This window comes from Eublepharis macularius, chromosome 12, assembly GCF_028583425.1.
Source record: "Eublepharis macularius isolate TG4126 chromosome 12, MPM_Emac_v1.0, whole genome shotgun sequence".
Classification (NCBI taxonomy): domain Eukaryota; kingdom Metazoa; phylum Chordata; class Lepidosauria; order Squamata; family Eublepharidae; genus Eublepharis; species Eublepharis macularius.
Window position 1 is genome coordinate 69,658,088 of NC_072801.1, and position 71,630 is coordinate 69,729,717.

Consider the following 71,630-nt stretch of genomic DNA (forward strand, 5'->3'; position numbering starts at 1 on the left):
ATTTAAGAAGAGCAACAAGCAATTACTGATTTCAAGAACTCTGAAAGTTGTCCAGTGTTGTGGCAGGTGAGAAACTCATTTGTTCCTTTAGAAATACTAACAAACAAACTGGTGTCCAATTACAGTGCAATCCTTAGAAGAGTTTCTCCCGTCTAAGCCCATAAATTCAATGGGCTTAAACTGGAGTAACTCTTGTTAGGATTCCACTGTTAGTCTGGCATGTTGAGAGTGTCATAGAAAAAAAGTCTGCAGTTATTTGCCCACCCCACCCCGTAAAGGTGGTTTTAAATAAATTTCTGAATGCTAACAAAATAGAAGATGACGATTTATCAGTAACCTTGAAATTGATTTTCACCAGTACTTGTGAATGGCATGTAATTTCAACAAACCCTCCTCTTTTGATAAACCAATGTATATTATCTGCAGGAAACTATGCTATTCTAACAGGGACCAAAAATACCAAGCAGTTCATCTATGATTATTACAATCACATTCACTAACAATTTAAAGCAGTCTCTATGAAACTTGGATTGGTGAAAATGTTTAAGAGAAGCAGTAATGATGGGAATTTTATTCTGATAGAACTTCTGACAGCTGACTTCGTCAGGTTTACAGGGTGACAGAAGGAGTGCAGACAGAGTTCAGGCATTCCCCCAGCTCTGTTTCCAAGGGAATTGATTGATGGTGCCTGACTGTCTGGCTTCACGAACCACGGGCGAACACAATGAACCAGGCTTCCAACGAACACTGGTTCATTGGCCATGGACCCTCACGAACCGCCAGTTCATGAACAGATGGTTCGTGGGTTTTTTTGGTTCGTAATGCAGTTCGTGCCCATGTCTACTCATAACCCTGTTGGGGGGGGGAGAATCTTTGTATGTTGGGTGTGAATGATTGTATGCACATACATACATAGAAAAACTCCTTGTATATCCTCTACTGCTCTGCAACTTTACATAAACCAACTTAATTTCATGAAATCATGAAGTAATTGATAATCTCTACAGCTCTGTATAATGATAATACCTGTGGAATCTTGTAAAGTAGCAAGATGTTTGCAATACGTACAGACGTATCAGAATCAAGTCCCCCAATGACTCCTATGACATTTTTCTGGATGCCGCATTTATAGTTGGGAACAAACTCCTGGTATGAGAAAAGCAGGCCTAGAGTGGTCCAATAGGTCATCATCGCATCAGAGTAACTGTCATGGATGTGGAAGCCAAGAGTGACGTTGGGCAAGATTTTGGGATTCTCATTAATCTCATCGATGGCAAATGCCAAAGCCAGGAGGTGCTGGTAGAATTTGGTCACCATGCTGCAGGTAAGGTCAATCATTGAAATTTACAGAAGTATTCTTAAGTACATTCAATTATTTTTTCACAGTATTGGTCCATTCTGGCTTAAGAAGATTGAATGGCCTGAATCTAAGGTCACAATTCAAGAAAGACAATGAAGACAATCTTAGTGCAAATGATGGGGAAATGTCACAGCTTACTTTTACTGGACTGTGCCCAATAAAGAACTCCATTTTCAATCTATAAACTGCAGAGATATGTGCAACTAATAGATTAATCCCCAAATCACAGCATGTCTAACCAAGCCTTCAAATATTTCTCTAGATCTGGATGCTCTAAGTAAAGGCACACTGATATTTATGTTTAGTTTTAATTTTTCAACAAGGTTTCAGTCACCAAGAAGCATGTGCCCTATTAAGAAATAATGCCACTGGTCTGTGAAACTGAATCAATTCTACTTTCAATATGCTCCAGAAAGTGCATCTGAACCACTTCCAAAAACCATCAGTATCTATCTGATCATACTATGAAACCAGAGCTGGTGTTTGGGCTGAGAAAGGCCAAGACAAACAGAAATGTTATGCCTCGAGGATCAAGAGAGAAACATCAGAGCTAGTTCTGCACTGTCCTTCAGCAAATTGTTTCAACATGTCAATAGTTTAAAGTTATCATTCCATTTCAGATATTTCCTTTCTGGAAGTCAAATTAACTGTACTTTGACATCAGATCAATTGAGTCAACGTATCTCATTTTTAAAGCAGAGAACAATCCTGAGCCTTTTCAGATTCCAAACAGACATGATGTTGGGAAATCAATATATATTTCTTCACAACGTATCTAAAAGAAAATTGCAGCTGCTCAGTTGCCCAGTATGTCACGTAGGAGGTACAACAAATACAAGTAGCAAGGAAAGAACAACAAGAAACATGAAAATGCCACTATATTTTGGCTTCTGGGATTAAAATTTGTATTCAAGCAGGAGTTTAACAGATTCATGGACGATAAGTCCTTCAATGACTAGCAATCATGATGAGTAAAGGGGACCTCCATATTCAGGCACAATAAACCTCTGAAACCCAGTGCTACAAGGCAAAATAAATCAAAGCATCAGGCCCTCTATTCTCTGTTTTTGGCCCTCAAAGGAAACCCGTTCGCTGCTGAGTGAAAAAGCATACTGGATTAGATGGATTAGATGGATTACTTGTCTCATTTGATACAACGGGGCTTATGTTCTCATGTTACGTTCTTCCGGGGCTAATAAAATTCTAGAGTGGGAAGTGGCAGGTTTGTCATTGAATCTAGGCAGATCATGAGGGAGGGCAGGAAGAGTTACATCAGTGCTTAGTTTTTGTGGCCCCTTCTTACATGTGCAGGGTAATGCTGATCACGACCTTGGAGTGTGTTATGTGCTGTCAAGTCACCTCCGACCTGTGGCGATCCTATGGATGAGAGACCTTGGTAAGGTAGCAATTTTCCCCAGGCCAATTTGGCTAGGGATGCTGATGGTGTTTTGCCATCTTCTAGGCATGGAGCAGGGGGTCACTGGGTGTTTGTGTGTGGGGAGCAGGTAGTTGTGAATTTCCTGCATTGTGCAGGCGGTTGGACTAGACGACCCTGGAGGTACCTTCCAATCCTATAATTCTATGACACTATGATTCTATAATCTATGATTCTATGATTCTATGAATCCATAGAAGAGTTAAAATGCCTCTTTTCCTGCACTACTTTACAGGTATATAGTACAGTGCTTACATATATATCTAAGACATGATGTCTATGGAAACATAAGTAGTATAGATGGAGTAGGTGAATGGAACAGAGATATACAAGAGAATACCAGAAAGCAAAATTTAAAACAGAAAAGGGTGTGAAATGCAACTAAAAAGAGCCTAATATAATAACAACAGGATTCATAATGTGAAAGGCACATCCAGAACATTGTAGAACAACATAATTTCCTACCCAGATATCCATGTAAAAACAATTAATATCCACCATATTTGGTGCTATTTGTTGGAACACACAATCAAACACATTTTATTTTTTCAGGAGCATTTTTCCATTACAGGCTACGGACACTGCTCCAAATATTGAAGTATACAGAACTCAACTATGATTTGCTTTAAGAATCTGTACATTTTAATTGAAAAAGAAAACTATTCACATGACTCTTAGGAAAGACTCAGCACAAAAAAACAAAGATCTGGTGAAATGCATTGAATAGGTTTGTTCATGTGGCTTTTCCAGGTTTCATATGACCAACCAGAGAGAGAGAGAGAGAGAGAGAGAGAGAGAGAGAGAGAGAGAGAGAGATTTAGTCATATACAGATGAAAAAGTCAACTATTTAGAGAATGACTAAAGAAATCAAACTCTTATGAATTCACTCCATAATGAGAGAGGGAAGCAATGGACAATTAATTCCTTACAGTGAAGGTTGAATCCAGTTCGAAGAAGGTTGTTCCTCAAAGGATATTTTGGGCACCATGTAATGGATATGGGATGTGATCCCACCAATGAGGATTTCACCAGGCTGGTGCCATTCATGAGGAATCTGTGCAGGGTTATTTGCATGGCACTGTAAAGTATCTGCTTTGCACACCATATGGGAGAAGAATAAGAGGAAGAAGAGCAGCAGGGACATCAGAGACTCTGAAGATAGAAAATCTTCCTCCTAAACACAAGACTCTCCCATGTGCCTGGACTTTAAATAAGCAGGCTTTGTAGACAGTTGTATCTTCTGATGGACCCTTTGAAAGGATATTTATAGATTCAACAGAGGTTAAAACATATCTTCTATGCCAGTTGACAGAGATTGTTTTGCAAACTGCTCTATACAATTTGACAGAGCCCTAGTTATCTCACCCCGTCCGCCCTGAAAATGGATCACTGGGGCATATATAATAATTTCAGACAGTACTGTTGATTATGTTCCTAGTACCCTCTTTGAAGCCACCGGAGTATTGGTCAGCTGAAGTAATTATAACAGTGTATATTTAACACGTAATTATTGGGGAAATAATCACTTGCACAAAGTGATTACGCAAAGTAACTCCAAGCAAATTTGTTTGTCAGGCCTCCTGTTGGCAGACAAGGAGACAACTGCAGTATGGACTCTGAACTTATTTACAATACTGTTAACATGTCCACATCCAAATGGTGGCAGATCGAGGAAAAAAAATATCAGGGTCCCTGGGGGCGGGGGGGGGGGAGATGACCACTTCCATGCACTGGGACACCTGATTGGCTTTACCTCCCTGTAGAAGCAAATCAAGCAACTGAGCAAAAGCTCTCAAAATATACTTGTTCAAAACTTGATATACAAACTTGTGTCAGACAAGGGGCTGTCCTTTTGTCCCTCTTTCAGTAATTTACTAATTCCCTGTCATCTCATCTTGAATGTGCAGGGCCATAGGAACATAAAATTAAGAAAGAGGCTGTTAAAATGCTGAGTGGAAGTGACAGTTAGCTGGAGATTGCAGCATCCAATCTGAGGTGAAAGGGTCATATTACTTAGGAGGTCAGTGGGTTGGAAGTCTGGCTTAGAGCGAACAGACTGATTATTTGATAAACGTTAGTGAGAAATTGTGGTCTCTATCTGGAGTAAGTCTCTCATCTGAAGGAAGAAGATTTGATATATCTGGACTTCTGTGACTGTGGGGGTCCGGCTAATTTGAAGAAGTCCTGAATCTGGGTCTGCAAACTATGGTTGATGGAAACAGTTGCTAATAGTCACAGTTAAAAGTTTGACTACTAGCAAAATTCCCAGGTGAGGGGCACCTGGGAACCCAATGCTAAGTAATGGTAATAAATTAGAATATGCACAGCAATTTCTTTTAGTTTGGACTTCTAGTCACTTTCTGTCTTGAAATATATTTTGTCTGGATTCTTTTCTATCCAGTAATGACAATTGTTCAAATCAAACAATTAAATTTGTCAGTCCTATGGTTGCATATTACATCAGAAAAATCACACTGTAACTGTTTATTTTACCTTCACACTCCCCCCCAAAAAATATTTAGATATAAAATTCCTTTACTGAAGTAGTTAAGAGGACAGTGTGCCTAAAACAAAATGGTATGATTTTGGAGCCAAATTTTAGAAGGGACACCTTTTTTAACCATGATTGCTTTTATTTTTAATTAAGAAAAGAAACACACATATTTTGCAATAGGCTTTTTGATGCTCTTTCCCCAAATTTCATATATGATGAACTTTGTCAGGCTGAAGGGAAACCCCCCCTCTTCTTTCAGCATGCAAGGTATGTTTTAAAAATATGTTGTTTTGTAGTGAAGAAATTAAGGGGAAAATATCATTCCATTACTGAAGAATGACTTTTCATTAGTCATTAGCTTACAGTTAACATTCTACGTACAACACATATTTGAGTCATTGACTTGAGAATGTTAGGACAATAATTTAGATCTTTCAGCATGGTAATTGAAGTATTCTCTCAGCTGATGTATTCAATCAGCTTCTCAGAAGAAATATAAAAGATTGCTGAACACAGTATTGGATACTTAAGGCCTTTTCTTTATGAGTTGTTCTCTTTTGTTCAGCTCAGGCCTCAATATTATAATATAGCATTTAGGGGAAAATATGCAACACAGTAACCCACCACTGGAGGCCAAGATGGAGAAAATCTCTACAGCTACCATGTCTTTTCCACTTGTGCTTTGATAAGTTGGAATGAAGGACAACCAAACACTGCAAAAGACCAACATGCTGAAGGTGATGTATTTGGCTTCATTGAAACTGTCAGGTAGCTTCCTGGCTAGAAAAGCCACAATGAAACTGACGGTGGCAAGAATGCCCATGTAGCCTAAGACACAGTAAAAGAAGTCTAATGACCCTTCATTACACTGTAAGATGATTTCTGTACTCAGTGAGCGCATGTCCAAATCTGGAAAAGGAGGGAAAGTACCCAGCCAAATGGCACAAATGAAGGCTTGAACAAGGGAGCAGGAAAAGACAATGGAATACGCCAATCTTTTCCTAACCCATTTTTGGAAAACATTTCCTGGCTTGGAGGCCATGAAAGCCACCACCACTGTAATGGTTTTGGCCAACACAGAAGAAATAGCCACTGAGAAGATAATTCCAAAAGCTGTTTGTCGAAGGAGGCAGGTCACTTGGTTAGGCTGTCCGATGAAGAGCAAAGCACAGAGGAAGCACAGGAGGAGAGACACGAGGAGAACATAGGTGAGGCTCCGGTTGTTGGCTTTGACGATGGGAGTGTCTCGGTGCCAAATGAAGGTTAAGAGCACTAGAGTTGTCACCAGGGACAAGAAAAGAATCAGAGAAGCTAAAATTGTACCCAAAGTTTCAGCAAAATGTAGGAAGGTTGTAATCTTGGGGATGCATTGATCTCGATTCTTGTTCGGATAATGATCTTCCGAGCACCTGATACAATTATCCATGTCTGAAACATGAAAAAATTTGGAATTACAATAATAATCACTACTTGAATAATCTACCAAGCACACTATTGGCAAATTCAAGTGCCAGGAGATATGCATTCCCCTCTAAACAAATAATGTTTTTTTAAATCAAATGGAAGACTTCTCCATCTGCTAGGGTCCTTGCAGCAGTAGAAGTATAAAAAAAGGCTGGTCTATTGCACTAAATTAAATATAGCATAAATAAAAATATTATTTTGATTGCTAAGAGAAATTTGCTTAATTTCTCCATGAAATATAAAAAAGGCTGGTCTATTGCACTAAATTAAATATAGCATAAATAAAAATATTATTTTGATTGCTAAAAGAAATTTGCTTAATTTCTCCATGAAATCCAGCAATCCATTACATTCCATCTTTTTAGGAATTAGGAGTCTCTTTCATACCTATTTTATTTTAATCAAAAGGGGAAACCAAAGAGAGAATAGGAAGGAATGGGGTTCTCCAAAATTTCAGAATCTACTGAGTCAGGAAGTATTCCTATTCTTTTGATAACATGTATAATATTAGATTACAAAGAACAATTAAAGAGAGAACCTTTTTTTGAAAGAGAGTAAGAGAACAAAAATGATTTTAAACGTGTATTTTTTAAAGTATATTTTTAAGAACAAATTCCACTCCCCATAATAATACGCTTGTAAGTTTTGTCTCTTTAAGCAGACATGGAAACAAGCCAGTGAATGTCACAATGTCTATCATGTTGTCAGAGCCAGGTTTGTTCCACTTTCTCACGCCAATCATTTCTTCCCCTTGACTTCTCTACTAAGTAATGTTTTGCTGTTATCCTCCAGACAATGCTATCTATATTTGAATGTATCTGTTAAGGAAAGAGTGTATGGGGAGGTCTTTGCAGAAATTTGCCAAGGATGAGGTAGCCCCTCTAAGTAACTTTCTGGCCTCCACTCGCTCACTCCTCTACCTGCTTCCACCACCATGGAACAGTCAATGACCTCCTCTTCTGCTTGCCGGTGCTCTGGTCTTGGGGACCAAGCAGGTTCATCTGAGATCACCCTGCTCCCACCCGCCTACTGGTGAGGCATTGCGAGGTGTAAAATCAAGCTTGAAGCTTGACGGACCACATAAGATAAAGCAAACTGGAACCCCCTTATTGACTTTCTGCATGAAACAGGAAAAGATGAACTGATGATTTGTAGATTTGATTTCTAAGAAGATACATTTGGGAAAATTAAATAAAAGGGAGGTAATATAGAAAAGGTAACTTTTTGAGGTATTAGGAGTACAAGTATAATGTTTGTACGGATATTACAGTATTATGTACTGCTCTTCTAGACAGATTAATGCCCGACCCAGAGCAGTGAACAAGCTAGTGTTATTCCAAATGAGGATTATCATTATCCCCACAATACAGCTGGGAAGAGGAGTGGCTTAACCAAGGCCATTTACTGAGTTTATGGCAGTAGTGGGATTCAAACCAGTAGAGTGCTGATTCACAGCTGAACCACTTAACCAGTGTCCACAGTAATGGAATCATTGCTGTGCTACAGCAGCAGTAATGGAATCAAACAGAAAGGGGAGAACAATGTTGCCCGACAGCTCAATTTGATCTTTGACCAGAAAAGTACCAGTGGTACCATGCTCAGTGGTGCCCTAGGCAGAGTGGAGATTCAAACATGGATCTCACAGATCCTTTTCTGACACTGTAACCACTACACCAAGCTGACATTACTTCCATTGATTTACGAAAAAAATGTTTTAAAGAGTATACATCTTACCCTCATCATTTGCAATCATTTCGTTGGGACATGGAGCACAATCATAGCAGCAAAATTTTGCACCTTCCTTTTTTTTCTTACTGAAACCAGGATGACAGCTGGCATTGCACAAGGAAAAGGGAGGCATCTATCAAACAAAGGAGAGATATAACATTGTGGCAATGGTTGAGGATTTTGCTTTCTTTCTGCAAATAAACAAATCGAATTAAGACATGGAAGATGTTTCTCAGTGGTGGCTCCTTACCGATGGAATGCCCATGAGGCTTTCCTTTGCCAGCTAGTTTTCCCAGCCTTCAGGGTGGAGTCTGGAGATCTTCTGAAATGACAACACATCTCCAGACTACAGAGATCAGCTCCTATCTAGCAAATGGCTGCCTTGGAAGGTGGACTTTATGGCATTAAACTCTGCGGAGGTCCTTTCCCTCCCCAAACCAACTGTTTGGAGGTTCTACTCCTCAAAATTCCCCAGAAATTTCTCAAACTAGAGCTGACAATCCTACTGCAAATATTACTTTCTCCTAGGTACCAGGCCCATTTTTTTCTTTTCTTTTTTAACCAGGCTTTTAAGTATGGTTATCATGACTTCTTCTGAACAAGACATGAGCTTTCCACAGAACAGAGTACCACCTTAAAAGCAGTAATTATGCTACATGACATTATGCAATACCCTGGCCAATGAATTTCATGGGTTAAACAGATGATATAAGATACCTGTTTTTTTACTCTGTAATCAACTGCCCACCTAGAGGCTGTTAGTGACCATGTATGTAGTTCCCCACCTGAGTCAGTTCCATGTGCCACTCTATTCTGTCCTCATTGATGCTAAACTCCTTCCCTGGAGGAGCCCGAGGATCCAGCCTGCCCACTTTCACTCTGATGTAGGAGTTATTGGGGAAAGTGACCAAGTTCGTCACATCAAACCCAGCTGCCAGTTCTCCATGTTCAGTAAACATGATTTGATCTCCAGCATTGTTGTTGAAGGAAATCCTTTGAATAAATGAGTGGAGCTATGGGGAAGCAGGAAGGAAACACAAAGAAATTATAAAGCAATATTTTTAGAGATTTTTCAAGCAACATCTCTAGCAGGGTTTCTCTTGGAGACAGCCTGCTCCTGACTAGATATGGAGCTTTTCGTGCTCTGCAAGATATGGTCACGGACAGCAATATGAACAAAAAAAGCCACAAACATCGTGATCAGCTGTTCGCGAGCAAGCTGTTCATGCGGCACCATTTTAAACAAACAAGTTATCATTGCAAGCCTCGTTCATGTGTTCGTCTGCTGTTCAGGATGCCAGACATTCAGGCGCCTTCCATCAATTCCCTTGGCAATGGAGGCAGGCACTGCCTGAACACTGTCTGCACTCCTTCTGTCGCCCTGGAAACCCTAATCTAAGACCAACTTAGCTTGATGGGCAGGTCTTCCTTCCAAGTGTAGAGTTCCAAATTGGTTACATGGCTGCAAAGACCAGGGGGGAGGAAGGTGGGAGGGGTGTTTTGTAGCCATGAGAACTCCAATCTCATCCCTGCAAACCCTGTTAGGCAATTCTGACTGCCAACCACAGACCTCCTGCTTTGCTCAATGGGACCTCTGCTTATAAAAGGGAGCGTGCTCCAAGCTCTCACTTTAAGTTTTAGCAGGCAATGGCTGGGAGAGAACTGTTGATAGCGTTTTGAGAGAGAGACAGGGAGAGTGCATTGGAGTCTGTGAATATGGGCTCTCTAAGTCCAAACAGGGCTGTTCTGGCCCCGATGAACAACGAACACCGAACATGTTCATTAACGGGGACATGTTCGTTTCTGTTTGTTTGTTCGTGTTCATCGACGGCAATGAACAACAAACAGCCAGTTCATTTTTTCCCGTTCTTGCCTATGTTTACTCCTGACTGCTGATATTTTATAATGAGCATTTAACAGATTCTCAACTTAGTCTTCCTATATAGAAAGAGAACATGAGAATATAAGAAGAACATGAGAACATGAGAATTCTGCTGCATCACTCCAGAGGTCCATCAAATCCAGCTTCGTTCCTCACATAATGGCCAGTTGGTTCCCCTGAAGATCTCACGAACAAGACACAGGAGGCTATGGCTTTGTGTGATGCTGCCTCCTCCTCCTCCTAGTATTCAGAGATTTACAGTGCAATCCTAAGAAGAGTTCCTCAAGTCTAAATCCATTGATTCACCTGAATGTTTTAGGTGGGAAACAATATTGCTCTGCTGTAGAACAGAAGGAATTGAGTCCAGTGAGACCTTAGAGACCAACAAGATTTTCAGCATGAAAGCTTTAAAAAGTCACCCTGAAAATATTGTCACTTTTCATGAGAACATAAGGGTAATAGAAGTCATAGAAGGTATTTCATGAGACCATAAGGGTAACAGAAGACATAGGAAACCATAAGGCATAGAAGGTATTTTTAGACAAAATTACAAACAGGGGTTTGGATGTAAGAATTCCATTTCACTAAAGGTGGTGTGCTTGTTTGAAGCAAGCAGCCTTACACCACAACAGGAACCCTTCTTCAGGCAAAAGAACTGGACCTTTTGAACCAAGTCATTATGTTTTATATTTCTTGCAAATATGAGAAATGATATGAGGACAAAGCTAATGCCGTGTTCTATAGACATTAGATGGTCAACAGGCAACTGATAAGAACTCAACACTCAACAATATGGCACTCGACTGATAATGACATGAAACATTACCTGCCAGGGTATGGCATTTGGAAGATGAGACAGTCCACCACCATTGTTCAAATGTCTGTAACTGAACCTCAAGGCATGGAGGGCATGCAAAGCATGTGCCATGGAATAGACAGCATTGTAGATGCTATAGCTGTGGCCAGTCATGCCCATCTCAAAAAAAACCTCAGGGATGCTCTCGAGATCCTCCTCCCCTGTACATGTTTCATTGTCATCTGTTGGTGCACTAGAATTTGGAATGGAACAACCAAACGTTTCTTCCCAGAAAGCTGAAAGAAAACCATCCCTTTTAGCCACAAAAGGGTTTATATTCTTAATAAATTCATGGAAGCCAGGGATTATATTGGAGTGGATTGTGAAGGATAGAGCACCATGGAACATCTGTATATCCAAGCTTTTTTGAAAAATAGTTAATGTGAAATCCATCTGGGCTGTTGTAATCCAGACTTTTCCCACAGAAATATTTCCCCGATATTGAGGAATCAGTACAGGAAACACTACTGTTGTAAGCCATATTAAATTTTGCAGCCATCTAATAGTAAGAGTGTCCCCATATATAATAATTGCATTGGCATTGCTCTTGATGAAATATGGAATATTATATTTTATTTGGCTAATATATTCTTTAATGTTAAAAGATCTTGCAATTTTGCCAACTCTTTGTGTGAAAGCTGAACAGATGCCATTCTGGGAAAGCAACGGCTCCAAAGCTTGCAAAAACTGGTCTCCAGTTTCCTCTTCCATAGCAATCAACCCAACCCATTTCCACTTGAAATGAAGAAGTAACTGGACCACTCCAATGTACTGAAGGGCTTCATTGGGGACCATGCGGTAAAAGGAAACAAAATGAGTCGCATCATGCATTTCAGGTTGAAATGAGCCATATGAAAACTAAGAGAAGAGAAACAGTTGGACATTTCAAAGCTGATATAGGAAGAATATCTCATTCTTCCAGCTGATTTACTTACTTACTTAAGAAGGAAGTTAATTTCCTTGCCTTTATCATGTCTTTTCATCCTGAATGCTTATGAAAACACATTATATATAATTGTAAAATGAAAGTAAATTTTCCAAAATATTAACATAATTTCCATTCAAGCACAGATTGTAACATTGTATGAATATGTGTGTTTGTGTGTTTGTTTGTTTGTTTGTTTGTGTGTGCGTGCATGTGCATGTGTGCTTGTTTATCAGAGGCAGGCATCTAAATATAGTTTTTGAAGAGGAAATCTGTGTCACACTTACTGAAACTTCTCAAACATCTCTGATTAATGTTCTCAATGCCCTCAATCTCTGTCTCTTCATATTGGAATATCACTAATGTGTGTTATTGGGTACACATACATATGCACACATAGAGGGTGGGGTAAATAGTGATGATCTGGGTAAGATTTACATCTGATGAACATGTTTGGCAACTTCATTTCCTTTCTCATTTTAAAATCAATTTACAGTTAGATCCAACCCTAAGCATAAAAATCCTTCATTTGAATTCAGAATAAAATTGGGAACAGTGGGGGGTTTAACATTTTGTAGCTGTTCTGTAGAAATCGAACAGAATATAAGAAATATTTTACACCTGGGAGGTAAAGGTATGTGAACCTTTTCCTGCTAAATCTCTCTTAATTAGGTTTTATAGATTCAGGAAATCTGCTCAAAGATATATAGAAATGGGTTTATCTGAGACTTTCCCCCTCCACTTCTGTTTCCTTCTGTCATCTGTCTTAGCTCTCTCTCCCTAGTCCCACGTATAGAATGGATTAACAGATGGTGACAAGGTAGCTCTGTGGAAATGGGCCCCAATACACTTTGTTCTCTTACAGTGGAGGTGGAATTGACTCAGATGGCCACATCCCAAGCTCCTAGATCCTAAAGAATTGTTTTATTCAAGAACCCTGAATCACAAATAGTATTTATTCCTTTTATCAGCTTTGATTGGAATATCCATGCTAGAAGGTCTAGGTACCTAGCTTGTAAACAGATAGCTGATTTTTCTATAAGTGTACCCATTTGTGGCTATTCAACAAGGGCTGCCTGCTTATTTCCTCTGATACCTCTGCAAAGGAAGAGCCTACAGCCTTAAACAAGAAAAAAAAAGCTGGCACTTCAGTGATCCCAGCAATAGAACATTATTTAAGAAGAGCAACAAGCAATTACCGATTTCAAGAACTCTGAAAGTTGCCCGGTGTTGTGGCAGGTGAGAAACTCATTTATTCCTTTAGAAATACTAACATACAAACTGGTGTCCACTTACAGTGCAATCCTTAGAAGAGTTTCTCCCATCTAAGCCCATAGATTCAATGGGCTTAAACTGGAGTAACTCTTGTTAGGATTCCACTGTTAGTCTGGCATGTTGAAAGTGTCATAGAAAAAAAAAGTCTGCAGTTATTTGCCCACCCCACCCCATAAAGGTGGTTTTAAATAAATTTCTGAATGCTAACAAAATAGAAGATGATGATTTATCAGTAACCTTGAAGTTGATTTTCACCAGTACTTGTGAATGACATGTAATTTCAACAAACCCTCCTCTTTTGATAAACCGATTTATATTATCTGCAGGAAACTATGTCATTCTAACAGGGACCAAAAATACCAAGCAGTTCATCTATGATTATTACAATCACATTCACTAACAATTTAAAGCAGTCTCTATGAAACTTGGATTGGTGAAAATGTTTAAGAGAAGCAGTAATAATGGGAATTTTATTCTGATAGAACTTCTGACAGCTGACTGTCTTCGTAGTGGACAAAACCCAATACTAAAAACACTTCCAGTCATGTTTCCTATTTGGGCTCTTCATCCTCTTGCTCATAACTAGACATGGGCATGAACCAAAACAATTTAATGAACCAGCAGTTCATGGTTCGGTGCCGCCACCAAACCCGAACTAATGAACTGAAACTAACTTTTCCTGCTGACAAACTGGTTCGAGGTTCGTGGTTCAGGGGGCTCAGAATGGCCCCCGTTGGACTTAGCCCATATTCCCAGGGAGTGTTTATCAGGCTCTCCTCCAGCCAGCACCCAAGTTTGGTCAAGATTGCAATAGGGATCTTGGAGTTATACCCTCTCCAATCCGAGCCCCCCAGGAAACTCCCATTCGATACAATTAGAGCCACCAGTTGATGTTGGCCCAGTGTACAAGGGGTTGGCCATCAGAACTGCCTATCAGGGTTTGCAGGGATGAGATTGGAGTGCCCACGGCTACAGAACACCCCCCTTCCCCCTCCCTCCCCCCGGGTGTCTTCTCCCATGTAACCAATTGTAACCAATTTACAGCTCCATGGTTGGAAGGAAGACCTGCTGATCAAGGTAAGCTGGGCTTCAATTCGGGTTTCCAGGGTGACAGAAGGAGTGCAGACAGAGTTCAGGCATTCCCCCAGCTCTGTTTCCAAGGGAATTGATTGATGGTGCCTGACTGTCTGGCTTCACGAACCGCGGGCGAATGCAATGAACTGGGCTTCCAACGAACACTGGTTCATTGGCCATGGACCCTCACGAACCGCCAGTTCATGAACAGATGGTTCATGTGTTTTTTTGGTTCGTAATGCAGTTCATGTCCATGTCTACTCATAACCCTGTTTGGGGGGGGGGGGAATCTTTGTATGTTGGGTATGAATGATTGTATGCACATACATACATAGAAAAACTACTTGTATCTCCTCTACTGCTCTGCAACTTTACATAAACCAACTTAATTTCATGAAATCATACTTCTTCCTCTCTTTAAACCACAAAACTCCTACCAGAAACAAACAGAAGAGTGAATTATGGACAAGTAATTGATAATCTCTACAGCTCTGTATAATGATAATACCTGTGGAATCTTGTAAAGTAGCAAGATGTTTGCAATACGTACAGACGTATCAGAATCAAGTCCCCCAATGACTCCTATGACATTTTTCTGGATGCCGCATTTATAGTTGGGAACAAACTCCTGGTATGAGAAAAGCAGGCCTAGAGTGGTCCAATAGGTCATCATCGCATCAGAGTAACTGTCATGGATGTGGAAGCCAAGAGTGACGTTGGGCAAGATTTTGGGATTCTCATTGATCTCATTGATGGCAAATGCCAAAGCCAGGAGGTGCTGGTAGAATTTGGTCACCATGCTGCAGGTAAGGTCAATCATTGAAATTTACAGAAGTATTCTTAAGTACATTCAATTATTTTTTCACAGTATTGGTCCATTCTGGCTTAAGAAGATTGAATGGCCTGAATCTAAGGTCACAATTCAAGAAAGACAATGAAGACAATCTTAGTGCAAATGATGGGGAAATGTCACAGCTTACTTTTACTGGACTGTGCCCAATAAAGAACTCCATTTTCAATCCATAAACTGCAGAGATATGTGCAACTAATAGATTAATCCCCAAATCACAGCATGTCTAACCAAGCCTTCAAATATTTCTCTAGATCTGGATGCTCTAAGTAAAGGCACACTGATATTTATGTTTAGTTTTAATTTTTCAACAAGGTTTCAGTCACCAAGAAGCATGTGCCCTGTTAAGAAATAATGCCACTGGTCTGTGAAACTGAATCAATTCTACTTTCAATATGCTCCAGAAAGTGCATCTGAACCACTTCCAAAAACCATCAGTATCTATCTGATCATACTATGAAACCAGAGCTGGTGTTTGGGCTGAGAAAGGCCAAGACAAACAGAAATGTTATGCCTCGAGGATCAAGAGAGAAACATCAGAGCTAGTTCTGCACTGTCCTTCAGCAAATTGTTTCAACATGTCAATAGTTTAAAGTTATCATTCCATTTCAGATATTTCCTTTCTGGAAGTCAAATTAACTGTACTTTGACATCAGATCAATTGAGTCAACGTATCTCATTTTTAAAGCAGAGAACAATCCTGAGCCTTTTCAGATTCCAAACAGACATGATGTTGGGAAATCAATATATATTTCTTCACAACGTATCTAAAAGAAAATTGCAGCTGCTCAGTTGCCCAGTATGTCACGTAGGAGGTACAACAAATACAAGTAGCAAGGAAAGAACAACAAGAAACATGAAAATGCCACTATATTTTGGCTTCTGGGATTAAAATTTGTATTCAAGCAGGAGTTTAACAGATTCATGGACGATAAGTCCTTCAATGACTAGCAATCACGATGAGTAAAGGGGACCTCCATATTCAGGCACAATAAACCTCTGAAACCCAGTGCTACAAGGCAAAATAAATCAAAGCATCAGGCCCTCTATTCTCTGTTTTTGGCCCTCAAAGGAAACCCGTTGGCTGCTGAGTGAAAAAGCATACTGGATTAGATGGATTAGATGGATTACTTGTCTCATTTGATACAACAGGGCTTATGTTCTCATGTTACGTTCTTCCGGGGCTAATAAAATTCTAGAGTGGGAAGTGGCAGGTTTGTCATTGAATCTAGGCAGATCATGAGGGAGGGCAGGAAGAGTTACACCAGTGCTTAGTTTTTGTGGCCCCTTCTTACATGTGCAGGGTAATGCTGATCACGACCTTGGAGTGTGTTATGTGCTGTCAAGTCACCTCCGACCTGTGGCGATCCTATGGATGAGAGACCTTGGTAAGGTAGCAATTTTCCCCAGGCCAATTTGGCTAGGGATGCTGATGGTGTTTTGCCATCTTCTAGGCATGGAGCAGGGGTCACTGGGTGTTTGTGTGTGGGGAGCAGGTAGTTGTGAATTTCCTACATTGTGCAGGCAGTTTGACTAGATGACCCTGGAGGTACCTTCCAATCCTATAATTCTATGACACTATGATTCTATAATCTATGATTCTATGATTCTATGATTCTATGAATCCATAGAAGAGTTAAAATGCCTCTTTTCCTGTACTACTTTACAGGTATATAGTACAGTGCTTACATATATATCTAAGACATGATGTCTATGGAAACATAAGTAGTATAGATGGAGTAAGTGAATGGAACAGAGATGTACAAGAGAATACCAGAAAGCAAAATTTAAAACAGAAAAGGGTGTGAAATGCAACTAAAAAGAGCCTAATATAATAACAACAGGATTCATAATGTGAAAGGCACATCCAGAACATTGTAGAACAACATAATTTCCTACCCAGATATCCATGTAAAAACAATTAATATCCACCATATTTGGTGCTATTTGTTGGAACACACAAACACATTTTATTTTTTCAGGAGCATTTTTCCATTACAAGCTACGGACACTGCTCCAAATATTGAAGTATACAGAACTCAACTATGATTTGCTTTAAGAATCTGTACATTTTAATTGAAAAAGAAAACTATTCACATGACTCTTAGGAAAGACTCAGCACAAAAAAACAAAGATCTGGTGAAATGCATTGAATAGGTTTGTTCATGTGGCTTTTCCAGGTTTCATATGACCAACCAGAGAGAGAGAGAGAGAGAGAGAGAGAGAGAGAGAGAGAGAGAGAGAGAGATTTAGTCATATACAGATGAAAAAGTCAACTATTTAGAGAATGACTAAAGAAATCAAACTCTTATGAATTCACTCCATAATGAGAGAGGGAAGCAATGGACAATTAATTCCTTACAGTGAAGGTTGAATCCAGTTCGAAGAAGGTTGTTCCTCAAAGGATATTTTGGGCACCATGTAATGGATATGGGATGTGATCCCACCAATGAGGATTTCACCAGGCTGGTGCCATTCATGAGGAATCTGTGCAGGGTTATTTGCATGGCACTGTAAAGTATCTGCTTTGCACACCATATGGGAGAAGAATAAGAGGAAGAAGAGCAGCAGGGACATCAGAGACTCTGAAGATAGAAAATCTTCCTCCTAAACACAAGACTCTCCCATGTGCCTGGACTTTAAATAAGCAGGCTTTGTAGACAGTTGTATCTTCTGATGGACCCTTTGAAAGGATCTTTATAGATTCAACGGAGGTTAAAACATATCTTCTATGCCAGTTGACAGAGATTGTTTTGCAAACTGCTCTATACAATTTGACAGAGCCCTAGTTATCTCACCCCGTCCGCCCTGAAAATGGATCACTGGGGCATATATAATAATTTCAGACAGTACTGTTGATTATGTTCCTAGTACCCTCTTTGAAGCCACCGGAGTATTGGTCAGCTGAAGTAATTATAACAGTGTATATTTAACACGTAATTATTGGGGAAATAATCACTTGCACAAAGTGATTACGCAAAGTAACTCCGAGCAAATTTGTTTGTCAGGCCTCCTGTTGGCAGACAAGGAGACAACTGCAGTGTGGACTCTGAACTTATTTACAATACTGTTAGCATGTCCACATCCAAATGGTGGCAGATCGAGGGGAAAAAATATCAGGGTCCCTGGGGGCGGGGGGGGGGGGGAGATGACCACTACATCAGAAAAATCACACTGTAACTGTTTATTTTACCTTCACACTCCCCCCCCCCAAATATTTAGATATAAAATTCCTTTACTGAAGTAGTTAAGAGGACAGTGTGCCTAAAACAAAATGGTATGATTTTGGAGCCAAATTTTAGAAGGGACACCTTTTTTAACCATGATTGCTTTTATTTTTAATTAAGAAAAGAAACACACATATTTTGCAATAGGCTTTTTGTTGCTCTTTCCCCAAATTTCATATATGATGAACTTTGTCAGGCTGAAGGGAAACCCCCCCTCTTCTTTCAGCATGCAAGGTATGTTTTAAAAATATGTTGTTTTGCAGTGAAGAAATTAAGGGGAAAATATCATTCCATTACTGAAGAATGACTTTTCATTAGTAATTAGCTTACAGTTAACATTCTACGTACAACACATATTTGAGTCATTGACTTGAGAATGTTAGGACAATAATTTAGATCTTTCAGCATGGTAATTGAAGTATTCTCTCAGCTGATGCATTCAATCAGCTTCTCAGAAGAAATATAAAAGATTGCTGAACACAGTATTGGATACTTAAGGCCTTTTCTTTATGAGTTGTTCTCTTTTGTTCAGCTCAGGCCTCAATAATATAATACAGCATTTAGGGGAAAATATGCAACACAGTAACCCACCACTGGAGGCCAAGATGGAGAAAATCTCTACAGCTATCATGTCTTTTCCACTTGTGCTTTGATAAGTGGGAATGAAGGACAGCCAAACTCTGCAAAAGACCAACATGCTGAAGGTGATAAATTTGGCTTCATTGAAACTGTCAGGTAGCTTCCTGGCTAGAAAAGCCACAATGAAACTGACTGTGGCAAGAATGCCCATGTAGCCAAAGACACAGTAAAAGAAGTCTAATGACCCTTCATTACACTGCAGTATGATTTCTGCACTCAGTGAGTGCATGTCCAAATCTGGAAAAGGAGGAAAAGTACCCAGCCAAATGGCACAAATGAAGACTTGAACAAGGGAGCAGGAAAAGACAATGGAATGTGCCAATCTATTCCACACCCATTTTCGGAAAACATTTCCTGGCTTGGAGGCCATGAAAGCTACCACCACTGTAATGGTTTTTGCCAGCACAGAAGAAACAGCCACTGAGAAGATAATTCCAAAAGCTGTTTGTCGGAGGAGGCAGGTCACTTGGTTAGGCTGTCCGATGAAGAGCAAAGCACAGAGGAAGCACAGGAGGAGAGACACGAGGAGAACATAAGTGAGGCTCCGGTTGTTGGCTTTGACGATGGGAGTGTCTCGGTGCCAAATAAAGGTCCCAAGCACTAGAGCTATCACCAGGGAAAAGAAAAAAGAGTCAGAGAAGCTAAAATAGTTCCCAAAGTTTTGGCAAAGTATAGGAAAGTTGTAATCTCTGGGATGCATTGATCTCGTCCTTTCTTTGGATAATGATCTTCTGAGCATCTCATACAATTATCCATGTCTGAAACAAGAAACAATTTGGAATTACAATAATAATCACTACTTGAATAAGCAATCAAGCACACTATTAGCAAGTTGAAGTGGCAGGAGATATGCATTCCCCTCTAATCGAATTCTGGGTTTTTATCAGATGGAAGACTTCTGCATCTGCTAAGGTGCTTGCGGAATTAAAAGTATAAAAAATGTTATTCTATTTCACTAAATTAAACATAACATATAAAAAAATCCCCTGATTGTTAAGAGAAAATTGCTTAATTTTTCCATGCAATCCAACATTCCTTTTCTATCCATCATTTTAGGAATGGGAAGTCTCCTTCATGTCTATTTTAATTTAATCTAATTGGAAAATCAAAGAGATTTCATGGAGATTTCTCCGGGAAATCCAACAATCCATTTCTATCTATCTTTTTTAGGAATGAGAAGTCTCTTTCAGGTCTATTTTATTTTAATCAAAGGGGGAAATCAAAGACAGGGAAGGAAGGAAAAGGATTCTACAATATTTTAGAATCTCCTGAATCAGGCAGTCTTTCCTCACACCTTCCTATTCACAAATGGCATAATAGTCAATTACAAAGAGAAATTGAAAAGTGATCCCTCTTTTGAAACAGAGTAAGAGAATAATAACGAGTAAGAGAAATGAATAATGAGTAAGAGTGTAATAATGGTTATAAGTACAAGTCTATTTTTAAGAACAAATTCCACTTCTCATAATAATCTGAATGTAAGTTTTGTCTCTTTTAACAGACATGGAAATCAGACAGTGAATATCACAATGACAATGACTATAATGTCATCAGAGCCAGGAAAAAGGGATCATGGTAATTTTGTCACACTTTCTCATCCCAATCATTTTTATTTTTTTTTGCCTTGACTTCTCTACTAAGTAATGTTTTGCTGTTCTCCAGATTACGCTACCAAGATTTCAATTTTTCTGTTAAGGAACATGTGTGTGGAGTGGGGGCTGTCTGTGCAAGAATTTGTCCCCTCTAAGCAGCCCTCTGGCTTCCCCAACTGCCCTCTTCCAACAGCCCTGGGTCAGTCAATGACCTTCTCTTCAGCTTGCCAGCACTCTGGTCTTGGGGACAGATCAAGTTGGTCTGAGAGCACTCTGCTCCCAGGCGTTTGGTGATTGAAGGGGGCGGGCCATGTCGGCCTCCCACCTTTGGGGTGGGGAAGGTTCTCCCCACCACTGCACCTTGTTAATTTGTTTTATTATTTGTATATTGATTTTAGTTTTTGTTTTTATCAATTTTAACTGTTCACCGCCCAGAGCCCCTGGGATGGGCGGTATATAAATTGAATAAATAAATAAATAAATAAATAAATAAAAACCTACTGGGGAGGCATTGCAAGGTGTAAAATCAAGCTTAAGGAATGACAGACCACATAAGATAAAACAAATGGGTTACTAAATATAAACAATTCCATAAGGCAGAAAAATCACCACTAGTTATTTTCCCATCAAGCAAGTCAAATCTGACAAGCAAAGGAGCTAGCAAGAAAACAATAGTCTCCATACCACAGCTATCTCACTGGTTCCTAACTTTACCCTTGGATCTGGCCCTCCGAAGGCAAACTAACGCTACATGAGTTAAGGATCATCTTTCACTGATACCAGGCCCTCTGGTATCAAGTGACTGATAGAAGAAAAAGGCTCCTCTATGCGGAAGACTTATATTAAATTCCCCAAGCCCCTTGTTTGCAGCCGTGGCCTACATTTCCCATCCAATTCCACCCCGACCACTACCAGATTTGGAAGGTGCCTGGGAAATGTAGGCCTTTTGGGAAAATATACAAAGAGGTACCAAACCTTTGGGCAGTACGTAGGCTTCTCTGCAACTTTACTCCTCAGCTTTGGGTTACAAGTTCCCTAGTGGAAGTAGGGGATTCCCTTCTCCCAGTCTCTGTCCCACCACCTCTCACCTGTCCACCGGTGGGGAGGAGGCATGGAATGGGGCTCATAACACCGGGGCATGGTCCGGAATGCTACCACGTCAGGTTGGAAACAATGGCATTCCCAGCACAACACAAAGCAATGGGCTATGCTGAGGGCCAATTCAATTAGGTCCTCCCCACAACACTTCCCTAGCTTTGATTCCTGAGGACCTGACAACACTATCTAGGAACACGACAGCATTTAATTACATATTAAAATGCAAGTAGGGCTGCCAGGGCTCTATTATAGCAGGAGACTTCCCACAAGCTACCCTATGTCACTCCTGGGTTTTCCATAGAACTCAGCAATGCAACCAATGTTGAACCCTCCCATGCCCCCATTCCCAGTTGTACCTCCTACTGCCAGAATCACACTGGAAATCCTAAATGTGAGTCAAAGTTTATCTTTATTTAATAGAGCCAACTGATTGCCCGTTTTGTACTCCTACCTTTGACCCAGGCCTACGCTTGCTAACTTCCAGGTGGGGACTGATGGTCTCCCAGAACTGCAACTGATACACAGACTGCAGAGTTAAGTTAAGCTGGAAGAAAATGGCTGTTTTGCATGGTGGAATCTATGGCATAATACCACCTTGAGGGCCTTCTCCCCTAGGGATCAGAAGTTCCAGGTGGAAGTTCCAAGCTCCTCTGCTTCCCTCCACCACTCACCTGGCTGGCTTGGGGGAAAGGTGGGGAACAGGCCTCCTGGCTTTGCTCCCAGGATGGCACAACAACATCACTCCCGAGAATGATGCCCACTGTGGAGCATGGAAGTGCTTGTGACCCTGCACGACGATGTCACTTCCCAGAAATGATGTCATCACACAAATACAAAGAATAAGGTGAGTGTCCGTCCCCCCTCCAGATCCTATTGTCTACAACATCCATTCCCGAATTGCCCTGCCCTACCCCAGCCCCTGCTGTTGCTCTGATGAGTAATGGAATCAAACATAGAGAGGAGAACAGTGCTGCACAACTGCTCAATTTGATATTTGACCACAAGAGTACAAATGGTACCATGCTTAGTGGTGTTCTAGGAATCAGTGGTGCCCTAGGGAGAGTTAGGGTGAGATTATATGGCTGGACCAAGGTCACTAAGCAAGTTGCGTATTTCATATCGCCAATCAGAGAAAGAGAGAGAGAGAGTACATGAATGACGATACTGTGAGCCATAGTTTCAACGATGCTGTGAAAGTTGGTGTGGAAAATATCCTACTTTATATCATATCCAAGATGTTTTAATTAGCCCAACAAAACGCCATCAGGAATTGTTTCACCTATTCCAAGCTTTCTCAGGGGCTGTAATTAATCTAGTTCACACATCTAAGTTTCGGATGTGCATGGAAAGAACGCGATGGCTACAATATCCACAACAACCATTCACAGCATCGTTGAATTGAGGATTACATCTTTTGAAACATGGAAAACATAAGATTTCTCTTACTGTGTATAGCACGGACCGTGGAAAAGGACTTGCACTCTGCAGAGACTCACACAAACTTATCTTTCCAGGCGTGTTATGATTAGATGAAACTGGTTATGTGCAATGCTTTATTCAAACAGCCGATGGGAGGATGTGCATATATTAAAGCTTCATATTATTTGTATGTAATTTGAGAAAATATATTTATTGCAACCTTAGATTGTTAGCACTTTGCACCTTGCATGAAATTGATTAACAGCTTAATACATTTACTTGCTGAATTGTTGACTGCTGTTCATGTTTTGAGAAGAAGGGCCTTTGTATTTAGTATGTGTGCCAGTCCTTCCTGTTGCCTTTTTGTTGTTGATATACAAGAGGCAGCGCCAAGAGGGAAAATGAGGTGGTAATGATGGAGAAGGTTCCCAACAAGCTGAAAAAGGGGCTCAAGCCCCATAAAGCTGAGGGAAATTAAGCAGCTGCTGGATGTATACCCCAAGCAAGTTGATGCAAAATACCTATGGGAAGGTTTTACTGAGAGATTTAGAATCCTGTTCCAGGACCCCAGAACCCCTTTCATGTTGGCTAACCTGAGGTCAGTGGTTGGCATGTAAGGGTTGCGAGACAAAGAATAGGAAAGAAGTGTGCTGAGGCTAGGGTGTTAGGCCTCTCCGGTACCTTGTTTGTGTGTCTCCCCCCTCAAGGTGGTACCAAAGAAGGCTGCTAGTGAATTTCAGATTATTCACCATCTGCCCCACCCTAGAGGTGACTCAGGGCCAAGCTACACATGACGAATGACACTTGAACGGCAAGTGTATTTCTCCCTGTTCACTTGCCCTCCACTCAATCCACTTGCCATTCAAGTGTCATTCATCATGTGTAGCTTGGCCCATAGTCAATGATGCTATCCCGGAGCACTTGTGCTGCATTCACTATACCTCTTTTGACCGGGTACTATAAGGTTGCTCCATCATAGGTTGCAAATCAGCAAAGGCATGAAGGAGGACCTTCATGTCTGGAAAGAGTTTTTAGACTCCTTTAATGGGATATCCTTCTGGAGTGAGGACTTGTTGCTGAAAGCTGAGCTTCAGGTGACTTCTGATGATTCTGGTTCCATGAGGTTTGGAGTTTACTTTAGGGCGCACTGGTGTGCTAACCAGTGGCCAGCTGATTGGGCCTGGGATCGTCTCACTAAAGACCTGACCTTTTTGGAGTTTTTTCCCATTTTGGTGGAAGTTTACTTATGGGGGAAAGAGTTGGCCGACCACTCTGTCCACTTTTGGTGTGACAATCTGGCAGTAGTTCATGTAATTAACTCCCTCTCATCAAGGTTGCTCTGGGTTATGGGGCTTGTTCAGCGCATTATGCTCTGTCGCTTGCAGTTGAACATATAGTTCAAGGCCAGGCAAGTTTCAGAAGTGGACAATGGTGTGGTGGATGCATTGTGTCTCCAACAGATGGAACGTTTTTGACAGCTTGCCCCCGAGGCCGACTTGCTGCCAGTTAGGATGCCCCAGGAGTTATGGAGAATTGCAAGACAGAAGCATGCAGGGCAGTACAACAAGCCATTGCCACCAGCAATCAGAGGTTGTATGATTGTAAAGTCCGTCAATTTGTAGGCTTTAGGTGGGATGTGGGGCTGCAGCAAATTTGGCTGATTCCGGTAGAACACGATGCAGTTCAGTGTGGTTTGCAAAGGTAAGGTCTTATCGGTGAAATCCATAAAGACGCAACTGGTGGCTGTAGCCTTTGCTACCAAAGCCCAAGGGCCCTGTGAAAGTATGTAAAAGTGCCATGTTGATGGTACACCCCTTACAAATTATCAGTTTGGGGCAGTTATGGATCACACCCTTTCTAAAATGGGTTTGGCAGGGGTTAAATTTGGCACCCATTTTTTTTCTGGATTGGGGCTGCCTCAACAGCAGCTGCCATGGGTTTCTCTGGGCCAGATATTCAGAAGGTGGATAGGTGGTGGTCAGCTGCCTATCAGACCTATGTTCACCCTATGTGCTTGTGAATGTGTTACTAATTTGTTCTTTCTTTTGGTGCTGTGTTTCACAGCAAGAAGTTTTGTATCCTTATCTGCAGACATAGCATGGTGTTCTGGATGGCCCACCAAGCCAGGAGGACATGGATTGGGTCCCAACTTGGGCTTAGTGAATGGGCCACTGTAGAACAGTAGGGCTGGTGATGCTTGAGATGGTCTGGATTACTGCCATTATTGTTTAAGGGGAAAAGTGACCCTACACCTCACATTTTGACCATCCACTTGGGTGGAAATGACCTAGGTTTGGTGCAGGGCAAGGCATGGGCCTGTCTGTTGGCATGGGCCTGTCTGTACAGGGCCATGCTAACTTGCAGTTGACAGGCAAACAGTGGTTTGGAGTTTTAATCATATAGTCTGCAAGGCTTCTGTGTTGTGTATGGTGGGAAGCTTGAGACCTGAGATCCATTGAAAGGGCAAGGGCAAAGACCAACAGTGATCTGTAAATGTCACTGGAAGTGTGGGATAGTTTATTTGCCCCACCTGCAAATAAGGGGCAAATTTGCAGATCTCTACAGAGCAGATGGGCTCCATTTTTCGGTGAAAGGCAACAGCATTTTTCTAGAGAACCTATGGCAAGGGCTTCGGTTGGCAATAGGCCAGCTGTGGGGTGCAATGGTCTAAGCAGAGGCTTGACTCTAGAGGTTGCAGGATTAAGACGGGATAAATGACTGGGCGGGGGAGCACCCTTGGCACATTCCCATTTGGGGGTGGGAATTGGGGTCTGTCAGGATCACTGGTACTGCTTGACAGCTGCCAACTGAGAGGGCAGACTGCTGCATGCCTCCCCCTGTACAAGTTAGGCCCTCCTGCTGTACAATGAGGTGCTATAGGCTTGGAGAGGGGAACCATTTGCCCGGCCGGCTGAGTCTCAGCCATGTGTATGGATGGCTCATGCCTGGGGCAGCAGGGCTTGCCCAGACAGGTCAGGGTGGAGGTCCAGGGGAACCCCAGGGCCTGACCTATACTGCTAGCTAGGACCTTGCCATGTTTAGTTATGCTGTTGCCAGAATAAATATGGTAAATTAATTCCCAACACTGGTGTCTGTCTCTTCTTTCCATCTGGGGTGGCAAATGACCTTGTTGGCTTGGAGGTGGCCTGGTGCCAGAGTTAGCAGCTGGATTAGGATTTGGGAAACCCAGGACTGAAAGATGAGTCAGACTTTTAAAATGAATACAGATCAAGAGGGGAAAAAAGAGAACCCCTGAGCTCACAATGTCTGGCCAAGCCATCCCAAGCCCCTGACTCAACTTATTCTGGACCTTACCAACTCCATATTTTCTTCCAACCCAGACACAGATGGAATTGAGGCAAGGTACAGTAAAATGGGGAAAATATGTTTACTTCCAAAGTCTTTCTTCAAATGATACTGAACTGAGTGCAGTTCTCTGGGGATGTAGCTGTGAAGCCTGTAATTATATCAGAGCACTATGATTCATCTCCTGTCTTGAGAATGCCTAGAAGGGATTTCAGATGTTTCAAGCACAGACAATACCCAAGTTGTAAAATGTATATAAAATAATCCTCTGGTGTTCAGAGTTGGGGAAAGAGGGCTGGGGACTTGAAGAGCCTGACAGTTGATTCTTTATACTTGGCTTCGGGGATAGGTCACAGACTCAGGTTGCTGTTCAGAATAATGATGCAAAATCCAAGTAAGATAGAGCACCAGAATTTTGTATGAAAGGGTTGAGGGAGAAGGCTTTTCATTGAGATGCAAGAGCTATTCTTGTCACTGCTACTTTTAGTAAAATTTGTGCATCCATCAGAGGGCAAAGCAAATCTGGCCCTCTGCGGAGCAAAGGGGAGACTCCCTGTGCAACACCAATACTTTCAGCCGGGAGAAGTCCTCATTGGTGGGATCGTTTCTCAATTCTTTATCCCTTCTTTCAATAATATTTCATTTAATATGGACCCCCAGGGACATGCTGACGATGGTTACTGGTAAGAAAATAATATACTATCCATTAAAAAGCCCTGGTAATAATCATCATTACCAAGGAAGAATGTTAGGAAATATATGTTCAGAAATCAGCTGGGATGAAATGTGGAAGATGTTCAAAATTTGGGAAGTTGTTTTAAAAATACTTTACAATATGTCAAATTGAGCACACTGGGAAAATACTTGGATTTCATATGAGGATGTTGGATGTTTATTGAATATCTGTACACCAAGACAATATTTGTAAAACATTCAGTATCACCTTTCCGCAATGTGGTTTAAGCTCTTTTGCTAAATATATGAAGAATTGTTCAATTACCTTGTAGGCAAGAGATTCATGTATATCTTTTAAGAGCTTATATTTTCAGATGTTTCTTGTTGAACTCTTTCTTGCCCTTTTTGAAATATTGCATAGTTCATGATTTTGTGTCTTTATTTTCCCCTTTCATATACAGTCAGCCATGCAATCTTTTCTAATGCACATCTGCCTTTTTAATCCTTGGTTCTAATTGTAACCAGACAGCCTCCTGTCCACAGAGAACATGCTTTGAACATGCTTGTCCATTGACCCTGGTGAGATAGGGCTAGCCTGGACCACCCATGTCAGTGTGTACTACACAGTCTCAAAATTCTAAATATGCCCACAGGATCAACAAATTTGTGTGGCTTTGTTGTAAAGAAATAATCTCAATATCAGACACTGTATTTGATCCTGACATGTATATGATTTGATACCCAGGTTTTGCTTTTAACTGCAATGCCCCTGTCCATGAGCTAAGTTGATGTACATATAGATACCTTACCAACTTGTCAGCATAACTTGCTAGATTATGATCTGCAGATGTTAATTGGAGCAGATTCATATGTATATATGATCTGTTCAACTATCCCATGCTAAGCATTTAAATACAAATCCCGTCCATTTTTTTCTGGTAATGTTGTGCATTATTTATATTTGATGGGAGCCAAGATGTATAAGAAATCAGGTACTCTTTTTCATTTATACATTACTGTGTAAGCCAGTGTCCATTTGGTGCAAATTGAAGTTGTTAGAGATTTCTTAACTTCAGCTTTTGGTAAAGGTAAAGATTATGTGCTCAATGTGATATTTACTGTACATATCTTTCCTAGTATATTTTGAAGCTACTACCTTCTTACTGTTTTCAAAACTAGAGAGCAAACTAAAAAGAGGGTTTTTTTTCCATTTCCAAACTGACAGGAGAGTTTTACAGACTCATACATTTCTTCTTTCCTGAGAGTTCCCTTGAAATAAATTTAAAAGTATGGGAAATATATTTGCACCCTTTTTATTAAAAATTCAGTTTGACATGCTCAGATGCTGCGTAGCAATGAAGAGTGAATAGGGACTCCTTAAGAACAGATGGAACATGCATCTTGTAATTGTCTTCCATTTTAGCATGATGTTGAAAAACTATCAGCATGTCCTGTCTTTGGTTTTTGCTGTGAAGGAGCTCAACGAGAACCCCAAGATTGTGCCTAACCTCACTTTGGGATTCCATATCTATGAAAGCTATTTTAATGCAGGCAAGACTTTTCGAAACACCATGAACCTTCTCTTTACTCAGAAGTGGACTAACCTCAACTATGAATGTGGCATTGGGAAGAATCTGATAGGTGTCATTGGTGGTCATGACTCTGAAACTTCTCTTCACATGGCCATCAATTTAGACCTCTACAAGATTCCACAGGTAAAGTTAAGGTACAGGGAAAGTAAATTTCACAAATGTAATTGATGATAAACATTTACTATTTATGGTGAAGAAATTGCATAGTGCTGCCAATAAGAAGAAGAAAACAAATGGCATATGTAAGAAAATATTAATCCCAACCACTCTACCCCATCACCACATAAAAAAGTGAAGGATTCCATTGTTTCCCACAGTGTAGTTTTATGGGAGATATGTGCCTGCCACAGCAAGCAGTACAGAAATCCATTTTAATAATATGCCTAAGAAAGCAATGAAAAACTCTTGCATGCATGACAGGAAGGGGGAGGGGTGATTTTTATGAAGCAAGGGACAAATTCTCCTGCACAACATCATTTTCTGATCATTTTTCCCATCTTGTCCTAGTAGAATATTTCTTCAGATGGTATAGTTATACTTTAGATGATACTTCTGAGGAAAAGGCAGTGTGGCATAATAGATAGATATATGAACAAGGGAACATCCAGATTCAAGGACCAGTTTGGACATAAGATTCACAGGGTAGCTTTGGACAATCACCATATATCAACCATGGTTCTTTTTATATTTAATATAAGGTGGATGGAGGCCCTTATGCCACCTTGAATTCGTTAGAAGACAGATAACAGATATGGAAGTTATCACAGAAATTTAAAAAGTTTTGACAATCCCAAACACACACTCCAGCTCCACAACATGGATAACAGCCAGCCAGCCCGCCAGCCTGCCAGCCCACCCACCTGCCAGCCCTCCCCTGCCCCAGCTATCTAGAGACCATTGTATTCCCACAACAGGCTTTGTTGCTAGTAGAAATATAATTCCTACAAAGAGTAGTAAAATAATTGACTATCTTGCTCTTATGTAGGTTGCATATTGCTTATTTCCTCCAGCTGTGAGTGGTAAAACTCCACTACCTTCTTTGTACCGAATGGTTCCTAATGAAGAGCACCAGTATGCTGGGCTTGTCCAACTTTTGCTGCATTTCCATTGGATATGGGTTGGAATCTTTATAACGGGTGATGATAAAGGAGAAATGTTTGCACAGACCTTGGTTCACAAGTTCTCCCAAAATGGCATCTGTCTTGCCTTCCTTGAAAGGGTGCCAAACCAGGATGTATTTTTAGACGTGGTTGATCAGGAGCGACAAACTACGAAGATGGTTTTGTTCCTGTCTCAGACAAATGTCAGTGTGTTTGTTGTAAATGCAGAGACTCAGACCATGACAGCTTTACAGTGGGTGTTAGTACTTTCACAATTGCATTCCCTATCTTCATGCAAAGTGTGGGTAATGACGGCTCAGTGGGATTTCTCATCAGAAATGTTTCAAAGAAACCTGGATATAGATGTCTTCCATGGTTCCTTGTCCTTTGCAATGCCTTCCAATGAGGTACAAGGATTCCAAAACTTCCTTCAGATACTGAATCCCCTATCTGAAGTGGATGGTTTTATCAAACTCTTCTGGGAGCAAGCATTCAGCTGTGTATTTGAAGAGGATGAGGACAGCTGCACAGGGGAAGAGGATCTGGAGACCCTTCCGGCACCTTTCTTTGAAATGAGAATGACCAGTTACAGTTACACCATCTACAATGCTGTGCTTGCCGTGGTGCATGCTTTCCATGCTATGATTTCATCCAGAAGCAAATATAGAAAAATGGTGGGTGGAAACAAACTTGAGTCACCGAACTACCAACATTTTGAGGTAATGACTGACATGGATCTAGGAAGCAAAAAATGTTGCTGGATCTAGAACATTCAACAACAGCTACCAATCTACAAACTGTTAGCCTTTCCTTGAACCCTTTTCTTGAAATCCTGATGCAAACAGAACTCTCATGTAAGCCAGGCTCTGATAATGGAAAATCCTGAGGGTTTCCCTGGGGAGAGACAGAGAAAGCCGGGTGTGGGTGTAGGTTATGGCCACATTTATCCATTGTTGATCTATGTTTATCATAAAATAGAAAATTTCAGGGCTTTTTTTCTGGGAAAAGGTGGTGGAACACTCAAGCGGTACATGGCAAGCCGCTTCGGGATGCAGGTATTTAAACGGTTTGGTATGCTCCTTAAAGATTTGAGAATCTTTACGTAGCACACCAAAGCTCAAAGTAGCACTTTTCTTGCCATTTGCAAATGTCAAGAAAAGTGTTGCTTTCAAACGCCAGCCATTTTTCAGCTGATGAGAGGGGAATTCCCCTCCTGCCAGCTGAAAAGAGCTGCTGGCTTTGAAAACAGAAACACTTTCCTTACAGCAAGAAGTGTTGCTGCTTTCAAATGCCCCTGCTTTTTTTCAACTTAGGAGAGGAAGAGGAAAGGTCTCTTCTTCCTCTCCCCTCAGCTAAAAAAGCTGTTGGCATTTGAAAGCTGCTTTTTTTAAGTGGATCGGAGGGGAATCCCCCTCTTTCAGATGAAAAAAACCTGCCTGCTTTGAAAGCAGCAACACTTTTCTTAAGGCAAGAAAAATGTTGCTGCTTTCAAAAAACTCACTGCTTTTTTCAGCTGAGGGGAGGAGGAGGGGGTCCTCCTCCCTCTCTCCTCAACTGAAAAAGCTGCAGGCATTTGAAAGTGGCTTATTTCAGCTGATGAGAGGAGAATCTCCCTTCTCTCAATTGAAAAAAGCTGCAGGCTTTGAAAGTAGCAACACTTTGGCTGCACAGGGGTGGGGGTGTGATTACTTTCAAGAGGTGCCAGAACTCCATTCCACTGCATTCTGGCTGAAAAAATAAGCCCTGGGAAATTTTCACTAGGGGTTCAAATGAGAGGGGGAAGCTCATTGCTAATGAGAGAAATAATAGATTAAATCCAACCAGCTTTTCTGCTAATGAAAATGGAAGGAAAATTTCCCTTTGGTGACCTAAAAAGAATGTACTGGGGATCGTGGGACCTGCATGTATAAAATTAGAGTTGTAAAAAAAATTCTCATAATTCCTCTTTACCCAGTTCCTCCCTGAAATCCAACAAGTAGTTTCATTATCTTTTTCATTTTTTATACTGTTTCTAACCAATTCCATTTAGATCAAGGAGAAATTCTGAGTCAGGAGGGAGGGTCTGAAAAAAATTCAGAATTTCACCCTGCAGTATCTTACAGGCAATCAATGTCTTCTCAAACCCTCCCATCCTCCTGCTAGAGCACTGTCCTCTTGTGTGTTACAAAAATCAAGTGCAAGGGCTGGAATTACAAACAGGTGCATGGATTTCAGAAGAATTATTCCTGCTAGACCAGAGTTCCTGAAGAAGGGAGCAATAACTTTTGAAAGCTTAGACTCTGAAAATCTTGTTGATCTCTGAGGTGGCACTAGACTCAAATCCTGCTGTTCTGCTGTAGACTAACATGGCTACCCTCCTAAAACTATCTTGCTAGACAAGTTTTGATTGGGTTTCTGTAGATCATAGATATGCTGTGCATGTGATATACTTTGATGTTGCTCATGCATACGACAAAAATTCCCTGTTACATTTTAGTTAACAAGCTTATTAAAGCATGTGTTAAATGATAGAACTGAGAGGCTCATTCACAGTTCATTGGAAAACCATACAGCAAGGACTTCCCTGTAACAATATCAGTCTAGGAGGAGGTCTTGAGTGGAGCCATTCAGATCATTTTGGGGCCTGGTACTCATAAACATTTTATCTTAGGGACTCAGATGAAGTTACACAGGGAATCTTTACCACATTTGTATATGATTGCACAAAACTAAGAGGGGTAGATGACATATTAAGGGACAGAAAGCCATCCAAATGAAATGTTGAAAAAGATGCTATAGGAGGAAAGGAACTGGGTATACCAGAGAAAAGAAGATTGAGATGAGACATGTTTTGTGATCTTCAACTACTTTATGGACTGTCATGTGGAAGATATTTGTCCTCTAATGTTCCAGATCTGAGCCAATTAAGCTATAGAGTAGATGCTGGCTGAATACTAGGGAATAAATTCCCAATGGAAACAGTGGTTTAACAAAGGAAACTATTACCGAGGGGTGCAAATTTGTTTGCCCTTGCTGGAAGCCATCAGGCAGAGGCTATACAGACATCTCTCGGGCATGAGATACCATTACAATGATTGAACTACTGATATAGAAGTCCTCTCCCAGCTCTAGAATCTTATGTCCTAGAACAGATGAGAGAGTTGTTTCCATCTTCCATTTGCTGAGGAAGATCTGTACAAGGCATCTTCCAGGAAAGCTCGTAGTCCAGCAGCTACAGCAGGAACAGCTAATGTTTGTGGGAAAGCTAATTTCACAATATGTGTTTTACTTCAAAATAAAGAATGGTAATAGCCATGAAATGGAGGGAGTCCATCCTTAAAAAGTGGGAAGAATCAAGTCAGATATTACTGTCTTTTTCCATCTTTTTTTAAAGTCTGTTTTTTAAACTTTGTTTTTGGTTTTTTAATTCTAGCTTCACCCTTTTTTGAGAAGAATTTCATTTAACAACAGTGCTGGGGACAAGGTGTCTTTTGGTGAGAATGGTGAATTAATAGGCAGATTTGACATTACAAACTGGGTTACCTTCCCAAACAAATCCTTCTTAAGAGTGAAAGTAGGGGAAATGGATCCTTACGCCGTCCAGGGCAGAACATTCTCCATCAATGAGGCAATCATTACATGGCCCAGGAGATTGAATGAGGTAGAACCTAAATGAAAATTCTTGAATCCACAAATAAAAGGGGGAAGTATTGATGGTTTTATAAAAATTGGTTCCTTATAAATAATTCATGAACACCCTCCTAGGGGAATTCCTTTCAGGTACATGATGTGAATGGTTGGCCATTTTCCAAAATTAATAGCCATGTTATTCTAAGAGGAGTTACACTTTCTAAGCCCATTCTCTTGGCAGGTTCCAAGCCACTTCTAGGTTGGAGGTGGCTTTAACAAAATGGGTGCTTCTTGAAGTACATGATCCCTCCCAGGTTCTTCTGAAACTCCTCCTTTTCCAGTGAGGTGGAGGAAAGGCAATCTTGGCCCTTTGCTTTGGGGGAAAAGGAAGCAAGCACCAGCAAGCACATCAGTGGGTGCCACAGGACACATGGGCACTGTGTCAGAGCTAACTGGTATAGAGCATACAATTGGAGAAATAAGGTACAAAATACCCTGGGAAAGCACTCTGCAGAAATAAAAGATCATTTTCAGCTCAAAACTGTAGAGATTCAACTCCAAGATCTTATTTATCAGCAGTGTACGGTGATGGAGCTAAAAGCTGCCTGCTTAGCATTATGCCCCTCAGGCCTTTGGCCTTCTGTAGTGATGTGCATCTGTTTCTGTACTGAAGATATCAGGTTTTGGACAGTGCAGTCTTCAGCAAAGTTATACCCTTCGAAACTCTATTCCACTTCAATGGACTTGGAAGAGTATGACTCTTTTTAGGATACCACCATGAATCTATGTATGAATTAGGGCCCTAATCTCACATTTTGGTGAAGTGAGGACAAGAACTAGGTATTATTAGTAAATGAAAGAAATTATTGGTGAGTGAAAGAAACAAGGATTAAAACTATATTGTTTTGCTTCAGATCCTACCCCCATGGTCTCATTTTTCGCAGCAGAACAGAGCAGGTACCTTGCCACCATCTGACTCAAAGAGCTGCCAGAAGGTTTGCAGCTGCACATTAGCTGCCATCATTAATGGCCATGGATGGAAATTAAATGATATGAGGAATCTACAAATCTTAAAAGGCATGTTAATCAAGGACTATATCTCAGCTCAGGAGCATCAAACATTATCTGTTCACCTGCCAAATCGGTTTGCCACAAAAAATCCCTAGTTTTTACATGAGGGAGAACCTCTTTAGGTTGAAGCCCAGTTTTGCTACCTCAGGATTCCACCAGTTTATTCTGTTGCACATATAGACAATGCCTCAGAAGACTGTAAAGTCCAGTCAGGTCTGAGGATTGCACATCATGCTCCAATCGAACAATTTTCACATTCAAAATATGATTAAGAACACCAGACATGGAACAGTTCTCGAAAAAGTTTTTCGAAGCCGCAAGTCACTTATTGCAAGACAATAAAAAAGGGGAAAGACAGTAAAAAGAGTGAGGGAAAGAAGGAACAAATCTTTTTCGTTCTTCTTTTGCAGGAAGAGGCTGTGCCCCGTGCATTGTGTAATGACCACTGTTATCCAGGTTACCACAGGAGACAGAAAGAAGGAGAACAGTTTTGTTGTTATGATTGTGTTTCATGTCCAGAAGGGAAGATTTCAAGCCAGAAGGGTAAGAGATCATGCTATAAAGCCAATTAGAAGCATGCATGTAATATGATTAAAGACATTTCTGAGGGGCACCCAGGGAACAGAGATGAAAAAGAATTTCTCATGTTCACCCCCATTTGACTGAAAATTTTGAGGTTTACACTGAGGCATGGAAATTTGGCTCAGGGCCAAGCTACACATGACGAATGACACTTGAACAGCAAGTGTATTTCTCCCTGTTCACTTGCCCTCCACTCAATCCACTTGCCGTTCAAGTGTCATTCGTCATGTGTAGCTTGGCCCTCAGTGTTCCACAAACTTTGCGCTCCACAAACTGCCGATGAAATTTATGCACCAAGAGAGATTACAATCTCATGCAAAAGTACTGGGATTGTTAAGAGAAATTCTCAACTCCTCCATACTGTGTTTTTCGCTGAAGTCCAACAATCCTTTTCTTTCCCTCTTTCTTAGGGATTTGGAGTCAGTTTCTAATAAATTCCTTTTATTTATTTATTTGTTTCAAATTTGTATTCTGCCCTCCCCGCGAGTGGGCTCATGGCAGATAACAACATATTAAAAATACAACTAAAATTAATGTTCTTTAAAAGCCCTAGCTCTAGTCAAGGCTAGGTGGGCCTCCTTGGGGCCAGGGACCACCAACAGTTGTTTGTCCCCTGATTGGAGTGTCCTCTGGGGAATATATGGGGAGAGACAGTCCCGTAGATACGCTGGTCCCAGTTTTTAATCAAAGAGAAATTGGGGGAAGGGGTCAGAAGGGAGGTTCTACAAAATTGCATAAATTCACTCTGTAGATGCTCAGAGGCAGCCAGTGTCTGCCCACACCTTCCTACTTTCCTGCGACAGCATGACCTGCAGGCGTATAACACGGAACAAGTTCAAAGGCTGAAGGTTCAAAATGGCAACTTGATTTTTCTTCAGAAAGCAAAGGAGGAAAAATGAAAGAGAAATCCTGCTCTTAAAAGAGTAAAAGGAAGAAATAATAATATTGGATTTATATACTGCCCTTCAAGACAACTTAATGACCACTCAGAGTGGTTTACAAAGTGTGTCTTTATTTTCCTCCCAACAATCACCTTGTGAGGTGGGCGGGGCTGAGAGAGCTCTGAGAAGCTGTGACTGACCCGAGGTCACTCAGCTGGCTTCAAGCGAAGGAGTGGGGAATTAAACCCAGTTGTGCAGATTAGAGTCCTGCCGCTCATCATGACTACTACACCAAACCAAGAAGAGGAACCAATGGCTGTATCTAAAAAAGTGATTATTAGAAAAAAAAATTACCTACCCCTTAACAACCCCAAAGTACCAAAATATATTGTATTCAATGAAAACTTAATGAAACAGGGAAACTCAATTAAAAAAAAATTAAGGGAAGGATGTCTTCCTAAACATGGAAGATCCCTAAAAGAATCCCCCCCCCCTCTTTCACTAGTCTATAAATAATTGTTCACAACTGGATTGTTTTGCCACTCAGCAAAGTCCAGTGGCAGATATGTACTGTAGTAGGAACGTATGTCCTAGCTATGTGTGGATACATCCTTAGAGGGACCCTTTTAAGAATTTATCCCTTTATAACTTTAATTTTTAAAGACAAAGTGACCAAATTCTTTTTTCCCAATAATCTGTGCATGAATTCTAAGAGAGGAATCCTTCAGAGAGTTTGCCTTAATTAAAATTTCAAGTTTCATTGAAAAGGGGATTTTTAACTATAATTTTTTTAAAAAATAAAGATACCCCCTGCCTTTTCTGATTTACTCCCCCAATTTCAAACCCTTGAGGTAAGGCATAATGTAAGGCATAAATTAACTATATTCCCCACCTTTTGCCCATTTGCTCTTAGATTATTCATATCAAAACCACAAATGAAATAAACATACAAAAGACTGTGACTTACGAAAAATTCTGTATGCCCATGTGTGTGAAAATAGTTTGTATGCAAATACTACTTATTGTACTCTGACCTGGATAGCCCAGGTGAGCCCGATCTCGTCAGATCTCAGAAGCTAAGCAGGGTTGTGTTTGGTTGGTAACTGGATGGGAGACCTCCAAAGAGGACCAGGGTTGCATAAGCAGGCAATGGCAAACCATCTCTGATCATCTCTTGCCATGAAGATCCCACTAGGGGTCACCATAAGTCAGCTATGACTTGAGGGCACCACACACACTATATATATTAAAGCTTCAATTTTATCTTCTAAAGGGAGAAAAGGACAGTTTGGTCCCATGGGAAAGAATGGCAGTCTGAGGGTAGTTTTCTGTTAGGAGCTGCAGGAAAGATTTTAAGGTACTTCTACCCTTTTCAGCCATCCCTTTGATTGCTTCCAGAAGAACATTTGATTAAACCCAGGCTAATTTTTGCATTTTGCCTTCATTTTGGGGAATGTGAGGAAAATGGCTATGATACTAAAAAGGTAAAGGTAGTCCCTTGTGCAAGCACCAAGTCATTACTGACCCACGGGGAACATCGCATCATGACATTTTCTTGGCAGACTTTTTATGGGGTAGTTTGCTATCATGAATGATCAGAACTCATGTCTTATCTGCAATAAGGTATATCTGTTAGGAAATATGCCATATTCAAGAGACATAATTGCTCTTTTTTAAAAAAAAAAAACCCAAAGATTTAGATGATTGTTCCCAATGCCCAGAAGATCAGTATCCAAACAGTAACCAAAATGGATGCCTGCTAAAGAATTTCAGCTTCCTGTCTTATGCAGAACCTTTGGGCATCAGTTTGGCTGTTTCTGCTCTGACTCTTTCTCTGACCACAGCTGTGGTGCTAGGCATCTTCATCAAGCATCAGGACACACCTATCGTCAAAGCCAACAACCGGAGCCTCACCTACACTTTGCTCATCTCCCTCCTGCTCTGCTTCCTCTGCTCCTTGCTATTCATTGGCCGGCCTCAGATGCTGAGCTGCCTTCTACAACAAACTGCTTTTGGCATCATCTTCTCAGTGGCAGTTTCTTCTGTGTTGGCCAAAACCATCATTGTCATCTTGGCTTTCATGGCCACGAAGCCGGGATCCAAGATAAGGAAATGGGTGGGGAACAAACTTGCAAACTCTGTTGTTTTGGGCTGTTCATTCATTCAAGCAAGTATTTGCACTGTGTGGCTAATTACCGATCCTCCGTTTCCAGATTTTGACATGCACTCTGTGCTTGGACAGATCATAGTGAAATGCAATGAAGGATCAGATAGTATGTTTTATTACATTCTAGGATACATGGGGTTTCTGGCCCTTGTCAGCTTCATCATAGCTTTCTTTGCTAGGAAGCTGCCTGACTCCTTTAACGAAGCCAAGTTTATCACTTTCAGCATGTTGGTGTTTTGCAGCGTGTGGATTTCATTCGTTCCAACTTATCTCAGCACCAAAGGGAAATACATGGTGGCTGTGGAGATATTCTCTATCTTGGTCTCTGGGGCTGGATTACTCGGCTGTATCTTTTCCCCCAAAATATATTTAATTGTTTGGAGGCCTGAACTGAACAACAAGGAACAGCTAATAAGGGGTAACAAGAAGGGAATAAATATTTGAAATTTCTACTGCTGCATTTCTATTATTCAATAAATGCTTTTGTTTTTTCTACTCATGTGTTCTGGATATCTTTTCTCTTGCCTATAGCTAGAATAACTTTCTATCCGATATGCACTTTTTTGTTGTTGCTAAGTTTAAGAGATGTAGAAGAATTCTGTGGTTTCACTGGTTTTCAGTTGAAGTTAAATTCTGAGACATCATTGCAGAACACATTCAGTGCTGACATGAATTCCAAATGAAAATATATTGTTGATATCTGTGGTTCATGGTTTGAACATTAAATGAACTTCTTTTTCTAACCTGCACCTCATCTGGCTGCCCATTTCTTTCTTACGTCATGATGACACACCATGGAAATTACAAGAGTTTAGGGGTGATTTTTAGAAAACCAGACTCAGGTTCAACCCAGAAATTCTGCGTTGTACTGGAAAATGACATCACCGGCTAGGTGAGTGGAGGTAGGGGACCAAGGTTGGGAGCAGGGTTGGGGTGAGGGTTAGATGGGGGTTGATAGCCCTAGACCAAATGGAGCCCAAGTGCTCTTCCTATCCAAAGAAGAACTACATACAAGTTGAGGCAAATTGTATTGAGGTGGGACAAAGGTGTTTTCTTCAATATGTTCGCAGCACCTGGTACTACACCAATTTCAGTCCTCTAGGGAGGTGACTGTGAACCTAGTAATTATCTCACTGGTGTGAGTCAGTCTCCACTGCCCAGAAGACTTTGCAAAAGTCTTATGCATAGTAAACATCTAAGTCTAAAAGTGGATATAAAATATCCAAGAACCGTTTGGAACTGGGGAAACCAGGGTTGTGCACGCACGGGGCCTGTCACGCCGATCTTTGATTACTGTAATGGATTATAGGCCAAGTCCAGGGTGACTGTAATGTAAGATGATGCTAGATGATAGTGAGTTAGTACACCAAAAGAAGGACAATTGTCCTTGGAAATGCCAGGGATTTTCTTGACACTGCTTTTGTTGTTGTTGACCTCTGAAACTGAGGGCAAGGCACCTGCTATGTGTTCTGCGAACAATCCGTTTCACGTGAAACACCAACGATATCAACAGGGGGACTTCATCATTGGAGGAATCACTTCTCAACTCTTCTTCCCTGCCTACACTTCATTTGACTTCTGTGAAAACCCCCAGGAAGTGATTGACGGTGATCCTATGTAAGGAAATCATGTTCCTCTCACACAAAGTCTATATTATAAAAATCACTACTAATAGGAAACAGAAAGTATGGTCTTTTTAGAAAGCAGCCTACAAGTGGTTAAATGAAATTTGGAAGGAAATCAACATTTGGCCTATTTTTAAATTATATATATATATATATATATATATATATAAAATTCAGAATTGAAATGCAGGAAACGGTTGTTTTTAAAAAGCAATTTAAGAGAATGCTGTCTGATTTTCTTGTACAAGTGCATGTAGTACAGAGGAGGCTTGCAAAATTCATCTGAAATCAAGTCAAGCATTAATAAAATGGTCTAGAATACCTGCTGACATTTTGGGGTTTTAAACTGTATCAGTGGTATAATTTACTTAGCTGATTATATCAAAAGTACTCTAAGTAGGGGTTGATAAAAATGGTTAATATACTTATGGCTAGAGGATGCAGTTTGCTTCACCTTGGCTTGCCTTTCTATCTTCTTGCTTGTTTGGAGTTCTATTCATTACACTTTTTTTCCCCCACTATCACAGCCCAAGCTTCCTTTGTATCATGCACCTGTACAATTTAGGCTCAAAACTAAGGTTATTGTGGGATTTGAACAAGTATAACAATTGTTGCATTGGTCAGAAAGCAAGGCTAAGCTGGTCTACTTATTCCATGATAGACAATGGGGCTTAATCCCAGAAATGTACTGAAGACTCAGTAAACCAAACTATGCCCAGGCCAGATCTCCTCTACTTTACTTTCTTTTCTCTGTCATACTATGGCGTATCTTCCTGCAGGCTCTGTGTCAGACTGTGGCATTCCAGTCGGCCAGCTACTGCCCTCTTCCCTTCTGCAAGACGACAGAGTCTCTTGATTTCAAAAGGTTTATTAGAAAGACGGCATACAGGCCCTGGGTCCACATTCCAGAACTTAGACAGTCCTAGCTGATCACAGGCTTTGCTAGGAATGAGGTACCTGATGAAAGCAACTACATTCCAACCCCTTGGTTCCCATCCTCCTCCCCCCAGAGTTCCCAGTGCTGAGCGTTTGGAGCTGAGGAAGCGGGGGAGTCTCAAGGTCAGAGCTGCAGACATAAGATAAACTTGCCTTCTCTCCCATGGAAGGAGCCGTCTGGCCTTCAACCTGGAAGGAAGGAAAGGCTGACAACTAACACATTAACATGGCGTAACTATTGTTCAGCATCTAGATATGGGAAAGGAAATAGACTAGACAGGTATACAGTTTAACATAGCAAACTCTAGGCATGATGCATAAGAAAGAAACCACATTGTTCAGGTGAAGAACTCTGAAGATGAGATCCTGAATAAGACAGATCCTGACACTCTGCAGCTTGTAGCTACTACTATATCCAAGAACATTAAGCATAATAAAGTCTTTCCCCATCAAATCTGAATGCTGTGACTCTCTCCTTATCATGAGAGTTAAGATAAATTATTTCCACATAACCTCTGGAACGTGAAATGGCAATAACTTTTTTGTTGCGAGAACTTCCGTTGTTTCTTGTGTTTATGATTGATGCCTTGTTTTAGCATTAATAAAAGGTATACACATTCTAAGTGATATCGCATTCTTTGAATCTTCCCTGTTCTCTATCAAATTTTTATTTTCATTGAAGTCAATGAAATTGTACAGAATAACAACAGTTCTTTTTAAAAAATTGGCAGGAAAGGATTGTAGAATCTGGTAAAGAAAAAAAAACTCCTCTAAGAACCCTTTGCAGTGTGCTAAACAGAACAGCAACGTGTAAATATAGACACTGAAAACAGTATGATTAGAAGAGTCATATTTTTGAATATTTTACTAATGTATCATGCTTAAGATGGGCCCACCAAACTCTTAAAGATGTGTTCATTGGGTGGCATCATAGGTGTTTCTGCACAGGTTATTTTCCACAAAACTATTGGTTGTGTAACTTCTATTGTATGGGTTCCATAGGGCTAATTTAGGGAGCAAACTTTCACATAAATATAAGTTAAGATTTTTTTAACCAAACCCTTTTAACAATTAGAACAATACAACTATTTTTTTCTTTTCTTTAACCAAATTCATGGGTGTAACAAAATCAGAAACTTTCAGCCAACCATGTCTGAATCTTTCAGCCCACCATGTCTGAAACCACTAATACCCACATATACCACTTTCAGTTACTATTGTTCACATATAATGTGTTTCTGATTACCTTATTCAAGGTACTGTGGTGGTAGAGAGCACCCTCAAGTCATAGCTGACTTATGGTGACCTGTAGCGGGGTTTTCAGAGGTGGTTTGCCATTGCCTGCCTCTGCAACCCTGGTCTTCGTTGGAGGTCTCCCATCCAGTTACTAACCAAGGCCGACCTGGCTCAGCTTCTGAGATCAGGCTTATCTGGGCTATCAAGGTGATAAGAGCATGGAATTTTTTATCAAGATCCCAGCAGCCAGCCTCTTCCTCAGCTGCTTGGCTCCAGCTACTAACTCTGCCCTACTGGGCTAAATCAAATTAGCTCATGGAGTTACAGCTGTATATGAGCACTGGAGTAGGCTCCCAGACCTCCTATTTCTATGTTAGATGTTGCAACTCAATTATTATTTTTCAGACATACAAGAACAGAAACGCACAGAGAACATGGTGTTAACCAGATTGCTATACATGTGAAGGCCCTGTAACAAGCAAAGGCGTCCCCTGGCTGGCCTAGAACAAGCATGTGTATTGCAGGGTGTTTAAAACAATGTTTTGGGATTGTTAACCAGTGTATATCAAGATCCAGCCCTAATCTCAGAATAACAAGGGGCAATAAGCACTCTTAAAATGAAAAGGGTTTTTATTAAGATAACAGCCAAATTAAACAACTGTTATAAGAAAAGAGACAGAGAGAGATTGCAAAGCAGCAAACCAAAATCATTTCCCTGACAGCTACTTATCTATAAGGGAAAACAAAAGAGAGGGAGCATACGACCTGTCTTGTGGAGTGTGGAGATCCTGTAGAGACCTGATGCGAATAGCAGAAGAGTGGGGTGCAGCGACAGGGACCAGCTTGTGTCTCCAAGGAACCTCTGCTTCACAGGGGCAGTAGCTGGAAATACTGCTGCAAAGTAATGGCGATTTGGGGGCAATATTTATAATTCAGATGTTCATGAACTGGAATGTGTTAGTCATACGCTGGGGCAATGATAAGTGAACAAAAGACTGGAAGTGGCAGATGGCTGTTTCTGGGAAGATGATGGCACTCTGATAAGGCGGATCACCTCCTCGATCCTGTTCTGCATTAAGGCTGTCCGAAAACCTAATTCTGAAGATTAAAGTGGAGTAGAAGCTGATATTGAAAAGGGGAGTTTTCCTCGTTTGCATAAAAAATATTTCCTGTAGGAGTTTTGAAAAAACACAGCCCTACGGCTGGATGAACAACAAGAAATCTTCCTGTGCAGTCATTAAGAGAACGGGAGGAAGTAGCTGGGATCAGTCCATTGCTCATAGTCTTGGAGATCTATCGTTCATTAGGGTCAGTTTATTCAGGGAGGTGGCCCAAAGTGCTTGGGGAGAATGGCCTTCCAATTTAATCAACCTGAGGTGGTCTTTTGGGAGGAGCTGGTCTGCATTCCATTGCTGCTTAATAACTCACCATCTTGTCCTTGGCGTGGCTCACTGCTGCTTAAAAAGGCACTGCTGATAGCTTAACTTCACAGACACAACAAGGGCAACCCTGAAGGCAGAAACCAAAGCAACCAAGGCAAGCAACGGGGCTATTGTCAGTTGATAGCTGAACTTCAGCAGGGCACAGGCTCCATTTTCTATATTAGAAACCAAAGTGGAGGCCCAAAAATGGCCCCCATTAAGGCAAGGGTCCGAGGATTACAACTCGGAAGTACGCATACATGCCTATTTATACACGCAGCCCCCTACTCCATGCATATGGGATCTTAGTCTTTGTAAGCACAGATTGCAAATTAATGCACTATTTTCTTATAAAATGAAAGTCATATCTTCAAAGATCTTTTTATATGTGGGAAAAGTGTACCTCTACAACAGAATGAGCTAGAGACTTGCTTTTAAAAAAAATGAAAGTTGGGAACCTGATGCATATTTGGGGATAATGGTATGTTGATATAATACTGTTAAATCACTGCTCTATAGAGGCACTGCTCTATATTGGCAGCCACTGCAGCCACAGAGAAATTACACCAGCCTGTCCTTGTCTGGAAAATACCAATGCAGCATACTTTGAATTAGATATTACTATTACTGTATTAACAGGAAAGAATGGGATAGAGTGTCTGAAGGTGTTTATGACCTGAGTAGTCTAAGAGATCCTGATTCCAGAAGCTAAGCAGAGTTGGCCTTGGTTAGTAATTGGATAGGAGACTTTCATCAAAGACCAAAAGTTGTCACCTGTGTGCTATATCAGTCTGAGTTCTGGCAAATGACACACACCATCTCTTGGTTGGAATGGCCACAAATTTATTGGTTACAGCTAGATGGAACATTAGCCAGGCATATGGGCAACGGATCCTCATTGGCATTGGAAAGGCCCACTCGCTGTCCGATGCATATCACTCCAGCCCCATGCTGGTGTACCACAGCAAGCATTCTTCCGCCACCAGCCATGCTGGTCAGCCATTGCCTCCCAATCCATAGGGGTGAGCTGCCCAAATGCCCCACTCACCCTTGTTAGGATCCGGCCCAGAGCTTCAAACCCGCCAACCCATAAAGTTGTGACAACCTTCCCTGCTGCCCAAGAAGAGTGGTGGGTGGGTGGGGAACATGCTGCTCCTGCCGACGGATCATCATGAATGGCACTGACCATGTTGCTCCTCCTCTTCTGACCTAGCCATGCCTCCATTCATCCTTGCACTCGGTGCCAACTCCGTTCGCAGTGAATCTGTGAGCTTCTTTTGCAGAGGCAGCCAATAGCAAACTGCTTCTGTTAGTTTCCTGCCATGAAAACACCACTAAGGGTTGCCATAAGTCACCTATGACTTGAAGGCAGGGTGTCATTTTTATGCATCTTTTGTCGTTTTGTGTAGTTTTATTCTGAAGAGTTACCAGCATGTCCTGGCCTTGGTATTTGCTGTTAAGGAGGTTAATGAGAATCCCCAGATCTTACCCAACCACACTTTGGGGTTCCATATCTATGAAAGTTACTTCAATGCAAGGATGACTTATCAGCATACCCTGAACCTTCTCTTTAATGAGAAAAATTTGGTCCTCAACTACAAATGTGACACCTGGAATAATCTGGCAGCTGTGATTGGGGGGCTGGACACTGAAATCTCTCTCCACATAGCCACCATCTTAGGCATCTACAAGACTCCACAGGTAAGCTGGGCTTATTTACTTTGCAAAGATAATGGTGAGGTTTAGGATGAATTGCTGATCTTAAAAGGGGTCCAAATGGCTCGTATTAGACATTTACATAATCCCAGGAACCATGTAATTTATGATTGCATAGTTGCAAATCAGTTTCTGGTCCTTAGTTCATTTGTTTAAAGTGAGGCAGTGGATTTAAACCAGTAGAGTATTTAGTTGGCATGAGGAAGACACTGCGACACAATCATGTTTGGATGTGCAACCTCTTCTAATGTCACGATAGAGTCTCCCAGAGAGGGAGATGCATCAGGTTCAAACTCCATCACCTGTTCTCAGGTTGGAGAGGCTGCATCACCAAAATCTTCCTCGTCCTCCTTTGGGGTTACGTCTATTATTCCTTCTCTCTCTGAGTGCCCAACAAGGAAAGGTAGCCCCAGTCACTTTCTTCTCAGCCTGGGGTTTCTGTGGGCCAAGCTACACATGACGAATGACATTTGAATGGCAAGTGTATTTCTCCCTGTTCACTTGCCCTCCTCTCAATCCACTTGCTGTTCAAGTGTCATTCGTCATGTGTAGCTTGGCCCTGAGGCTTAATTAGCCCAGGATTAGGGTTGCAAAGATCTCCCATCCCCCAGTGGACCCTTCCTGCCATTGCTCAGCTGTTCATGGTGGTGGTGGTGGAGAGTGCCCTCAAGTCAGAGTTGGCATGGCAACCCCTCATGGGATTTTCATGGCAAGAGAGTAACAGGGGTGGTTTGCCTTTGCCTGCCTCTGGAAATCTGGTCTTCGTTGGAAGTCTCCCAGTCAATTACTAACCATGGCTGACCCTGCTTAGCTTCTGAGATCTGACAAGATCAGGCTCACCTGGGCTATGCAGGTCAGCTGTTCAACAGGAGAGGAGAGGGTGACTGCCAGTGATGCAACATGCTAACATCACTTCCAGCATGACCAGAAGTGATTTCCATGTTTCGCCAGCAACACTCTAGCAGTGAGATCAGAATGAGGAGAAAAACTATGTATGTTGGAGGCATATTGGGATGCAACTGCAACACGGTGCATAAGACGACCCCATGAGTTCAGTGAATGAGTGAGGATGGAAAGCAGGAGTGAATGCCTGGCCTCACCATTATATCCTCATGATCACCTGGTTGGGTGTCTGCAGGGGTGACAGTGCAGAGGCTGTGGCCATGTGAATTCTCCCTCCCTGTGATCAGTAATATTCCAAAAATGTCATCACCGATCACAGGGAGGAAGTGTATGTGTGACCACTTCCTCTACTTGGTCACCCTGAAGATGATCAGGGGATTGTGTGGAACATGTAGAGTTATCATGTGCACCAGGGTTGTGATCGGAAGGATAAGAATGATCAGTGAGAAAAATATTTGTCTACCCAAAAGTGATTGTAGCCAGCGATAAACATTTGTTCTTTTCTTATTTAGGTCGCTTATTGCTTATTCGATCCATCTGTGAGTGATAATACTCTGGTCTCTTCTTTATACTGGATGGTCCCCAGTGAAGAACATCAGTACACTGGGATTGTCCGTCTTCTTCTGCACTTCCAATGGAAGTGGGTTGGGCTCATTTCAGCAGCTGATGATAAAGGAGAAAAGTTTGTGTTGACTTTGGAACGTTTGTTTGCCGAGAATGGTATCTGTACTGCCGTCAGTGCAAAAGTGCCAAATTCAAGTGCATATTTAGCAATGTCAGACATGATAGATAATTGGATGGATATGTCCACATCATTAACCAATACCAGTGTCAATATATTTATTGTCAATGCAGACCATCGGACTGCAATGAATATGTTGTGGTTTCTAGTACTGGATGTATTGAGAAATTCAAGGCCTATTGAAAAGGTGTGGGTACTGACGGCCCACTGGGAGTTCTCATCAGAAACATTTCACAGAGCACTCGATATACAAATCCTCCATGGTGCTTTATCCATTGCATTTCACTGGAATGAGGTTGAGGGCTTCCAAAATTTCCTTCAGAGTCTGAATCCCAACTCTGAGAGCGATGGTTTCATCAAGCTCTTCTGGCAGCAGGCATTTGACTGTTTATTTCCAAATGGTGATAATGAGAGTGATCGAAACAAGAAAAAATGCACTGGAGAAGAGAAGCTGGAGACTCTTCCTGGGCCTTTTTTTGAGATGAGCATGACTAGCCAAAGCTACAGCATTTATAATGCTGTGCATGCCGTGGCACATTCTTTACATGCTATGTATTCATCCAGAACTCAACACAGAACAAAGGTGGAAGAAGGTAACCTGGGGCCTTCTATGCCAGGAAGTTTTCAGGTAATATCTCTCATGGACTGAAGATTTCATGTTTCTTTAATGGATTAAGGGCTGAGGCCATGGTGTCCAGACAATTTACCAACAGCTTATCTCATCTACAAATGGATTCTACTAGATATCTACTAGATACTGCAAACTTCACAAGGCTTTGATAATGCTGAACCTTGGTTACTTTGACAAAAATAGAAAAAGGATGTTTGACAATTCTGTGGCCTTTAGATACAGTATCAGATAATCTGATACTGGCCCTTTCTACACATCCTTTAAGGGATGGCCCACTGGCGACTTTCCCCCTTGACTCCAGATGTCTCCATTTTCAAAACGGTTGCAGGATGTCTGGCTTCTGGTTTTTTGGTGCCTTTTATGGGAGTGCACTTTCACACGTTCCCAGAAAGGCACAGAGAAAATGAAAGCCAAACAGCCTGCAACCTTTTTGAAAATGGAACTTCTGGAGTCAAGGGGAAAAGCCGCCAGCATTCGGTGAGTGGACTGTCCCTTTAAGGACATGTGGAAAGGGCCGCTGCTCATATGTAATAGGAAGACTGAGTTGCAGAGAAGCCATTCACTCTTTTGTTAGTTCCCCTATATCAAAAAGAACTAACAGCAAACTGCTCAGATGGAGTTTTTCACTTTAGAACTGTGATTTCGATATTGTTTATGTAACAGGCTATGAAAATGTCATTGCTGATGCCCTTTTGCGAGAACAAGAAATACTTTAATCTGGTCCAAAACTCAATCATTCTCCATCAGATATCATGAAACATCAAATCCAGTTTTTTTGGGAAGAGAGGGGCATTTGGTATTGGAAATATATATTTAGTTTGGTTTAGTTCAGTAACTTAGCAGAGTAACATAGCAGAGTTATTTAGTCAGAAGTGTCAGACTAAATCATAGAAAGATAAAACTTACAGTTTATTGTAGCAGATTTCTTCCATAGCAATATCTTCTGGTAATAAGAAGGAAAAGATCCTAATCTAAAGAGTTACATTCCCTATTCTAATGCCTCGGCCTGAAACTAGGCAGCGAGGTTGTAGGTGTGGGTTTGTGGACAAAAAGAAGGGCTCTATGAGGAGCATGGAGAATTTGCATCTTTGCTCTTTGGAAGACCATGTGGGAAGAGAAAAATTTCCCGAGAGGCACAGAGGGAAGAGAGGAGGAGTCAGTAGGCGTTCCCACCTTAGACAAGAGAGTGGAAGATTGCTAGACTAATACATTACATTCAAAGAGACATGCAGTGCCCCCCAGTGTCCAAAGGCAGGCTGAGTTGCCTATTCCAACATTTGGCACCGCTTGGCAGCATGGAGGGCAATCTAAACTCCCCTCTGTCTGGAGATCAGGGGGCGGGGCCACCAGCCTTGTGACCATTTTCAAGAGGTTCCAGAACTCTGTTCGACCACGTTCCAGCTGAAAAAAAGCCCTGATCGCAAGCATTTAGAAGGGTAGCCTGTATTCCTTGTAGAGTTTCAGGTCTTTCTGGTGACTGGAGGGGGGGTTCTCACCTGGACTTTTTGGACATAGTGTTTTGGACCAATTCTTAAAGAAGTCACTCGTGTGAAGATCCAAAGGAGTTAGCTGTGTTAGTCTGTAGTAGCAAAATAGTAAAGAGTCCAGAAGCACCTTTAAGACTAACCAACTTTACTGTAGCATAAGCTTTCGAGAACCACAGCTCTCTTTGTCAGATGCATCTGACAAAGAGAACTGTGGTTCTCGAAAGCTTATGCTACAGTAAAATTGGTAAGTCTTAAAGGTGCTACTGGACTCTTTATCTTTACTCTAGTGTGAAGCATGCCCACACTCCCATGGTCCAGGTATGAATATCATTTCCAGAAGTGATGTTATCACACATGTGGCCAGGAGTGTGTGCTCCCATTTGCCCAGGCTACTTGCTGAGAGGCCTGCCCCCTTCTGCCAATCTCCAGTGATCAGTGGGTAGAGGGGCAAACCTCCAGGAATTTGGCAGGCACCTGGCAACCCTATGGCAATTCCATAACAGACCATTGCTCCAAGAAATCACGAAAAGTCCATGTTTATATCATACGTTAGAGATCATATGGCTCTTCCTCTGGTAGACAAATACTTCAATGTTAGGAGGATTTGGAATAAAAGGGCCATGGATCTAGTCCCATAACTTTGCATTCAGGCAAAACAAGTAAGAGTTCTAAGAAACAGCAGAAATCTACTTCAATGCAAAGAATCAGAAACCACACACTGGTCCCTATTGCTTCATTTTCCTGTAATTTGCTTTAATTTTCTTTCCTTTTAGCTTCATCCTTTTCTGCGGAGCATCTCGTTTAACAACAGCGCTGGGGACAAGGTGTCCTTCAATGAGAACGGTGAATTGGAAGGTGGATTTGATATTATCAACTGGGTTACTTTCCCAAATAAATCCTTTCTGAGAGTGAAAGTAGGGAAAATGGACCCCCAAGCTCCTCGAGGCAGCAAGTTCTCCATTAATCAGACACTCATTAAATGGCACAGCAGATTTAACCAGGTAAGACCCAACACTGATAATTCCTTCCATATTGCTTCATAGATTCCTCTAAGTAGAATTAATCCAGTCTGTGTTTAGACTTCTTTAATAAGTCTAGTTTCCAGGCCTTCAGGTGCTGTCATTCTGCAGTGATTGGCTAGCCCAGCCAATATAAAGGAGGCCAGGAGCAGCTACTTAAGCATGCCAAACCTCTTATCTGCAGACTTTTTGCCGCAATCCCACCACACCCAGAGTCTATCTATGTGAAACATCTGCCATATGAAGAACAAGTGTTGGATGATGCAGTGGTAGCTGGGAAGGGTAGTTTAAAAGATAGAGTCAGCGGAAGGGTAAAGAATTTGCTATACATTGGAGCTGTGTGAAGGGGCTGTGAAATGCCAGAAGGGAAACTTCAGCCCATTATAACCTCTCCAGGTCGAAGCCCAACTCTGGAAGGCAGCTCCAGCCCGTTTCCCTTCCTCGCTGCCCTCTAAAACCACATAATTTTAGACTGGAAAGGTGAAATCGACAGAGCCTTTGGGGAAGCGAAGATGAAATCAACATCTGAGGAGCGATCTCCGCAGGCTCTTTCTTTTAAAACTATGCTTCCAAGAATCTCCCTACACTTGACAAACACACACTGAGGGCCAAGCTACAAGAGATGAATGACACTTGAACGGCAAGTGTATTCCTCCCTGTTCACTTGCCCTCGACTTGCTCTCCACTCAATCCACTTGCTGTTCAAGTCTCATTCATCACTTGTAGCTTGGCCCTTAGGCTTCTCGTGTAGAGAAACCCATTCTCAGTTGAATGAAGCAGGATTTAGCTAGTGACTGCTTGGGGCTAAGCAGGAATGTGGGAGGGAGCATTATTATTAATGCAGATTCACTTTAATGAAACCTAATTTAACCCATATATGGGTGCCATGTCTGCATTCTGGAGTATGGTAGCAAAGCAACAGTTCGTGGCAAGTTACAAAGAAGCTCTCAGTAGTTGGTTCAGTGGTGAGGGGACAAGCAGGATTAACTCTGGCCTCCGAGCACTGATTGCAGCACAGCCTATGAGGAGGGGGAGAGAGCCATTTCTCAGATTTCCTTCACTTTCAGGTCAGCTCCATACATACTGTGTGTGTTACATGCCATCAAGTCACTTCCCACTTATGACAACCCTGTGCATGAAAGTCCTCCAAAACGTCCTACCATTAACAGACTTACTCAGATCTTGCAAAGTGGAGGATGTGGCTTCCTTTATTGAGTCAAGCTATCTCATACTGTGAAAAAAAATAGATTAAAGTGGGGTGGGGCTGCAGCTGTGATGGGATTTGAACTTTGAAGTGGAGCCTATCAGGACATGGAGGTTCAGCAATATGCTCCACATAATGAGAAACTCTGCTTTGACTGTGATCTTTTAGGAAAACATGGTTAGGAAATAACGGGGGAAAGCAGTGGAGTAGATGATTGGAGGATGATGTATGGAGCCTTCAGAAAACAACAAAATACCCATGTGGAAGCAGCCTGTGAATGGATCTGAGATGTTTCCTTTTTGGTCCTCTTGGAACCCTCCCTCTTTTTACCCCAGTGTGAAAACCAGAACAGCTTTCCATCATGTTTATCATACTGGCCAAAATTTGATTCCCACAACCTGTTTGCTTCTGACCTACGTTCCATAAGGAACAACCCAACCCACATACAAAGCACTTGACATTTCAATTGTGATATTGGTGCCACCATCTAGCAAGACAAGTGTTCGTGTCTTTGAGTTACTCAAAGGAATGTATAGCGCACGCAACGATTCCTACTCATATTTTATGATCACAATACTTTCCTATTACAAGATAGCATATCACAAATCACTTTAATTTGTCCCCTGCAGGGCCTTGAACTCTGTGGATAAGCAGCTCGTGGTGGTCCCCAGCCCAAGGGACATTCAGCTGGCCTTAACTAGGGCCAGGGCCTTTTCTGCCTGGTGGAATGCTCTCCCGCTGGAGATGTGGGCCCTTTGGGACCTATTACAGTTCCGCAGGGCCTGCAAGACAGTGATGTTCCGCCAGGCCTTTGATTAGGGAACAGCTTTGTGTCCCCCCTTTCTGACCACTTTGCTCTCCTTTTGCGGCCGCCCTGGATTTACACCATGGCAGTGCCTGTGGCTTGTAGTGATTTTATGGTAGCCTGGTTTGATCAGTGGGTCCTGAGTCTTTTTATTTGGATTAAGTGGTTTAAACGTTTTTACTGTATTTATTGAAATATTGTTGGAAGCTGCCCTGAGCCCACTCGCAGGAAGGGCAGGGTATAAGTCAAATAAATAAATACATACATTTAATGGCTTCTGATGCACAGCATCTCAGTGCAATAGAGTGTTGATTTAAAAGTAGAGAGCAAAAAATAAAAACGGAACGCATGTTTTGTCTCCATTTTCATGGACAGGTTGTGCCCCTTGCTTTGTGTAATGACAACTGCCTCTCAGGTCACAGCAGACAAATGAAGGAAGGAGAGCCTTTCTGTTGCTATGATTGTTCACCATGTCCAGAAGGGAAGATTTCAGACAAGGAGGGTAAGAAACATCCCATTCCAAAGTACAGTGAGGATATAGAATTCTAGGTTAAAAAATGAACACACCTTTGTTTAAGAGCAAATTTAAGGCTCTGACAACTTTCCTAATCTTTCAAAACCATGGATACGTTTATTTTCTGACCGGGTTTTGCCAAATGATCACATTACTTGATCATTTACTGCCGGGCATTCCATCCCTATGTATATGATAGGAGGTTATGCCTGTTGGTTCTTCGGGATCTCAGAAGCTTTCACTAGCATAAAACACAGTCTCCTCTCAGATAGCCTTGCAAGTTGAAGAGTGTGTGCATGTGGGCTGACTTAAAGTGATCCCAGCAAGGGGCTTCCAAGGCAAGTGAGAAGCAGAGGTGGTTTGCCATTGCCTTCCTCTGCAGAGTCTTCCTTGGTGGTCACCCATCCTGACCCTGCTTAGCTTCTGAGATCTGACGAGGTCAGGCTATACTATGCTATTTTCCCTCCTGCTACAAGAAGACTGGGAGGCAATGTTTGTATAGGGGAGGGATTCTCTGGAAGGCAATCACTTCTTCTGGTGGGCCTTGGTTTATAGTTTTCAAATGGCTTGATTTTATCCTCCTTCACTCTTGGCAGATAAGTATCAGAATCAGATGCTCAGGGACTGCTTCTCCAACTCACCATTTTTGGTGTGTGAGAGATCTATGCAATTTACTATCCTGTTTAAAGTAAGGTATGACCTGGGAAAGCAAAATGACACTAGGAACCAGAAAATACCCCAATGTCAATGAAAAATTTTGAGATGCTGCAACTGAGTGGCTGATGCTACTTTGGATCTCCCCTCCCCAATTTGGCCAGATTCTACATCAGCTGGAGTCTCTGCACCAAATGTCAGATAGAAAGATCAAATCATTTCAATTTGATGATGAACATAATATTAAGGTCTTATAATAACAGCATAATAAAAACCTGCTCTTGTGCCTGGATGACTTTTCAGTAATTTGTTTCAGGTAAGTTAGCTGTGTTGATCTGTAGAAGATGAGCAAGGTTGGAATCCAGTAGCACCTTAAAGACCGACAAAAAGTTTCCAGGGATAAACTTTTGAGATTCAAGCTCCTTTTGTCAGTAACTTGCATACATCTTACAATATAATTGAGTAAGCGTATTTCAGACAACTCACTTTATACCCTGGTGCACCACCAGAGGGCGCTGCCATGGAGGGAAGCCTAGGCAAGGCACCATGTCCCTCCAGAAAACGTGCCATGGTGGGAAGCCCAGGATGGGAGCAGGATGGGAGCAGGTGGCAATGCCTGCCTTTCACCTTCACCCAGCTGGTATTAGGAGTAAGGCAGGTGGCAATGCCCACCACCCAACTTAACCAGCTGATATTAGGAGCGGAGCAGGTAGAAATGCCCACCCCCATTTTAACTCAGTTGGTATTAGGAGTGGAGCAGGTAGCAATGTCTAACCCCTACCTTAACCCAGCTGATAGCAACAGCAGAGCAGGGGGCAATGCCCACCCACCCCCTTTGAACCAGTTGGGATCTGGAGCAGAGCACTTGGCAATGCCCACCCCTACCTTAACCCAGCTGGTATTAGGATCAGAACAGGTGGCAATGCCCAACCCCTGCCTTAATCCAGCTGGTAGTAGGAGTGGAGCAGATGGCAATGCCCACCCACTCACCCCCGTCTTAATCCAGCTGGTATTAGGAGCGGAGCAGGTGGCAATTCCCGCCCCCCACCTTAACCCAGCTGGTATTAGGAGCAGAGCAGGTGGCAATGCCTGCCCCCACCTTAACCCAGCTGGTATTAGGAGCAGAGCAGGTGGCAATGCCTGCCCCCTGCCTTAACCCAGCTGGTAATAGGAGTAGAGAAGATGGCCATACCCACCCCCCTGTCTTAACCCAGCTGGTATTAGGAGCGAAGCAGGTGGCAATGCCCGCCCCCCACCACCTTAACCCAGCTGGTATTAGGAGCAGAGCAGGTGGCAATGCCCACCCCCTGCCAAACCCAGCTGGTAATAGGAGCAGAGCAGGTGGCAATACCAGACCCCGGCCTTAACCCAGCTGGTAATAGGAGTAGAGCCGATGTCAATGCCCACTCACCCCCTGTCTTAACTCAGCTGGTATTAGGAGCGAAGAAGGTGGCAATGCCAGACCACTGCCTTAACCCAGCTGGTATTAGGAGCAGAGCAGGTGGCAATGCCTATCCCCACATCACCCATTTGTTACTATAATATTCTAAGTCCTTCAATCATCTCCATTTAGTTATTGCACAGCAAATTTCAAAATATGGCAAGTGCAAAAGACTAACATAGTATCTTTTCCCCTCTAAGATATGGATAGCTGTTTCCAATGCCCAGATGATCAGTATCCAAATGAAGATAAAAATGGATGTTATCCCAAGATTATAAGCTTCTTGTCTTATGATGAACCTCTGGGAACCAGTTTGGCTGCTTTAGCTCTGTCTCTTTCTCTGACCACAATGGTTGTGCTTGGGATCTTCATTAAGTACAAGAATACACCCATTGTCCAAGCCAACAACCGGAACCTTACTTATTCTCTGCTCATCTCCCTCCTGCTCTGCTTTCTCTGTTCCTTGCTATTCATTGGCTGGCCAGTGTCTGTGACCTGCCAGTTACGTCAAACTGCTTTTGGAATTGTCTTCACGGTGGCTGTTTCTTCTGTGCTGGCTAAAACCATCACAGTCATTTGGGCTTTCATGGCCACTAAGCCAGGATCCAAGATGAGGAAATGGTTGGGGAAACAGTTTGCAAGCTCTGTTGTTTTCCTCTGTTCATCTATTCAAGCAAGTCTTTGTGTGGCATGGCTTTGTACTGACCCTCCATTCCCTGATGTTGATATGCACTCTGCACTTGAAGAAATCCTTGTGGAATGTAATGAAGGCTCTACCAACATGTTCTTCTATATTCTGGGGTATATGGGATTTTTGGCTCTTGTTAGTCTTGTTGTGGCTTACTTTGCTAGAAAGCTGCCTGACACTTTCAATGAAGCCAAATTTATCACTTTCAGCATGCTTCTGTTTTGCAGTGTGTGGGTGTCCTTTGTTCCAACTTATCTGAGTACCAAAGGAAAACACATGGTTGCTGTGGAGATCTTCTCCATCTTGGTCTCCAGTGCTGGCTTATTGGGCTGCATCTTCTCCCCCAAATGCTATATCATGATATTGAGACCGGAGCTGAACAACAGGGAACAGCTAATAAAGAGAAAGTAACCAATAAATATAGGACAATCTTAAGCAGAATTGCTCTCTTCTAAGCCCGTTTGTTTCAATGGACTCCAAAGAGTGTTAATTATGCTTAGGATTGTTTTCTGTGTTGTTTTAGTGTTTCCTCTGAAAGATCTATGGAGTAAGTCAATCTTTACAATAATTTGGATCCAGCAAAAAAATTCTTTGTATTAGAACCCTTGCAGAAGCAGAAATGTACGGGAAAGACCATGGTAGTTGCTTGCACTAAGTCAAATGATTGTATCCCCACTTGTGTTTCTGCTTGTGCAATATCTTTTGAAACCAGTTTATGGGCGTTATAATATATTGGTATGTATGGAGGGGTTGTTAGTAGAGATGGGCATGAACTGAAATATGAACCAAAATTAAGCACGAACCAGGCCAGTTCATGGTTCACCAACTGCGGTTCATCAGATCCCATTTCTGACGAACCGCCATGAACTTTAGGCTGGTTCATTTGGTCCGTTTTTTGGTTCGTGACTGCAGACAGCCTGGTGCCAATCAATCCGTTTCCTAGGAAACAGGGGATGGACTTCCTGCAGACCTTCTGTTGACCTGGAAGTGACCTTCTGCTGGCCCAGAGTGATGATTTTCTGACCTGGATATAATTTTTCACTAACCAAACGAACCAGTTTGTGGACTAGGGGCAGGTTTGTGAAAGTTCGTGGTTCGTGAAATTTGATGAACCATGAACCGCATGGTTCGGGTTTCTTTCAGTTTGTGCCCATCTCTAGTTGTTAGTTGTTGAACAACATCTTGCACAATCAGAACTGTGATAAGTCCATTTGTGTTTCCTCTATATGTATCACTGGATCCAAGCCAAAGTCTGAACTTCAGCTATCCCATCTCCTCTCCCACATCCCAGGAAAATAGGACAAATAGATGGTTTGTTTGTAAACCAGAAACCTTTGTGTTAATGACTAAAATTTTAAGAAAAACCCTTACTAATTGGCTGGATCTTTTTTCTTGATTTTCAAGGCAGAAGTCAGTTGAAAAATGTTCTGAATAAACATTTCAGAGCCCAATACATAATTTCTTTCTGCCTCCTTCCTGGTGTTACCTCAGAATCCCAATTTCTTTTATAGTCTAAAGGAAAGTAGCATAAAGAAAGACCTTCCTCACCACATCAAACCCAGAGCTATCAATAAGACACCAGGGAGAATTCTTCTTTAATCGGACTCTGACAAGGAAATTTCAATGCAAATAAAAACCTGGTTATTACAAGGTGAGGCAACTAGGTGATGCTTGCTAAAAGGTTTGACTCCAGGGCAAAATTTCTGAGTGAGTGACATCATTTAGAAATCTGGACAGAGAATAATGATGAGTACCTGTGAGTGGGAGGACAAACATTAAGCAAAAAAGGAAGGACTTTACACACAGTCCTGAGCTCATCTAATAAAACGATCTCGTCACCTTCCTAATTGAAAGGAAAGCCCAGCAGGCTAGACGTTCCTTTCAAACCTGCCTCCATCACCACAGAAACAACATGCACGCTTCAAGACTAGTAGCTATGATGTAATGCCTCCAATTTTCTTAACCAATCTTTTCCCCTCACTATAGGTCTTCACACACTTCCTCCCCGTTGTTTTGACACAGCTCTTAATTTCCACCATGGAGCTTCACTTTTACTATCGCCAAGCTCTTCTCCAGATCTCCTGGTCTCTTGTTCCCTCATCGTTTATTTTTCCCCATGTCTCCTGTGTCCCCTCATCCACTATCCATCCCTCTTCCCTTGACTCCTTCTCGTATTTTTCAAGAGACAAGCACAGACCCTTACAACTCTGTCATGGATTAGCCAAGAGTTATTATTGGGCATCTGAGCCAAGTAGACATTGAAGTATTTTATTCTGACTTGCCAAACATTTTGTGGCCAACTGTGTTTATACTTTCTTTCTCTCTGCCCTTCAATCTATCCTGAAAATAAAAACAGCAGGATTTGACTCCAGTAGCACCAACATAGCTACCCATTTACAGTTAATAAAACTTAACCTTCTTTAGGACAGACACCTTTTTCTGTTTATGAGAAGATAATGTACCAATCCATAATCTGTGTATACTAAGACTCAGATCTCATATATCTAATTTGGAAGGCTGCTCATGTGAATGGCCATGTAAGGGCCAAACTACAAGTGATGAATGACACAGGTTGGACACCTGTCAGTTTCCCTCAAGTTTTGATGGGAAATGTAGGCAGCTTGGCAGAATATCGGACAAGTGACAGTTGAAAAGTCCGTTGGGCAGCAGTCGGAGAGCCAAGTTGCAAGACCAGGATGCCTACATTTCCCATCAAAACTTGAGGGAAGCTGACAAGTGTCCAACCTGTGTAATTTGTCACTTATAGCTTGGCCCTAAGTGTACCATCCTGTTCTGTGGGTGCTTTTGTTCTACAATTTCTTCTGCAGATACCACCCTGCAGCAAGACAAAATCAAAGGCTGCCCCTTGTGCACTTTCTCTGTGGTGGCCCCCATTTTATGAAATGGCCTGCCTGAGGAGATCAGGAAAGTTCCCATTCTACTAGCTTTCCGCAAACTAAGCAAAACTGAATTATTCAGGAGGGCCTTCTCAGATTATAGGGGTGTGTCTTAAGAAATATCTTAAAGAAATACTTAGGTAAAGGACAGGGACTATACTATTGGGTACTGTCTGTTGATGTAAATATTCTCCTACTGGGAGTTTAACATTTCTAAAAATGTCAAGTTGATTAATAACACTTTGTTTCAGAAAGGTTTCATCTCTGTATTTGGCTCTATGCTTATTTTCAAATTTACCGCTATCATACCCAGTTTTATCTGTTTTTTTCAATAAATTTCCTAACTTTTGATCATCTTGTATTTTGCTCAGTCAATGTCCTAGCTATTGATTATAGTTTTTTCACTTGCAGTGTGTAATGCACTTTGGATCTTAGTGAGAAAGGCTGGCTATAAACAGACAAACAGACAGACAGAAAATATCCTCATGTAATATAGAAATAGAAAACCTGGTGGCCTAATCCAGTGCTCAAAATTATCATATGCAACTAATTGGATAAAAAACACATATTTATAGAACACCAAAGAGCTTTGGAAGTGGTACACATCAGGCTGGTAAACTGTATTCTTATAAATTTGAGAGGATGGGTGCTGAAGGAGAGCGTGTGTGTATTTTTTAAGGTCAGTTGCAGAGCTCATGGAAGAGATGAGAGGTGGTTCTTTTAGCATTCCCAAGTACCCATTTTTGGAGAGCAATCTCCCAGGAATCCCTTCCTCTGTCAGCTGATCCTCAGATTTCACAAAGGCTCTGATTGCTCCTCTCTGACTAAGGGCCAAGCTACACATGACGAATGACACTTGAACGGCAAGTGTATTTCTCCCTGTTCACTTGCCCTCCACTCAATCCACTTGCCGTTCAAGTGTCATTCGTCATGTGTAGCTTGGCCCTAAAAATGTACTGCTTTCGGTGGAGATGAGAGCTGAGGTTAATTTCACCATGCATTGTTTTTTGTACCCTGAATTAAGATGACAAAGAAATCCCACAAAGCATTTAACAATGTTGATGTTTACTGCTGTTGTAGTTACTGCTGTTAATCGAATTCAAAAATCCAAATAAAATACTATTTGAAAAAAAAACCAACAATGTGAACTACTAAAAAAAAGTTGGCTTAGTATCAAATGGGAATATGGCCTACCCAACACTAAGGTATTTTTGACATGTTTTGGCATGACTTTGAGATTCTTCTATTTTTTAGAACTTCTACTTTGTCCTTTCCTCAGTCTCCCCCCACCCCCAAGTGAATTCATGTGATTCTTCTGTGCTGGTAGAATGTTTTTGCAGCCATTAAAAATTCATAGGTACATGTTTTTCCCAATTCATTAAAATGCATGTCTTTATTTCTTAAGTGAGAAATAAAATCTTTTCTACTTCTCAGAAATGGTTAGAATATTGTTTTGCTTTCCTCTCCTATGGCAACAAGAAGGAACTTTAACCTCTTCTTGGTAATTCAGTACATCTTCCTTTTCTCTACCGTAGGTGGTAGTGGGTACATTCAAGGAGATGATCAACAATACAGTTCCAAGATTCTCCGGGCATCTTAAATTCTTAGCTAAATTATCTACCCAAAATGTATAAAATAAAAATATTAACCTAGGAAGTGGATACATTTTGCTAACTTAGATGTCAACTCTATCTCCATATCTACTCAGGCAAAATGACCTAATAACATTAGCAGTACCATCAGATGCAGTAAGCACCTAAGCACAGACATACTGGTTTAGGCCAATGCATCTTTTCTAGTATCCCATATTCAACAATGGCCAATTAGATGTTGTGAAAACAATCCTTACCTGTTGGCTGTTCTCCAGTAACTTATGATTAGTATCTGGGCCTGTAGTGCCTATTTGCCTTTAATGGATAAGAGCAGTAGCATTAACCTCCATGATTCTGGATGGAATGAATATATGCTGGCAAAACCTGTAGGCACGGTTGTGACATTCTAATTTTGCAGGCAAACTTCACAGTATTGGCATCTCTGTGATTTTCAAGCCTCAGTGACAACTGAAAGAGAACTTGTTTCAGCACGTTGAGATGGCTTACATAGTGGGTATGTCCAAGCGCTTCTGGGACTTCTACAAATTTATTACAAAAACTTTGATTTTTAGAGATTTTGTCCCTACCAGTTGGACAGTATTATAAATATATGTATTACAATTAATGGATTTGTATGTATGTATTTTTGGAATGATAGAATAGTGTAATAATTATATGTATTTGATCCTATTTATTAGTGCACTGTTAGAACTTTATTATAATATTATAAAATATTATATTATAAAATGACTAATTGATTGTTCTGTTGAATAGTATTTATTACAGACTCTGGGAAGGGTGGTTTGTTGTGCTTCTATATGTGAGAAGGTGCCAGAATCAAGTCCCCCAATAACTCCTGAGAAATAACCAATGAGAGTGGGCAGAATGCTGGGTCAGTGACTGTTGGAGTCCATTGGAGAGAATAACAGTGAGGAAGAAGGCTTTTGGAGCCTCTGAGAGAAGGAAGCAAAGATATTGCTGGCTGTTACAAACCTGTTCTGATACATTGAAACATTCCATGTTTAAACAGTATCTTTATGACTTTTAAAATCATTTTCTCCACTGTTTCGTGTTGTAAATAAAATGTATTATTGTTCATATTTTAACCCTGGCTGGCTTGAAGTTGTTGACTAAGGGGAATTAAAGCACAAACCTCAAACCCTCTTGTCATGACCAATGGACCAAGTTTCATTTAATGGTGGCAGCTTATATTAGGGAAAGTAAACTGTAAATTCTCTTTCCACAATAGCTCTGGACAGTAGCTGGGTGGAAGTAGATATAAGGAATGGGCTGTCTATTTGGTAGAGCCTGTGAGTGAGGAGAAAGAAGATCCAGTGGGGATTTGAGTCAGGGCTGTCTGCCTGATAACAGAGGTTAGACAATTAATGGGTAGTGACTGCCATTAACTGCTTATAACAACAACAACAACAACAACAACAACAACAACAGCAACAACAACAACAACAACAACAACAACAGTCATGGAAAATCAAAAAGTCTGGATAATCGACATTGAAATTCTTGGGGATGCCAGAGTCGAAGAAAAAGAACAAGAAAAAATGATTAAATATAGAGATCTTCCAATAGAAACTACTCGACTATGGAAGAACAATGCAACTGTAGTCCCCATTGTCATCAGGGCACTTGAAAGCATCTCGAAAAACTTTGCAATTCATATGGAAAAACTGCAGCTATCTGACATAACACCTCCAGAACTGCAAAAGACGGCACTACTTGGAACAGTGTACATATTACCAGGGCTTTTTTTTATGGGAAAAGAGGTGGTGGATCTCAGTGGGTTGCCCTCGGAGAAAATGGTCACATGGCTGGTGGCCCCGCCCCCTGATCTCCAGACAGAGGGGAGTTTAGATTGCCCTCTGTGCTGCTCGGCAGCATGGAGGGCAATCTAAACTCTATCTGGAGATCAGAGGCGGGGCCACCAGCCATGTGACCATTTTCAAGAGGTTCTGGAACTCTGTTCCACCGTGTTCCTGCTGAAAAAGAGCCCTGCATATTACACTGATATCTGGTTGATACTTAGGTCTCCGTCAGAAACTTGTATCAGCTTAACCAAGGCTAATCAATAATAATATGTGACCTCTGCTTCTTGTTGATTGTGTTTTGGATAATTCAAATAATATTAACAACATTCAATTTATAGCCCCGTGTAGCCCCCAGACCTGTTAAGAGGAAGGTTTCTGGTAGATGGTGGTGAGTAAGGTGGTCACATATGGGGACTAATTTTCCATGGGTACACTGAGATGCAACCTTTTAGATGCTTCTCAAACAGAATTTGAGTCTCCAGAGGAGGTAGGAGTTTTGTGTTGCCTGTGGATTGACTGGCTTGTCACCACAAAGTGAGGCTGGGTGTTGTCACCAAAGTCAGTGACAGGAGAGATTGTACAGCATTAACATGTTAAAAATCCTTTGTTCACTTTAATTGACTTGTTGGAGCCCGATGGCATAACTGCCATTTTGGGCTAACATATGTTCATTTCCTCGATTCCATCCATGAGGTCAATGTGAATTACGCTGAACTTAATACCCAGTTGCAGCAGAAACTTCTGCCAATATCTCACAAGCAGTTTTACATCCCTTCTCTTACCAATTACATCGTTAGGATGTGAAAACAAAACTTTGTTCAAAGTTATTGTCTCCCTCCTGTAATTATTAAAATGACTATAATTAATTCACTTCAGCAAGACTGAACGGCTGTTGAGGAGGCAAGAGGGAAAAAAATCAAGGGCAATTGAAGTTGTTATAATAACCCCACAGTGTCATTCAGAGCTGAGATTAAGAAGTGGACGAAAGCAGGGCTCTGTCCCTTTGAACCGTTCGTCCTTTTGTTGTAAACAGCCACATTTCAAGACGTGTTCCTCTTTTGGGCATTCAGAGAGTGCTTTGAAGGCCAGCAATAATGACAATATGTTGCTTTTAAGAAGTGCATGGGCAGAGGCCGGTGCCACCCACTACCGTGATCCGACTAGGTGGATGTAGATGTTATAGTGTAGAGATACTCAGCAGGGACCTCATTGAGAGGAAGGATTTGCCTTCACTTTGCTGGAGACTGAAATGTTATTATTGTTGCTGCTTCTGCTGCTCTTCTCTCACATGGCGTGCAAATTTCATACTATGACACAGGCAATGACTGAGACCCTCCTGATTCCACACCAGTGGTACCAGCCGAGTGAAATCCTCATTGGTGGGATTCTGTCTCATATTAATTTCATTTTTCCCATTCTTTCATTCCAGGAACCTCCTTCAAAGATACCAAGGAATGATCTATTGTAAGCAATTAATTGAGATTTCCTCTAAAAGTGATCTGTAATTGCATTTTATGGATTGTTTATATCTCATTTACTGCAAATGACAGTCTTACAGATAAAAGTCAATCAATATGGAGAGGGCACTAAAACGTGAGAGTTTGGGGGGTGGTTTTTTTGTTTTTTGTTTGCTTTTTAGTAGACAAAAGAAAAGATTTGGTTCAAATGAGCATACAGTTCGGATTTGCCATTCCTATATAGTTATACATCAGGATAGTTGTGCAAAATGGAAAAGCAACATTGAATTAAATGAGAATGAAATGTATCTAATACAAAAATACCTGGATTTTACATCAAGTAAAAAAGAAAATAGGGACCAAAAACACTTTGATCATCATTTCCTTGTGATCTTTGAAAACTTTGTTGCAGTGATTGGAATAGGAAGTCTTCATAGCATATGGGTGCCAATAACATTAAAATCATCAGCTCTTGGTGTATTTGTGTTGGATATATCCAAGCAAAGACAATAACTGTCGGAGGAAAATCAAAAAGAGTCCAGTAGCACCTTTAAGACTAACCAATTTTATTTTAGCATAAGCTTTCGAGAATCAAGTTCTCTTCGTCAGATAATGCACTGTAGAATGGAAAGGTGTCAAATCCAGAGTTTCAGAAGAGAACAGAATTTTATAACATTATTTTCTTGAAACATTTTTTTTCAAGGCAAGCAGGAAGCCAAGAAAGCCAGTCATTGTGCATAACATTTTTCTTTATGTTTATTGGTTTCTTCATGGATTTTAGAGTATGGATAACTAGTAACTGAAGGTGTACAGAGATTTAGTAGCACTTTCAGTGTGCTTCCTTGTGAATGCTGAGATTAACCCTGCTTAACGTAACTTAACTTGCTTTAACTTAACATACTGTTCATGTATCTATTCCCAACTGCCTTGTAGAGCTAAAGAGTATTAAACATGTCCTACTTTCTGTTTCTGAGGCAGTTGGGATTGAAATGATACTGATGAAGAAACTGAGATTAAAGAAAACACTGTTAATTATTCTCTAATCATTCTGTGTGCCATTTCCTGCATTCTCATTTTTAAAACTGTTCACCTTCATCTCTATGATCTGCTAATTTATTACCGCTAATTATATTTTTGCAATTTTAAAGTGCATATTTTCATTTAAGTTTTAATGCCCAATGTCATATGTTTTAATACTCTCTTATAAATATAAATTCATTTAAATAACTCTAGGTGATTTTTGGAGAGGTTGGGGGAACAATAATCTGTTGACAACTGAGATGATTCTTAGATCTAAAACATCTTTAACATATGCACATCTATGGGCAATGTGCAGAAAATGAATCTAGTCATGATGACTAATTTCTCCTGTTTAAATGCAAGAAGCTTTGCTGGACTCCATAGAGTCAGGCACTGAAAGTTTTCTAGCCTGAAAGAAACCATTACTGTTTTAAAATGATTTCATGGGCTCTTGAATTCTCCCACTAGACAAACAGTCACTGTATTTGCAGCTCAGCTCCGAAGTTCTACCAGAATGTTCTGGCCTTGGCCTTTGCCATCAATGAGATCAATCAGAACCCCAAGCTCTTGCCCAATGTCACTCTTGGGTTCCTCATCTACGACAGCTATTCTGATGCACGAATGGCCTACCGTACCACCCTGGACCTGCTCTTCAAATCAGATAAGTTTCTCCCCAACTATAAATGTAGCAATCATAAAACTCTAATGGGAGTCATTGGTGGACTTAGCTCTGATACTTCCTCACACATGTCAGAGATCTTAACGCTTTACAAGGTACCACAGGTGAGTCCAATGAGTGAGAGCCTTGGTTTATGGGCATTGTTGTTGTTTTCTGTTTTGTTCATCTCACATGTAATTATTTTTATGATTCGGAGGTACATTCTTGTGCATTGCCCACCCACTGTAATCCATTCTGCCTACTTAGCTGGTACCAGTCTACATCACAATGCTATTGCTAGGAATGCTGCTTCTCCCAGTTTTTGTCTAGAAACCAAGGCTATGAGGCAAGAGAGAAGTTGAAGAAATAGCCTCAGTACTATGAGTGAAATGATATGCCATCCAGGAATTCTTGGAAGTATATCTGTTTCTGTAGCTGAAGTTAAAGCTTTGCTCACTCACTTATATTTTAAGCTTTCTGCGTTTTAGACTGTCACATTCTTCCATGCAGATGATGGTCTATAAAGATTTGAAAACAAAAAGGGTGACAAATTAATATGTCTAATTAACTAGATGATATTTTAATCTAGATTGAACAGACAACAAATTATGTGAAGTTATATAGAGGTAGTTTCCTTCCTGTCTATCAAGACAGACAGGGAATCTCTCTTTTTTCCTTTTGTACATTTCAGTGTTTACTCTATTTGGGATATCATGTGTCCTCATTTCCATACCTGCTTCATTGCCACTGTCTATTTAATGGCTTTAACAACAACAACAACAACGATGATGACGATGTTATCCCATGAATAACATATTTTAGAATAAAGTCTTATCTTGGTAGTAGCAACATTTCTTTTCTCTTGTCCCATAATAATCATGTCCTTTAAACAGTTCTTTAAGGACAGAAATTCAACGCATGCTGTACTGTCCCTTTATATTCAAGCTGGGGAAATCTTCCTATCTTGAATTCCATCTTGCTTTTTTACTGGCAAATCTTTCCATTTTCACACACAAAAAAATTCTTTTTTGTCCTTTAATCAGAAAAAACCCTTTAACCAGAAAAAACCCAAACCATGTGGTTCGTTGTTCAGCAAATTTCATGAACCACGAACTTTCATGAACCTGCCCCTGGTTTGCGAACCGGTTCATTTGGTTCGTGAAAATGGCACATCCGGGTCAGAAAATCATCACTTCCGGGTCAGCAGAAGGTCTGCAGAAAGTCCATCTCCTGTTGCCTAGGAAACTGATTGATTGGCACTAGGCTGTCTGCAGTCACAAACCAAAAACTGAACCAAATGAACCAACCTAAAGTTTGTTGCAGTTTGTCAGAAATGGGATCTGATGAACCGTGGTTTGCGAACCACGAACCGGCCTGATTCATGCTTAATTTTGGTTTGTATTTCGGTTCGTGCCCATCTCTAATCAGAAGTAAAATACTTTTATTTTGATATATGTTCTTTTTAAATCTAAATGTTAAATAAAACAGTAAAATCCTAAGCAGAGTTACTCCAGTCTACTCATTGAAATCAGTTATATTTATACTCAATTATACTTATACTAAGTTATACTTATGAAGTCAAGATGGGTAGCCAAGTTAGTCTATCTGTAGCACTAGAAAAGAGCAAGACACTAGCAGCACCTATAAGACTACTAGAAATTTTGTTAGTCTTACAGGTGCTACTGGACACTTGCTCTTTTCTAATAATTATTAGGGTTCATACTTGTTAGAAATTATCCTTTCTGGATACATGTATTTAGTATTGGAGCATTAATATGAAATATAGAATTGATTGTGCTTGGGGGGGTTAATATGTGAAGCAGGGTTCCAAAGACATTCAAACCCATGCACATAAACATGTATATGGAGAGTTTAATGGTACTACATGATTCTTTTAAAATGGTTTTGGAAATAATTCTGGGTCACAGGGCATAGTAGACAAAAAGGAGGCAAGTAAGTAACAATATAAATAAATAAGCCAACATATAAACATTCCAATATACAGTTAATTACAGAAATGTGTTGACCCCAAGAGGTTTCCAAACCCTTTACTATGATCTTAATTGTGTGTGAGATACCTTCAAATACTTTACTTCCTCCTTAAAATATCAATCTTTTTTTGTGTGTAGTTATCTTATGGCTCATTTGAACCTGCAATAGACAAAGGAATCAATTTTCCTTCCTTTTATCGTATGGTCCCCAATGAAGCCCTTCAGTATCAGGGAATTGTTGACTTACTACTGCACTTTAGATGGAAATGGGTCGCTGTGGTCATACCAGGTGATGATAGTGGAGAACATTTTTTGCATTCCATAGAGCCTATGTTTTCCAAGAATGGAATCTGCCCAGCCATGATTGCAAAAGTGCCAGACTATCTCCATTTCTATGAGGCTGGAGACGTTATCGATCAATTCCTGAATCATACTGAAGTTCTAATGGAAACCAAAGTAAATGCAATTATAATCTATGGAGATACTTCATCCATTACATTTCTGGCAATTGTCCTATGGATTGTAACAACATTGGCCCCTCTGTCCCATTTTGAATATAAGGAGAAGATATCTGTAGCAAAAGTGTGGATTACGACAGCTCAGATTGATTTCACATTCTATACTTACAGAATGGACTATGACGTTCAGCTTTTGCACGGTGCAATATCCTTCACAATTCATTCAGCTGAGCCTGCAGGATTTCAAAAGTTTCTTCAGATTAGAAGCTTTTCTGGAGAAAGCAGGAACGGATTTATCAAAGATTTCTGGAAGTGTGCATTGTATTGTTCATTTACTGGAAACTACAGTGTGTCCACAGATGACAACAAAGTCTGTACTGGGGAACAGCACTTAGAGGATCTTCCATCGACAGCTTTTGAAATGAGCATGACTGGCCATAGCTACACTATCTATAATGCTGTCTATGCAATGGCACATGCTTTGCATGTCATGTATTCATCTAGATCAAACCGCATAGCTATGAAGGGTATGGGCAGACAAAAGCCTTCGATTGTGGAACCCTGGCAGGTAATCTGAGAGGGGGGGGAGCAGAATTGTTTACATCAGTGCTTAGTTCTCATGGCCATTCTTACATGCCCAGAGTCATGCTGACCGCCACCTTGGGGTCAAGTAGCAATTTTCCACAGGCCAGTTTGTCTAGGAATCCTGGAGGTGTTTTGCCACCTTCTAGGCATGGAGTAGGGGTCACTGGGGCAGTCGAGGGGGGGTAGTTGTGAATTTCCTGCATTATGCAGGATGTTGGACTAGATGACCCTAGAGGTCCCTTCCAACCCTATGATTCTACTCACATTCAAAGACCTATTGTCCTCCACACCAACAAAGAAGAGATACACTTTTTTATTCCCACTTTTCCTCCAAGGAGCTCAGGCTGAGATAAATTGTTCTTTCTTCCTTCCTGTTAGGTTAAGAAAGTATGGGTGGCCCATGTTCATGCAGAAAACTTTATGATAAGATGGGGACGAGCACTTGGACCTCCCAGAGTCTAGTCTGACATCACGTGGTTGCCATATCCTCTCCCAAACCCCAATCACTCGTAGGGCTTAGGTACAGTGGCCATGGAAGACCAAACCATTCTGCCTTCTGCACTGCCAACATTAGTACTTGTTACTGATTGTACTAATCTCATACTGTGTAATCTGCCTTGAGTCTCAGCGAGAAAGATGAACTATAAATGAATAAATAAATAAACCTAAGACTAACCAAAGAGGGGCTAACATTAATAACAGTAACTCCCTCCTCCCAGCCAACTCACACTACTCTGGAAAGATTAATCTCATGGCTGGCCTTCACTAACCCCATTGCAAACATCGGTTTAAACCATGCCTAGCAAAACTAAAGCCAGCTTCCTTTGGTTAGAGGCCATCATTGTGTCCAAAACTCATTCTTACAATGGGCCACAGCACCCATCCACAGCTGGACTGATGTAAAGTGGCCAAATTCTTCAAGGCAACTTCAACCAAGAAGGCTTCTTTTCCATATCTGTTATAAAATACATACTAGAATATTCCCCAACCATTAAGAACTTCCTAAGTCCACTTCAAAAAAACCAGCTAACACATCCATTCTTGCTGTTATGCTCAATCTCAACCCCAACCAATCCTTGTGGATCCTTCCCAAACACTCATCTTCTATGGACCCCTGCAGAGACTCATGCAAATAACTCTTACAGTTACTCACTGGTCCCAGCTTTGGTACCCCTGTTTCATTCACAAAGAGCACAAGTCAGGAGCTTCCTAGAACAGGGTGAAATATGTCCAACTGCTACTGAAAAACTTTCAGAGATGAATGGTAGAAGCAGAAATTTTCGTTCTGTAACTACTAATTTTTTGGAAGGTCTCTCTCTCCACTCCTCAGAGTCACTTAAGTGGGATATTTGTATTATTACTTTTAAAATACTTGCAATAATAAGAATTTAAATCCATCTAGGAAAGTTGTGCTATACATCTTTAAACTTTTGTCTATTTAGCTTCACTCAGTTCTTCAGAAGATCACATTCAACAACAGTGCGGGGGATGAAATACTGTTTAATGCAAATGGGGAGCTAGACGCTGGCTTTGATATTACTAACCTGGTTACTTTCCCAAACCAATCCTATGTCAGAGTTAAGGTTGGAAGTTTGAATCCGCAGGCTCCTCCAGACAAAGTGTTCAGTATTCATGAAGACAGCATCGAGTGGCACAAAAACTTGATTCAGGTGGGAATCTACTTGTGCTAAATCACGAATGAAGAAAAATAAAATTCATTAACTGAAATGTACAGGCTATCAGTCTAAGGGAGGGAGAGGAAGCAAGCCCCCCTTTTTCTATTGGGCTGGCCGAGCTAAAGGTCACCTGACTCCTGTCAAATTTCTATCATCACAGAAGATAGAAGCAGAGAAGACAATGCCCCTTGAACTTTCCAGTTCTCTCCCCCCCCCCCCACCTCTCTTATGAAGCATGTTATCTTCTGATTGGGAACAGGCCACAATAGTGAAAAGGGTAACTCCGTCTAGATGATTTCTTATTACCAGTGGTTGAAGCTTAACTATTATCAGACATCATGCTTTTGAGTACCTCTGAGGAGTCTTTATGACTGTCATGACCATCACTGAGTGAGGCTCACACTCATCAGAGTAGAACCGGTTGAGGACTTCCTCAAAGAGGTTGAGGTCTTCCTCAAAGAATACTTTCTGACCTGGTCCAGGGGGGATGGACAAGGCCAGTGTTGTGAATTTTCCTCAGATCCAGAGACCCTGCTTCCAAAGCCATTCCTCAAGAGCTTGAAGTTGAAACCTCACTACTGGGAAACACAGTAGCTCTTGAGGACATGTGAGCATGGTGTCAAGATCTCTCCACCAGGAGACCCGGTAGATGTTCCAGGTCCAGTGACAGCTATAATAATAATAACATTCAATTTATATACCACCCTTCAGGATGACTTAACACCCACTCAGAGCGGTTTACAAAGTATGTTATTATTCTCCCCACAACACAACACCCTGTGAGGTGGGTGGGGCTAAGAGAGCTAGAAGCTGTGACTGACCCAAGGTCACCCAGCTGGCTTCTAGCAGAGGAGTGAGGAATCAAACCCGGTTCTCCAGATTAGAGTCCCACACTCTTAACCACTACACCAAACTGGCTCTCCCTTTGCTGGGCAAACTAAGTCCAGGGCCACAGCCCTCTTGTCACCCAGCAGGAGCAATGGAGACAGCAGGCCAGCAGCTTGTACTCCAGCATTTAAAATGGACCATCACTACAGTGGATTCAATCCTTTACCAGATTCTGACCTCAGTTAAGCTCTGCCAAGATGAGTCCCAGGTGTTGTTTTCAGATCAGATGTTGCTAATCCCTCTTAGCCTTGAGCTGAGATTGCAATGCTCCAGCTCCTGTGCTCCAGGCTACCAGGAAAGACCCTCCTCACCTTGTGTCACCTGGAGTCCGAATATTGGTTACTGGGGTCTAATCTACAAATGTAAGTGTGACTACAGTGCACAAGTCCTAGACCATGACTCCAGATATCTTTTAGTCAAGTGATGTGAGGTCTTTAGTCTACAGCTGATACATCTCCTAGAAAGAAAGTAAGGTATAGACCCTTAACTGATTTTTATTGACCTAATAAATTAAGAGTAAAAGTGAAGTTAGTAATGCAGTTCAAAATTGGAAGAGTATTTGTTTTACCACTTGGGGAAAAGAAGATGGTTTGTGTACAGCCCAGGTGGAGAAGGGAAGATCAGAGAGATGGTAGAGGGATGAAGGAAGGAATAAAAGATCTTGAGCAGGTAAAGAGAGAGATAATGTGAAATGGAAGGCGATATTAGAATGGGTAGAGAAGCATTTCGGGGAGAGGGAGAAGGAAGGCAGGCCTGGCAGGGTATGGCAAAGAAGAGTGTGGTGTGCCAGGAGGAGAGTGAGGGAGGATAAATAAGCCAGTGGGCCAACAGCAGAACAGAGACAGAAAAGTGGTGGGAGGGAAGACATTGAAGAAATGACTGAGGCACATGACCCCATTGGAACCTGTCTGTGTCACCATGAGAGGACACTCAATTACATGTTACCCTGATCAGGATTCTCTGGTTTGAAACAAGACTGAATCTATTCTTAAATCTGGCTGCCTAAGGCCATGGGAGGTAAAGAAGGTCAGGACGTAACAATCCCTGACAAGGAGGGGGATCTTGAGGTAACAGTCTAGTCCAGCATGCTAATTTTAATAATGTTGAGGTGAATAAGGTTGTCTCTTTCCCTACAGGTTCCTTCTGCAAAACATTCCATTTTTGTCAATTGCTTGTAATGACAATTTTCTAAATGTTTTATCTTGGTTGTATTCTTCCTTTTCCCAAGGACAGGTGCCTCCCATCTCTCGGTGTAATGACA

The 71,630-nt window shown here is 41.3% G+C and overlaps 5 protein-coding genes across 5 annotated transcripts in view; 3 read left to right on the forward strand and 2 right to left on the reverse strand.

The window, feature by feature from the left end:
- The window catches only part of LOC129339706 (vomeronasal type-2 receptor 26-like), an 8,233-nt gene extending 6,916 nt beyond the window's left edge, over window positions 1-1,317 (reverse strand). Inside the window, exon 1 of the mRNA XM_054994286.1 lies at window positions 1,027-1,317. Within this exon, the coding sequence (XP_054850261.1) occupies window positions 1,027-1,317 (291 nt within the window). The remainder of the gene's footprint in view (window positions 1-1,026) is intronic.
- Window positions 1,318-5,816: 4,499 nt separating this feature from the next.
- On the reverse strand, window positions 5,817-15,293 carry LOC129339707 (vomeronasal type-2 receptor 26-like). The gene is made up of 5 exons (XM_054994287.1): window positions 15,003-15,293; window positions 9,268-9,495; window positions 8,489-8,615; window positions 6,814-6,819; window positions 5,817-6,718 (listed from the first exon to the last, which is right to left on the reverse strand). The coding sequence occupies exons 1-5, from the start codon at window positions 15,291-15,293 to the stop codon at window positions 5,817-5,819; spliced, it is 1,554 nt and encodes a 517-aa protein (XP_054850262.1).
- On the forward strand, window positions 15,292-38,985 carry LOC129339708 (vomeronasal type-2 receptor 26-like). Its single transcript, XM_054994288.1, has 9 exons — window positions 15,292-15,300; window positions 20,712-20,785; window positions 24,299-24,442; window positions 28,724-29,015; window positions 29,878-30,711; window positions 33,405-33,632; window positions 35,083-35,215; window positions 37,830-38,720; window positions 38,834-38,985. The coding sequence occupies exons 1-9, from the start codon at window positions 15,292-15,294 to the stop codon at window positions 38,983-38,985; spliced, it is 2,757 nt and encodes a 918-aa protein (XP_054850263.1).
- A 6,074-nt stretch (window positions 38,986-45,059) lies between these two features.
- Window positions 45,060-55,735, forward strand: LOC129339709 (vomeronasal type-2 receptor 26-like). The gene is made up of 4 exons (XM_054994289.1): window positions 45,060-45,221; window positions 49,773-50,000; window positions 52,403-52,529; window positions 54,837-55,735. The coding sequence occupies exons 1-4, from the start codon at window positions 45,060-45,062 to the stop codon at window positions 55,733-55,735; spliced, it is 1,416 nt and encodes a 471-aa protein (XP_054850264.1).
- Window positions 55,736-62,018: 6,283 nt separating this feature from the next.
- The window catches only part of LOC129339710 (vomeronasal type-2 receptor 26-like), a 16,953-nt gene continuing 7,341 nt past the window's right edge, over window positions 62,019-71,630 (forward strand). The window contains exons 1-4 of the mRNA XM_054994291.1: window positions 62,019-62,024; window positions 64,582-64,896; window positions 67,725-67,788; window positions 71,598-71,630. The exon at window positions 71,598-71,630 is cut by the window's right edge and continues 99 nt beyond it. Coding sequence (XP_054850266.1) covers window positions 62,019-62,024; window positions 64,582-64,896; window positions 67,725-67,788; window positions 71,598-71,630 — 418 coding nt within the window. The remainder of the gene's footprint in view (window positions 62,025-64,581; window positions 64,897-67,724; window positions 67,789-71,597) is intronic.

Bases quoted from the DNA above. Each gene is read 5' to 3' on its own strand.
- LOC129339708 (XM_054994288.1), top strand. The intron at 24,443-28,723 runs GTTTGGAGTTTA...CTTCCATTTTAG, and splicing joins GATGATTCTGGTTCCATGAG to CATGATGTTGAAAAACTATC. The intron at 29,016-29,877 runs GTAAAGTTAAGG...GCTCTTATGTAG, and splicing joins ACCTCTACAAGATTCCACAG to GTTGCATATTGCTTATTTCC.
- LOC129339707 (XM_054994287.1), bottom strand. From the start codon at position 15,293: ATGGTGACCAAATTCTACCAGCACCTCCTGGCTTTGGCATTTGCCATC. The intron at 9,496-15,002 runs GTATTATCATTA...GCTTCCCCATAG, and splicing joins TACTTTACAAGATTCCACAG to CTCCACTCATTTATTCAAAG. The intron at 8,616-9,267 runs GTGGGGAACTAC...TTTGTTTGATAG, and splicing joins GGCACATGGAACTGACTCAG to ATGCCTCCCTTTTCCTTGTG.
- LOC129339709 (XM_054994289.1), top strand. From the start codon at position 45,060: ATGACTTATCAGCATACCCTGAACCTTCTCTTTAATGAGAAAAATTTG. The intron at 50,001-52,402 runs GTAAGACCCAAC...TTTCATGGACAG, and splicing joins GGCACAGCAGATTTAACCAG to GTTGTGCCCCTTGCTTTGTG. The intron at 52,530-54,836 runs GTAAGAAACATC...TTCCCCTCTAAG, and splicing joins GAAGATTTCAGACAAGGAGG to ATATGGATAGCTGTTTCCAA.